This window comes from Tenrec ecaudatus, chromosome 13 (assembly GCF_050624435.1).
Source record: "Tenrec ecaudatus isolate mTenEca1 chromosome 13, mTenEca1.hap1, whole genome shotgun sequence".
In the NCBI taxonomy this organism is placed as follows: Eukaryota; Metazoa; Chordata; class Mammalia; order Afrosoricida; family Tenrecidae; genus Tenrec; species Tenrec ecaudatus.
Window position 1 is genome coordinate 28,906,077 of NC_134542.1, and position 64,941 is coordinate 28,971,017.

Below are 64,941 nucleotides of genomic sequence, written 5' to 3' on the forward strand. Positions count from 1 at the left end.
ACTGACAGTTCCGGTGGGGTGGGGGGGTAGGTAGTGGTGTTAACAAACTCAGGGATGAGGGAATAACAAGTGATCCGAATTGGTGGTGAGGAGGGGGTGGGAGACCTGGTAGGGCATGATCAACGGTAATGTAACAAACAGGAATTGCTGAAACCCTGGTCGGGACTGAGCATGATAGTGGGACAGGAGGAAAGTCAAGGGAAATAGAGGAAAGAGCTGGGAGACAAAGGGCATTTATAGAGGTCTAGATAAAGACATGGGTTTTTGTTTTTGTTTTTTTTTGGCAAATATATATATATAAGGATGGGGAAACGGATCTATGTGCATACATTTATAGGTTTAGTATTAAGGTAGCAGAAGGACATTGGGCCTCCACTCAAGTACTCTCACAATGCAAGAATATGTTCTATTAAATTGGAATTCTATGATGCTCACTTTCCCGACACAACCACTGAAGACAAAGTGGGTGAATAATCAAATGTAGTGAAGAAAACTGATGGTGGCCGGCTATCAAAAGATAAAGCATCTGGCGTCTTAAAGGCTTGAAGGTAAACAATCAGCCATCTAGCCCAGAAGCAACAAAGCCTACATGGATGAAGCACATCAGCCTGTGTGATCATGAGGTGCCGAAGGGATCAGTTATCAGGCATCAAAGAACAAAAAATCATAACATTGTGTGCTAACCTCCATGATACAATAACTAAAGATAAATGGGTGCATAAGCAAATGTGGTGAAGAAAGCTGATGGTGGCCGGCTATCAAAGATATAGCGTCTGGATCTTAAAGGGTTGAAGGTAAACAAGCGGCCATCTAGCTCAGAAGCAACAAAGCCTACATGGAAGAAGCACACCAGCTTATGTGATCACGAGGTGTTGAAGGGATCAGGTATCAGGCATCATCAGAACAAAAAAATCTTACCATAGTGAATGGGGGAGGGGATGCGGAGTGGAGACCCAAAACCCATTTGTAGGCCACTGGACATCCCCTTGAAGAGGGGTCTCAGGGAGGAGATAAGCCAGATAGGGTGCGATGTGGCAACAATGAAAAATACAACTTTCCTCTAGTTCCTAAATGCTTCCTCCCTCCCCGCACCCCCCACTAGCATGATCCCAATTCTACCTTGCGAGTTTGGCTAGACCAGAGGATGTACACTGGTATGATAGGAACCAGAAACACAGGGAATCCAAGACGGATGATCCCTTCAGGACCAGTGGTGTGAGTGGCGATACTGGGAGTGTAGAGGGAGGGTGGGTTGGAAAGGGGGAACTGATTATAAGAATCTACGGGTGACCTCCTTCCTGGGATATGGACAACAGAAAAGTGGGTGAAGGGAGAAGTCAGACAGGGCAAGATATGACAAAATAATAATTCATAAATTATCAAGGGCTCATGAGGGAGGTGGGAGTGGGGAGGGAGGGGCAAAATAAGGACCTGATGCCAGGGGCTTAGGTGGAGAGCAAATGTTTTGAAAATGATGAGGGCAATGAATGTACAAATGTGCTTTACACAATTGATGTATATATGGATTGTGATGAGTTGTATGAACCCTTAATAAAACTATTTTAAAGAACCCCAAAACCAAAAAATTAGATTTTACAAAAAAAAAAAACGAACTAGATTTTACATAAAATCTAAGAAGATTTGGTGGTTCGCTGGTAGAATTCTTGCCTTCTATAAAGGAGACCTAAATTTGCTTCTCAACCAATGAACTTCATGCTTCCTCACCACACCGCAGTCAGTGCAGTCTTGGGCTCAAGCTGAATAGATTTCAGAGAAGATTCCAGACTAAAACAAACTACGAAGGTCTGACAATCTACTGGTAACAATCAGCCAATTAAAATCCTAATGATCACAAAAGTCTGATTCCCAAGTGATAATGGCAGGCGGCACAACCAGGCACTATTTCCTTCTGTTGAGCATAAGGTCCCCTTAAGTCAGCGGGGGAGGGGGGCACTGGCAACGCAGCAGCAACTCAGCAATATTTGCTCTGCTCTGCTTTGCTTTGCACAAAGACAAGGGAGTTGATGCCAACTGGTGGCGATCCTGTGTGTCAGAGTTGAACTGGGCTCCAGAGAGCTTTGAAAAGCACCTGGATTTTCAAAGTGCCTCTCAGGAGACTTGAATATCCAATCTTTATGTTAGCACCCAAAAATGTAGCCATTTACACCACCGGGCACTCTGCAAACCTTACCAAAGGCTCTAAAGGAAATGGATATGAACAACAGTCCAATCTAACGCTAGGCATTTTATAGTCGCTTTTACGTGTGAGCTATGACGTGCTGCTTAGAAATGGGTATGGATGAGGGACATCAGCAAAAGTGGCAGAGTAGAAACATCTGGGGCCTGTTCTTCCACTGAAGAGGGGGTGTGGGCGATCTGCCAAAAACTAGTCAGAAGTAGCTTTTCATACTCTGGAGAGTAGATGGGGTTTACAGCAGCCAAGCCAATACTCAACCAGGGGAAGGGCCACTAAAACGCACCAGGAGCACTGTGGAGGTTCCACTTCCCCTCGCTTCTCTCTTGTTCTCAGGTGACGGAGCCTTAAAAGATTCCAGAAGAGTAAGGTAGACTTTGTTCCCAAGGCTCGTGTTTGTTTGTGTTACCTGACACAAGGAGTTTGCCTGGTTTGCCCAACTCAAAATTTTGTCAGGGTTGAAGAAATATTAAAAGGCAAATACTGGTCTCAGTGTTTTACATTGATGGTCAAAGCCTTCTTCAAATTAAATATGGACGCATGGTGTGGCAGTTACATAATCTCCTGTCAACTTGAGTGAAGGGGTGGGGTCTAGCTTGTCAATCAGGTCATAAGCAATGAGGCCTCTTTGTGGGCATGTCCTTCTCCTGGGGATTCTGGAAACTCCTGTCTTCCTCCCTGGAGGCCGGACACACACTCTGCTTCCTCTTCCTGCTGACAAGCCACATGGAGCTATGCTGATGGAGCCAGAGTCCTGGAGCTGGACGAGCCACGTGGAGACCCACACCAGTGCTGAGATGCTTCCACTGCCCTGGATCCACAAAATTTTCCACCCACTTTCCTGTGATCTTCCATTTCATGTGTTGCATGAGTCTGAAGAGGAATTTAGGGGCTGATATAAGACATATGGGCTAATATCAGACTTATTACTTGATCTAGACTGGGCTGGGATGTTTTCTTATTATACAATTGCTCTTTGATATAAAGCTCTCTCTTACACATATATGAGTGTCTATGAATTTGTTTCACTAGTCTACTCAGACTAACACACATGGAATAATAGTTCCGTCAAACCGAATATCAAGGCATGGAATAACAGTCTGAAATAACCCAGCTTTCGGACATGTATAGACTAGTTTTGTGGATTAGAAAAACTTGCCTGTGCATCCGGGGTGGGAAGTACCGCACCGACTCTGGCCTTCCCTATGCCCATTGGAGTAGATACCAAAACCAAAGCCATCCTAGTCCTCAACAGGAAGGGATCCCTAGGTAGTGAAAATAGTTAATAAACTCAGCTGCTTCCCAACATGTTAGAGACTGAAATATACCCAGAGACCCTCTTTTGAGGAGCCTGGCAATGGACTTCGTAAAACATCAGTTATTAAAAACCCTGGGAGTACAGCTATACTCTGACACATGAGAGGTTGTCATGCGCCCAAACCAACTCAACACCAGCCGGTGCGGATGCGGGCGCCTCAATTACCTTTCAGTGGGAGGGACGTGAAACACACACAACGCAGTATTTGTCGAATGCCAGATACCAAAAGAAGCCTCCCTTCTCTCCAGTCCAGTCTCACTCCTAGTGACGTTATAGGACAGAGTGGGTTTGTGAGATCAATATGCTCATGTACTACTAGGGAAGGTTTTCAAAGTGTTACGAATTATTTTATATAAATTGGAGAGCTACAGATCATTGTTTCTTCTTTGATCGGAGAGTAAAAAAAATCAATTAAAAGTAGTAGATTTGGGGAGTTGCTTTGCATATGATCCGCCTGCTCGCATATGGACAGCTCCAAAGCTGCAAGTAAATCCACATTCATTGTGCTGCCGGACTTGTACTAACTACTCCATTGTCCGAGAAATGGGGACGTTCAGAGAATTTATACTACCATGCCTACCAGCCTCCAGTTAGCTTGTCGGTTATCATCCTGTGAACATAGGGGCCTCAGGAGATTTCAGGTAGTTCTGAGCACAGACTTCTGGTACAGAGAAGCTTGCCCTTGTAATATTTTCCTTGACTGCTGTTTGGATTAAAGGTGATCTCTTAACTTTGGTCCACTACTTAATGTCATGTTCCTGAATTTTCCAGTTGTCTGAAAAGTGTATGTACTTTCAAGTTCACATGTGACCCTGTGTATTGTTGGAATAAATGGCAGAGAATGGCTGGTCTCACCTGTCTTTCCTATTGCCACAAGGTAGGGATCAGACATGACTTCTCCCTCCAGCCCTCTTTACTCTATTCTGACACCAACCATTTCTTCCTCTGCACTTTACTTCTACACGGGTTTGCATCATTTGCGGCAATGCCTGCACAGAACCCACAGATAATATTCACGATTAAAGGGGTTTATTAGGGAAGTTAATAAGAAGCCACAGTCATTGGTCCACAGCAACCCCTCCTCAACCAGCAGCCACATCTCTCTCTGGTCCTTAGCCTCTCAGTCACATGGTCCTTTGGTGTTGGCCTCCATAGGTCAAAAAACCAACCCTCGTGTCACTCTGTCCCACAGTTCCATAGTCTTGGGCCAGATGAGGTCAAGTCTCACAACTGGAGCAATAGGAAGCATCACCACAAAAGGAGAAGAGATTGTGGTTGTCAAGGATTGCATCTTTCTTGGATCCACAACCAATGCTCACAGAAGCAGCACTCAAGAGACCAGATGGTGAATTGCATTGGGCAAATCTGCTGCCCAAGGCCTCTTTAAAATCTGGAAAAGCTGAGACGCTCCTCTGAGGACCAAGGTGCCCAATACCCAAGCCATGGTCTTTTTAATGGCCTCCTATTCATGTGAATGTTTGACATGACATAGGGACCACCAAAGAAGAATTGATGCAGATGAATCGGGGTGCTGGAGAAGAAAGTGTTACAGTCTGTCAAAAGAATAAACAAATATGTCTTAAAATAGATACGGCCAGAATGCTCCTTCGAGGCAAGGATAAAGACACGTTGTCTGGTGTGTTTTAGACATGCTCTCCGGTGATACCAGCCCCTGGGGAAGGGCATCATGATTGGGCAAGTAGAAGGGCCGCCAAAAAGAGGAAGGTCTTCCATACGATGGATTGGCACGGGGTGTCTGCAACACTGAGCTCAAATATAAGGGCAATTGTCAAATAAATAAATAAATGCAGATGATGGCGAGGGCAGCACAGGACCGGGCAGCTTCCTGTGACAGTCCAGAAGATCATGAGGAGCCAGAACCAGCTTGATGGCATCTAACACAACAAGTGTTCACTTGCTTCCCAGTCTGTTGAATTGGTGGCTTGAATGTGTGGGGATGCTAAAGATATGCCAACAGTATTTCAAATAGCAGGAAGGTCACCCAAGGGGATCAGGTTTCGAGGGGAACTTCTAGACTAAAAGTAGACTACAAAGAAGGACTAGGTGATCCCCTTCGGAGGTATTAGCCATGGAACATGGTCAGATGTGGTGCTGGAAGCTAAATACCTAGGTTGGAAGGCACTCAGATATGACTGGAGACTAGCTCCCTCCTCAGAGTAGAGTAGATAGAGCAACCTAAAGCACGACAGAGCAAAACACTGCCCTGTCCCTGCGCCATCTTCACCATTGCTCCTATGCTTGAGCCCATTACTGCAGCCACTGCATCAATCCATCTCCTTGACAGTCTTCCTCTCCTTCGCTGCCCCTCTACTTTACCTAGCATGATATCCTTCTCCAGGGGCTGGTCTCTCCTGACAATGTGTCCAAAGTATGTGTATGTTTACTATCCCTCCCTCTAAGGAGCACTCTGGCCATTTTTCTGCCCAGACAGACCCATTTGTCCTTTTAGCAATCCACAATATTTTTAATATTCTTCTCCAATTTAAATACACCAATTCTTCTTCAGTCTTCTTTATTCAATGTACATCTTTCACATGCATATTAGGCCATTGGAAATACCAGGACTGGACCAGGCTCCCCTTAGTCTTCAAAGTAACATTTTTGCTTTTCAATATGCTAAAGAAGTCGTGAGCAGCAGATTTGTCTAATACAATACATCATTTCATACCCTGACTGCTGCTTCCATGAACACTGATTGTGGAACCAAGCAAGACAAAATCCTTGACAACTTCAACATTTTGCCATTTGCCATGTTACCTAATGGTCCAGTGGTGAGGATTTTGGTCTCTTTTACATTGAGTTGTCATCCACACTAAAGACTGCACTCCTTAATCTTCAACAAGTGCCTTAAGTTCTCACTTTCAGCAAACAAGTTTGTGTCATCTGCATATTACAGGTTAATAAGCTTTCCTGTAAACTTGATGCACATTTTTTTCCTCGCATAGCTCAGCTTCTCTGATGATTTGCTCAGCACACAGATAGAACAAGTAATGTGAGAAGATACAACCCTGTCCCACACCTTTCCGGATTTTAATCTATGTAGGCTGTCCTTGTTCCAGTCACATAAGTTCCTCTTGATCCATGTTCAAGTTCCACATGAGCACAATCAAGTGTGCTGGAATTCCCATTTTTCTCAAGTCTTATCCATAATGAGCTATGGTTCACACAGTCGAGTGCCTTGACATAGTCAACAAAACACAAGTAAACATCCTCCTGATATTCTTTACTTTGAACCAAGACTCATTTGACATCAGCAATGCTATCCCTTGTTCTGTGGCTTCTGAATCTCCGGAAGTGCTGCAACTATTGGCGGATGATCTCCAGCAACATTGTAGTTATTGCAGTGATGTTGTTCTATAGTATGAACATTCTGTTGGGCCACTAACAGATAACATACCCCACTTAAATTTATATTTAGTATATCCCACCTAAATTTAGAGCACATATCAAAATCAGATTTGATGCATTGTACATGACAGAAAATGTAATGAGCTGTGGGATGACATCAAGAACATCAAACATAAATAAATTAGCCACTCACAAAAGGAGTGAGGGGTAACCCCACCACCACCACCCAAAAATGGAAAAAGCTTTGCTGGGAGCTTTCATAGTGTGCATCTGAGTTCAGTGCACCCATTGCCATGGTCTGGAAAGGTTCTCTCTGGTCACAGTGAATTTTTTCGTAAATGCAGTTTCATTTGAACCTCATATTTTGTGATGGCTGATTTAAGAGAACAGCATGGGGCTGTGAAATGTTGTTTCCTGCTCAGGAAAAATGCCACCGAAACAGTTGAGATGTTGAACACAGCTTACAAGGACAGTGTTATGGGGAAACCTCAAGTGTATGAGTGGTTTTCTCATTTCAAAACAGGTGAAATATCTATTACAAACCTCATTCTGAATATCCATCAACTTCCTGAATGGAGGGAAAATGTGGGCTTGTAGTGTATTTGGAGTGCATTCCACCAGGGCAGACTGTGAATCAAGCTTTCTATTTAGAGGTTCTGAAAAGATTACTTAACGGTGTGCAACCAAAAAGGCCGGATCTTTGACAGACGTCGGGGACTGACTTTGCCACCACGACAATGCATCTGCTCATGCAGCCATCTCAGTGCTCCAATTTTTAGCAAAAAACAACATGCCTAGGTCCAGCCTGCCTTAGCCAAAAGCTCATGCCGGAAGATGGTGTCAGTGTCAGCGGCGAAGTTGACGCTGCTTGTAAAGTCCCTGGGCTGAATAAAAGGAAAAATACAGTGCCCAGGGTGAGGGCCAAATTCCACTTTATAGTTGACCTGACAGTCAAGAGAAGGAGAAATATCTTCATGTGCCTCGCTGGTTTGGCCACATTCAGCATCACTCAGGGATCAAGCAGCATCTGACTAGTGTTGTCTTCATCAAGAACAGACTGTATACCAGTTCCCATTAGAAGCTTCCCAGGCCATCGGGTATCAGGCATCACTAGAACAAAAGCACATATCATTGTGAACGAGGGCGAGCGCAGACTGGGGACCCAACTCCCATTTGTAGGAAACTGGATATCCCCTTACAGAAGGGTGGCAGGGAGGAGACAAGCAAGTCAGGGTGCAGTGTAACAACCATGAAACATACAACTTTCCTCTAGTTCCTAAATACTTCCTTCTCCCCTCCCCACCCCTCCACTATCATGATCCCAATTCTACCTTACAAATCTGGCTAGACTAGAGGATGTACACTGGTACAGATAGGAACTGGAAACATGGAATCCAGGGCAGATGATCCCTTCAGGACCAGTGGTGAAAGTGGCAACCCCGGGAGGGTGAGTTGGAAAAGGGGAACCGATTACAAGGATCTACATATAATCTCCTCCCTGGAATATGGATAAATTATCAAGGGTTCATGAGGGAGGGGGGAACTAGGAGGGAGGGGGTAAAAATGAGGATGCCAGGGGCTTAAGTGGAGAGCAAATGTTTTGAGAATGATGAGGGCAATGAATGTACAAATGTGCTTTACACAATTGATGTATATATGGATTGTGATAAGGGTTGTAGGAGCCCCTAATAAAATGAGTGGGGGGGGAGAAAAAGGGGAAAGAAGAAGAAGAAGAAGAAGAAGAAGAAGAAGAAGAAGAAGAAGAAGAAGAAGAAGAAGAAGAAGAAGAAGAAGAAGAAGAAGAAGTTGTTGTTGTTTCCCAGGCCATACAGAAGAGTTATTAAAACATTTTGAGTGAAAAATCCATTCTGGACCACAGGACTAACATAAATTGATATTCATTACTTGTTGACAAGAGCAAATTTTAAAGTGTACACTTATGTTAGAGTGTTTTATTTGTTCTTTGGTTGAAATTTTGCAATTTTTATGTAAAAACTGTTGTTAAAATCAAGTCATAAATTATCTTGTCTTATAGGTGTAATTTTAATAAAAGTTGCAAATCAGTGGCTTAATCCATAAGGAAAAATAGCGTTTTCCATGGATAACATATTAGGCTATTTGTTGACCTCTGTTTTGTATTTTGAAATTCATTTTCCCCCAATGGACATTTAGCTAGTTTGTTTATTATCATCTACAGTAAATTATGCCAAGGAAAAGGAAGAAAGATGGACTTGTCTTAAAATATTTATGGAAGCTAGTACAAGTGGTTTGAAAAAAAACATTCCTCTCTTGCCCCACACACCCTACTCACCTGACCTTGCTCCATGTGACTCTTTGTTTCCATGTAGAGCGCCATGAAAGGACAGCAATTTGATGACATAGAAGAGGAAAAGAAAAAGGAAAAAAAACAAGGGAGGTGCTGTCACCCATCCAAGCAGATGAGTTTGAAAAATGTTTCTAAGAATGGAATCGCAGATATGACAAATGTATTAAGTGTAATGGGGAGTACTTTGAAGGTGATAAGGTTGTTTTGTTAAAAAAAAATTTTTAATACACAGCTTTGGGGAAAAAAAGCAGGGTTTTTTGGGTACCCCCTCATATATACGGTCTTTCTCCTGTTCTGTTGTTAATGGGAGAGATGGGGCTTTCTACTCCTGTAAAGAATAACCGTCTCAGAAACCCGCGGGCCAGCCGCACTCTGCCCTAGTGTCGCTGTGTGTTCTAGGAATCAACGAGGTGCCACTGAATTTGGGTTTGGAGCGTTGTTAGGTCTGTCCAACCGGTTCTGGCTTGATGGCACCTAAAATCAACGTCGGTTGGGAGAGCGATTCAAGATCTTAAACAGGATGAGAACGTAGGCAAACATCGACGAACGCTTAGCGGAGAAGATCGCCGTCGGTTTTGGGGTTCTTTGGCGGGGCACATTCGGGGGAGGGCTTCTGGCCGCCCCTCCGGCCGGCCGCCGAGCGCAGGCGCCTGCGCAGGCCACCGCCAGGGGACGTGGGTGGGGCTGGCCGGCCGCCGGAGGACGCTCGTTGGCTGACCGCGCAGGGGGCTGTCCAGAGTGTCGCGCCTACCTTCCCTGTCACCCCCTAGCCGCCGCGGCCAGAGTCAAAGCCATGGCCGTGCGCCTGCTCCGCGGGTCCCTGCGCCTTTGGGGCGGCCGTGGTGCGTTGTGCCCGCCCCGGGCCGCGAGGTGAGTGCGGAGGGGCGGGGGAGCGGACAGGCCTCGGTTCCGGGAACCGGCCCCCAACTGGGAGAAAGCAGGAAGCGACTTTGCGCCCAAAGTTCACCGGGGCCCGGGCTCTGCAGTGGAAGGTTTCCCGGGCGCGGGGAAGGCGGGTTAGCTTGGGCATGCGGCCCATCGAGCCGGGCTTCGGCTGTGCCCTTCAGCCAACTTCGAGGAGCGTCTGCGCCCTGGTCAGTGGTGCCTGCTGATTAGGCCCTGTGGAGCCAGGTCCTAGGCGCCGCGGGGGAGATCTGGACCACGGCACGGGAGAAGCAGTGCACGACACGTTTCTGAATAGGAAACGAAGTGGCTGTGTAAACGTGCACTTAAAACACGGCGCGATGTTTGGAAAGAAGTGTCCAAGATAAATAACTGGCATTCGAAATCTACCGGTGATGGCACTGCCGGACAAAAGAATTACCCCTGGACTTATTAACAATTCTTTGAATTACTGAAATGCAGAAGGTACTAGTGGTTCAGTGGTTTCCCTGTCTTGTCACCGTCGGTAGGGACAAGACCGGGGAACTGGCTAGTCTCAACATTGTGGTGAAATAAGATATTATGTGACCAGACAAACAAAACGCCTTCTCTTCTTGGGGAGGTTTGGGAGGGCTTCGTGGAAGAGGTGGCTTTCCTTCTGGACACGCATAACTTTCTAGGATCTTCCCTGAGGCTTCAGAAGACAGTAGTCCTCAAAATCTTTGGGTGGCAGGACCCCCGCTCACTCTTAAAATGAAAACAAAAACAGAACAAGAAACACATGCACACAAAATATAATCCATTGTGCACTGTTCTCAGAATTTTCAAGGGCTGATATTTTAGAAGTAAGTTGCCTGGCTTCTCTTCTGGGTGATTTCAAACCGCCAGTCTTTCGGTCAGCTGCTTAGCATTTGCCCATGTGTACAGAAGAGGGGCGTCCTTAAAACTAGAGGACGCCAAAGATCCTTTAATTATACGGGTCCTACATATGACTGAAACGAAACAAAAACCCCACCCAGTTGGTGCTGACTTAAGGCGACCTCTCCTGTTAAAGAGCACAACTGCCCCAGAGGGGGGCATTTTTCCTTTTTCTTGTTCTGGGAAGGAGCCCGGGAGGCACCACAGTTCAACACAAGGAATCGTCACCTGCTTCCATCATGATTACAGCCTAGAAAGCCCACTGAGGCAGGGCTAGTGGAGCCGTTCCAGTTGTCCAGCGGGGTCACCGTGAGTCAAAATCAACTCCATGGCACACCGCCACTGTCGTTAAGGAGGGAGCTAGTTGGGTGGGCAAATATTTGAGCTCCCCTGATCGCAGAAAGCTTAGTGATTCCAACCCACCTTGAGGTGCCTTGAAAGATTGCCTGGCAATCTGCTTCTGAAAGTCCGTCTGGAATGGCCAAGGAAGCGCAGTTCTACTCTGCCCGCTGTGGTTGCGCAGCGAGAAGAGCCCAACCGGCTCCATCACCAGTCAGTACTGGCGACTCCGTGTGTCTGAGGAGGACTGTGCTCAGTAGGCTTTTTGACGTCTGATCGATCTTGTCAGATGTAGCTATCCAGGCCTTTCTTCGAAGGCGCTCCTGGGAGAACACAGAACTCCCACCTTTTCTGCTCACAGGGGAGTGTGTAAATCTCCCTGCGCTAACCACTAACGTCTCTGCCCTTAATTAATGCCAGGATTTCTTAATAAAGCTAAAGTCCATTCCTTTGTGTGGCTTGGGGATTTCTGATCTGGGGTATTTATCTTAGACCCTGCTTCCTTCTCCTTTTGAAACACTTTCCAAAACTCACCGTCATTGAGTTGATTCCAACTCAACGTGACAGTTCCAAGTGGAAGTTCACACATAGCAAATGTGTTCAATCAGCTGGCCAGTTTATTCTGGTCAGGTAGCTTGGAACTTCAGGGAGAAATGGAAGCTTAAAAAAGAGAGAGAGAGAGAAAGGCTCCCAGGCAGTTTGGTTTTCTTTCCTCGCTACGTTCTCTCTCCAATCCCTTTAACTGACCTGAAAGTTTATTCTGCCTGGCACTTCTTTGGCTTTCTGTGTCTTTGGTGTACTATCCCAATCATTTCCACTTTCTAGTGTCTACACATGGAAGAGACTAAAGAAAAATTCAAAATTTGAAAAACTCTGTGCACAAATATGTGCACTATAGCTTTATTTGTACTACTCATAAATTAGACTCAATCATTTAAATATATAGGGATAAATTGAATTTTAGTCTATATGATGTAACATTACATAACTCCTGCATGTTCTGATCCCTTGTTCCTCTGACTTCCTCTATCTGCTCACGCAATCTTCTCCCTCAATTTGCTCCAGCCACACTTGGTCTCTTTATTATTTCTAGAAGATACCAGGCACTTCTTGCCTTGCAGTTTTTGCTCTAGTGATTCTCTTATCTTTTACGACAGGGATCTGCTTGTGAGAATCTGCTGGCTTTCTCTGTGTCCTTCAAGCATTTGTTCAAATTGCTCCTTTCTGTTTAGCCTGCCTAATTCAACCTACCTACCCTAATTCACTACTTCATATGCAACCTCTCTCCATGTCAGATACTTACACCTGATCCCAACTCTATTCTTCTTTCTCCACGGTATTTATCAAATTTTAACAGGTACCATTTGCTTGTTTACTGTTATTGTTGTATGATTCAGTCTCACTGTCATGTAAGCAGAATGACAGGGATTTCTATTTTGCTCACTAATGTTTCCCAAGTTACTAGAACACTGCCAGACACATAGTAGGCACTCAGAAAATACTTGTTGACTAAATGAATGAATAATCCATTAAAAATTTCATTTAGATGACAAGGTGGTAACCATAAAAATACTTATGAAGACAAAAAAGAAGACCAAGTATAAAAATTATGTTAAACATTCACAGCTAAATTTTTTTAAGTAATTTTATTAGGGGCTCGTACAACCCTTATCACAATTCATACATAATCAATTGTGTAAAGCACATTTGTACATTCATGGCCCTCATCATTCTCAAAACATCGCTCTCCACTTAAGCCCCTGGCATCAGCTCCTCATTTTTACCCCCTCCCTCCTAGCTCATCCCTCCCTCATGAGCTCTTGATAATTTATAAATTATTATTTTGTCATATTTTACACTTTCTGATGTCTCCATTCACCCACTTTTCTGTGGTCCATCCCCGAGGGAGGAGGTTATATGTAGATCCTTGTAATTGGTTCCCCCATTGACCCCACCTTCCCTCCATTCCCAATATAGCCACTCACACCACTGATCTTGAAGGGATCATCTGTCCTGGATTCCCTATGTTTCCAGTTCCTATCTGTACCAGTGTACATCCTCTGATCTAGCCAGATTTGTAAGGTAGAATTGGGATCATGATAATGGGGCGAGGAGCGGGGGAGGAAGCATTTAGGAACTAGAGGAAAGTTGTATGTTTCATCATCGTTACACTGCACCCTGACTGGCTCATCTCCTCCCCCAGACCCTTCCGTAAGGGGATGTCCAATTGCCTACAGATGGGCTTTGGGTCTCTACTCCGCACTACCCGCCTTATTCACAATGATATGATTATTTTTTTGTTCTGATGATGTCTGATACCCGATCCCTTAGATACTTCGTAATCGCACAGGCTGGTGTGCTTCTTCCATGTGGGCTTTGTTGCTTCTGAGCTAGATGCCCACTTGTTTATCTTCAAGCCTTTAAGACCCCAGATGCTATATCTTTTGATAGCCGGGCACCATCAGCTTTCTTCACCACATTTGCTTATGCACCCACTTTGTCTTCAGTGATTGTGTTGGGAAGGTGAGCATCATGAAATGCCAGTTTAATAGAACAAAGTATTCCTGCATTGAGGGAGTACTTGAGTGGAGGCCCAATGTCCATCTGCACAGCTAAAATTTAATCCTTTAAAAACAAAGCATCTCAGATTAAATTAAAAAATAAAACACAACTGTAAATTGCATGTAAAAGATAAATGTAGGATGGGGAAGGAAAGGGGAGAAAGAGGAGCTGATACCAAGGGCTCCAGTAGAAAGAAATGTTTTGGAAATGATGACAACATATGTACAAATGTACTTGATACAATATTGATACATGGATTGTTATAAGAGTTGTAAGAGCCCTCAGTAAAATGATTCGTTACAATAAAAAAGATAAATGTAGTAGTTCTATGTGCTGTGAGTATATCCATGAATTTAGTAAAGCATACAGGGGGTGATGTTATGAAAACATCTTAGTCATAATCACACACCGTGAGGGAATGGGTCACTGGACCTGGGGAATCTGTCATAGTCTTGGGAGACACCACAGTCAGGTGGCCTAACATAGTTCACAAAGACGGTGGTGGTAATTGGGGCTCTAAGAGCTAGTGAGTGGCTATCTAAGGTACAACTGTGGATGTCTCTCCATCTGGAGCAAAGGAGAGTGAAGAAAATCAAAGATGTAAGGAAACAATTAGTCCGAAGGGTTAAGGATAATGGGAAACTCAGCCTCCCCAACACTGAGAGCAGAACTCGATGGTACCTAGCTACCACTACTGATAGCTTGCTCTGAAAAGATCACAATTGGAGGTCCTGGATAGAATGGTAGGAAAATGTAGAATACACTCAAACTCATACAAAAGACCAGGCTTATTAGCTTAGGGAACAGTGGAACCCTCAAGGTTAAGGTCTTTAGACACCCTTCAAGCTGGAAGTGAACTCAATCCAGTTGCTCAATTTTCAGCCAAATAATAGCCCTATGAGTTCACGACAATGCCAAGGATGTCCATATTCTTTAGAATAACCAACTGGGTGTTTGGGTTCCTACCTTCTAAGTTTTATTCCTGGACTAATTGGGAATTTTGCCAATATGGCAGGTTGTAATATCACCATACAAAAATCAATAGGATTTCTGTATATCAAGGAAGAAAACACTGAAAAGGAAATTTAAAAATAAACAAATATAATTTATAATAACCATCCAAAAAATTAAATACTTGAGAATTAAGCATGACCAGAAAAACAAAAGACTTGTAGAAAGAAAGTTACAATGCACTACTAGTAGAAAACTGAAAGAGACCTACACAAATGGTAGAATATTCCATGTTCATAGGTAGGAAGACTTAATATTATGAAGATACAAATATTGTCTAAAGTAATTTACAAATCTAACCTAATTCTGATCCAAATCCCAGCACTATTCTTCAAAGAAAAACAAATCACCCACTTCATATGGGAAGGAAAGAAACCCAGGATAAGCAAAATAATACTTAAAAGTATATAGAGCATTTCTGACTCTCTGATTTTAAAACCTATTACACAGTCACATTAGTCAAAGTAGGTTGGTGCTAGTGCAACAGTCAATGTGTTATAGACTAAAATATCAGATTAGACAACCCAGAAATAAATTCAAGCACCTACAGAAACCCAGTTTTTTATAAAGGAGTAAAACACATAATATGGGAAAGAGGTACTCTTTTCAACAAATGGTGCTAGAAAAATGGAATCTCCAGCTACAAAAGAATACAACAGGACTCATAGCTCACACCATATACAAAAATAAACACAAGATGATTTAAGCATGTAAATATAAACCCTAGAATGGTAAAGATTATCAATGAAAAACTAGGAACAAATGTAAAGGCCCTAAGCCAAGGCATAATAAACACACTACCAAGCATAATGAAAATCATCTACACTGTGGAAGACAAAATAGAGGACAGAGACACCCTAGAAATACAACATGTATGTTCATCGAAAGAGTTCAAGGGGAAACCACAGATTGATGGAACACAATGGCAGTGATATTGGGGCTAGTCTCAAAAATGTATTGAAAACTGTACCATCTCAAGAAAAATATAAGTGATCCTATTTTAAAATGGACAGAAAGCATGAGAAGACAGTTCACCAAAATTGACTCTAGACCGTCAACACGCATACGAAAAAATGCTTGTGAGCATTACTTACAAGAGAAATGCAAATTAAAACAACAATTAAATATCCTCCCTGGGTTTGCACTGATAGCAATATATATATATATATATATATATATATATATATATATATATATATATATATATATATATATATATATATATATATATATAAAAAGAGCATGCTGGAGAAGTGGAGAGATTTGAATCCTTATAGACCATTGGTGGGATTGTAAAATTGCATAACCACGATGTAAAAGAGTTTGTCACTTCCTTAAACAAATAGAAATAGAATATGACCCACAATCTCTCTGCTCCGTTTATGCCCCCAAAGAAATAAAGAATAAAACATGAGGAGATCTATGCACACCCAATGTTTATCATAGTAGTACCCACAATAGCAAAAAGATAAAATCACCCAAAATGCCTGTCTGTCGAGGAATGGATAAAGAAACTCTGGTGCATATCCACACACAATGGAATATTATACATTTCTAAGACACAATGAAGAAACTATCAAATACCTCACGACACAGATGAATTTGGAAGGCATTATGCTGAGCAAAGTTAATGGCTATTTTGATTTAATAAAGATAAATACTATATAAAAAAGATAAATACTATATCAGACCAGTCTAATAAAAATAAAGAAAGAGTATTCACACCCAAAGAAGCAGACTTTGAAGCTTATAGTGAAGCTGAGGAGAGAGGGAGGAAGATGGGAATAAAAATGAAAGAAACATAATAAATAGATAAGAGATATTCAGAGACATATAGATACACATGCACAGACACAAACAAAAAAACATTACATGAATATATGCTTTCTGGAATACTGTAGTGTGTAACAGGACCCAGTCGGAAGAGAGAAACTTAAAGCAGAATTTATTGCAGAATAGAAAAACATCCTTTGGCAATGTTTGAATCTATTTTAAAAGTGGAGTGAACTTGAAAATCTCGAAGTGGTACAGTTTTTGAGAATTATTTTCAGGGGTTTATTCAGTTTGAGGATTCCATTGAATGATTGCAACCACAGCAGTTTCATTTGAAGCTTGGTGTGTTATGTTTGGTCAACTCCTAAAGCTCTTGAACAATTCGACACTGACCCTTAAAGATTCATGGGTATTTTATTTGTACTAAAAGTGGCTTTCAGTAACATGGCAATAGCATCAACACAACTTAGTTTTATACACTCACCATTTGAAATTGTGTGATTCTGGGTAGAATAATTTTACGAGGTCTGAATTATTTTAACAGAACGCGTGCATGGCATGACAATTTACCAGTTCATACGATATTGTACATCTGGATTTTGTTTAATTTCATTCCTATTGCACGTGTCAACCCTGTGTTTTACCTCAGCATGGACATTTGGTTAGTTCTGGGCACTGTCTGGATGGACTTAGAAACGGAGACTGAGTTCAAGGAGAGTAAACTGCTGCTTCATCTCTTCTAGATCCAACAAGTGTGAATGTGGACCAAGGCTCCTCAAACCTCCACCCTCCCTATCTCAATATGCTTCTAATGACTCTGGTGGAAAGCCAGGGGGAGGGGGAGATGAGTAAGGTTTTTTTTGTTTTTGTTTTACACGTTCAATAAAATTAACCTGCCATTGTACAATGACACTACTTTGGGTATGAAAAGTAACAATTCACTTAAATTTTTTTAAAATTTTTTTAAAGATGTTCTCATTCTGGAGTGGAAGAGCGTCTGGAAACTTCTTCTGCTAAAAAATTAACAGATATCGGAACTAGACGGATCTTTTCTACCGAACATGATATTTTCCGGGAAAGTGTAAGAAAATTTTTTCAGGAAGAAGTGATTCCTCATCACACAGAGTGAGTGGCACAGTTTCCTTTATTGTCGTCTGTACCAGGAATGTGCAATAAGTATTGTTTTCTAACATGCTGCGTGTAGCTGTGTAAGAAAAAAGATGTCTGCGCGTGATTGACACTTTTACTTCTCTTGGCCAAAATTCTCTAGAACCCAAGGGTCATTAAGTTATTTCAGGGCTCTGTGAATGGATTTTAAAATATACAATTCAAAAGAGAGATCATTCAGAAACTTTCCAGCTTAATCTAAGAATAGTATATGAGATTTCAAAAAGTATGTAGAAGTGGAAGTTACTAGAAATTTCAAGAAGGTGAGGCCCCTGGCCTCTGGATGCTTACCGTCGTGTGGCATGTAAAGAGAGAGGGGATTCACAACGGGTGATACTGAGAAGGAAGTGTAGATTTTTTTCATAAGTGTGCCCATTGCCACACTGTAGAAAAAGGTGGACAAAAATTTCTATCAAAAATTTAAAAGTTTGATCAGAGTCATTTAACCATTGCCAATCTTTAACTTAAGGCTGTCCAACCAAAATATTCCATCAGTCATTCATGATCTGATTTCTAGTGTATCAATTTAAATATGGTACATATAAAAAGACAGTCACAAAAAATTCCTATTTTATAATAAATAAGACAGTGACCAACTATTCCTGATTAGTAGCTTTCTTGAGGTGAGCTATCAAGTCTGCCCTTTCTCCCTTCTTAATGCCAGCAAAAATCGTGCTTGTGCTGGGGATGTACTTCTTGGGAGTCTCCAAATACTCCATCAACATGTACTCTCCCCAGGTGATACCTTTGCTCTTGTTGGCATCCATGTAAGTGAATCCAGGGCTTCCACCCAAACATCTAGGCTGCTTTGGCCCAGTCTTGTTTGTCTGCCTTTGCTGTATGCGGATGATTAGACCAGCTACCCCGCATCAAGCTGCATCTGAACTGAGGCGTGCAGATGAAAAGAAAAGAAAGAGACATGTACAAAGTATGGGATTGGGAGGACAACAGTCTGATGGACTGAAGTCCCGAGTATATTCAAAGCTTGGTTTTTATACTATTCATACAAGGGCATGGTTACAAAGCAAGCATTAAAGCGCTTATTTTTAAAAACATTCTGAACCTCTTATCTATGTAAGCATTACTTAACTAGGCACACTGTCTAAACCCTTGAATAATAAGAATACTATATTCTAAGATAAGCACAATGACATGCAGGGTTCAAAAGAATCTCAAAGAGGTGATAAATAACTGAGTTATCTCGCAATGCTTTTGGCTACAGGGTAAACAGAGGCACCGGTGACTAATTAGTCACCCACCACTAAACACCTTGACCAGCCGACCACCTCCTACAGCTATAGCACTCATATCTTCAGTGATCTCTTCATGAGGGTGAACATCAAGCAGACCATTAGGCTATAAATCTTTACAGGAGTAGAAAGCCTCCTATTTCTCCAGTGGAACAGCTTGTGGGTTTGAACTGCTGATGAACTATGCCGTGTTTTTTAATTATTTTTAAATAGCTTGAAGTTAAATTTCTATTAATACTTTCTAAGGAAAGCCACAGACCAGGACTTTTCAAGGCAGGTTGAGCAAATTCCCTTGACTGTATGACAAAGCTAAGCTTGCACCCCCAAAACTCCGGCTGAGTGAAATGACAACGATGAATATCAGTGGGTGTAATTTACAAGTGCAAAAAGTAATCCAAAGAGAGGGGAAAGGTGAAGTGGAAAATATCAAGAAATAAGGAAGATAGAAGCTGGAGGAGACACCCCCCCTGCCCCAACAATGGCCCTTAGTCACACTTCAGGTTTGGAACTGAGCTCACCCCCTTATTAAAATAACTAACCATTTGCTTTAAAAAAAAAGGGGGGGGGGCAGCTTTACCCAAGGACAAAGTTCAGAGGGTTAGGAAAGAAGAGGAATGGAAACCAGAAACTCAGGGAGGGCGTGGGATACGTGAGCATCCATTGAAGGAGTTGCTACGAATCATGCACACATGAATGTAAGGCTGATGATCTGCTTGCAAACCTTTACCCAGTTCACAAGGAAGATTCAAACACAAGGGTGAAGCGCATCATTACAATGATTGCCTTAAATTAAAGAAGCCTTTTCCTATAGATCATTAAGAAATTCAAAGTTACGAATTTTTAAGTAATAGATGGAAATGTATCCGACATTTAAATATGTTTTCTCGCAGGTGGGAGAAAGCTGGAGAAGTGAGCAGGGAAGTTTGGGAAAAGGCCGGAAAGCAAGGACTGCTCGGGGTCAATACTGCAGAGCACCACGGCGGCATCGGCGGGGACCTGTTTTCGGCAGCTGTTGTCTGGGAAGAGCAGTGAGTATCGAGCCTTCGTAGCTGTGTCTTCTGTAAGCACATTGCTCACCTGTCTGAGGAGATAAAAATCCTTTCTGCTCTTGGAAGATTGAAAATAGTTTAGATTGTGAAAGATTATGCGACTCCTCTACTTTCACACTTTTTACAGTGGGAAAGCAAGAGAATCTACATTTAAGTTGTTAAACAGGTATTGTTGAAAATTAAAAGGATAGCTATATTTAGATTAGCATAAGCAATTGTTTCCCCCCTTTAAAAAGGTGATTGAAAGAAAACAGCTGAATGGAAATGTCCTCATCAAACAGGATAAAAGTTAAAAATTAGCAAAATCAAGCTTTAATTGATAAGTTAGTTCAAGCTATCAGAATAGAAAAATTTTTTAATCATAAAGGTTGTCTATGCTATCATTCTAATGAAAATTAATGACTAAATACCAGTTTGAGTACAAAATTAGTGAAGATTCTAAAGTTGCAGTGAAAGTGACTGACTCATACACTCTGGGTTTCATTAAAATTAAATGATAAATGCTTTGGAGATTAAAAATGAGACTATATAGAAAATTAAAATGTTTACGCTCTTTGATTGATGACCTTACTTTGGGAAATTCTTAAGAAACTAATATAATTTCATAAGAAAAAATAGAGCTAAATAAATAAATAAATTTTAAAATATTAAAAGAAAAATAGAGCTTATGCGTAGAAATCATCATCATATTAGATTATAATTCCCCAACTTTGGAATCAATATACATGTTAGCTGTAGGAGAATGAATAAGTAAATCATAGTATATAAAGAATTTGGAATAAAAAAAAAGAATTTGGAATGTATTCCAGCTATTTAAGATTACATCAATATATCCATAGAATAAATTGTGTATGTGATAGAATTGAATGTAAAATGAAAAGAGGAATATACAAAATGTTGTATCCTATGATTGCAAGTATATTAGAATTTATCTTTATGACAAAGATAATTTGCCAAATGAAAATAGTAGTGGTGCTGGAGTAATACAATTATAGGTAATTTTTAATATATAAAGTACTGTGTCTTTTAATTCATCAAATATGTGGTACAATTCTTTTATTGTGCTATAACAATAAATTAAAGCAGCTCAAGGGAAAAAAAGAGTGAACTTTTAAGAAGTTCATAGTTTCACAGGGAGATAGACTATCACACACGAAAGAGTGTTCTTTAATTATGACTGTTTTAAAATAGCAAATCAGAGAAACTAAAATTAGATGAAACTAACTATTTCATGTCCTTTTCTTCTTCTTCAAGAGCATATTCGAATTGTACGGGCCCAGGCTTTAGTCTTCACTCAGATATAGTCATGCCCTACATTGTGAACTACGGCTCAGAAGAACAGATTAAGCGCTTCATCCCCCAGATGACTGCAGGCAAATGTATTGGAGCAATAGCAATGACTGAACCTGGGGCTGGAAGGTAAGCAGCTAGTGCTGCAAGGGTAACACATCAGACGGACTTTGAGGGGGACAAGGGACCATCTAGATGAGAGGCTGCACGAGGGGAGCAAAGCAGCAGCTGATAAAGAAGAGTCATAGAGTACCAAGGGAGCATGGGGAGAGATAAAGAAAAGGCACGTGGGAGACCAAGCAAGGGGAGAAGGGAATGGTTAATTCTGTCTCACTCTCCATATTCCTGCTGTGAATTAAATGGGAATCAGACATCTTATTTTGTACCATTCCAAATTTGTATAATTGATATGATGCTGTAAAATTTTCCATTAGCAGTTCAATGCTTAAGCCATCTTGCTAACGGGCTTCTCTTAGTAACATTTTATCAATACTTTCATGCCATTTTGGCAGTCACAATAGTGTTGTCACAGTTAACTGCCATCGAATGAAACATTTTGAATCCTGCACCATCCTCACAATTGCAAATCACAATAATACCATTCAGAATATAGAAATCTTACCATATTCCCACCTAATGTCCACAATATGTTCTGTGAAATGGGGAGTTATGAGAGCACTGTATTATATATAGACAGTCCCCATAAAATCCACAGTGAAACCCTCATAAAGTGGATTAAAACTTTATGGGAGCCTGTGTGCGACAAAACCCAAAAGGATACAGGAGGCTGGCTTTGCTAGTGAGCCAGGCAGGCGTGACTCAGCAGCTTAATTGGGACTTTGACCTCATCTCCAGAACTTGGGTGGTGGACAGGAGCCAGAGAGGAGGCCATGAGGGCAGGCGTGCCAGCCCCAGGAGGGCAGCTGGTGGTGGTGAGCTAGCCACTGCAGCCCTCTTGGTGCAGATACAGAGATGTCACTTTGAAGTCTGTGCTGCAGCTGACGGAAGCCATGATATGTTCAATCATTCATGAGCCTGTGGAAGCTTGACAATGAATAAGGATGACCAAAGAAGACTTCATGCCTTTGGATTTTATTATCAGCAAAGGTTAGTGAATCTACTATGGACTGCTGGCAAAACACACAAATCTGTGTTGAAGACGTACATCCAGAATGCTCTTCTGCAGCTTTTTCTCCCACACTTTGAACATGTTATCAGGAGGGGCCAGTCCCTGAAAGAGGAAATCTTGCTGGGGAAAGGATAAGAGGAAAAATAGGCAGACTCTCACAGAATGGATCGACACAGGGGCTACAGCACTGGGCTCAAACTTTGCAACAATGGAGAGGGAGGTGCAGGGTGGGATAGTGCTTTGTTCTGTTGTACCTGGGTCTCTATGAGTCAGAATGGACTTCGTAGCACCTCATAAGAGCAGGGCCCATGAGGAGGATGTGTTTTCTGCTCCCGTTACATGGAGTCTTCGGTATGGGTCGGTTAGATCTAGTTGGGTCATGATGTTATTCCAGTCTTCTACGTCATTGTTCATCTTCTTTCCAGCCATTCACGTGATTAAAAGTGGAGTGATTGAAGTTTTCAAGTACTAATGCTGAACTCTAGCTCTCTCTTCAAAGCTGTAAATATTTGCTCTGTATACAAGGTGGTACCCCAAACTCCCCGGGATTCCTCCCCACCCCACCCCCCACCAAAGCTATGTACTTAATTTTTTTACAAAACAAACTTGTCACCTTCAAAGTACTCTCCATTGAACTTTTTTTTTTAAATCACTTTATGGGGGGCTCGTACAACTCGTCACAATCCATACATCCATCCATTGTATAAAGCACTTTGTACATTTGTTTCCCTCATCATTCTCAAAACATTTGCTTTCTACTTGAGCCCTTGGTATCAGTTCCTCATTTTTCCCCTCTCTTCCAGCTCCCCCCACCCCCATGAACCCTTGAAAATTTATAAATTATTATGATTTTGTCAAATCTTACAACATCCTATGTCTCCCTTCACCCACTTCCCTGGCCGACCCCAGGGAGGAGGTTATATGTAGATCCTTGTAATCGGTTCTCCCTTTCTCCCCCACCTTCTCTTCCCCTTCCCCCTCCCAGTATCGCCGCTCTCACGACTGGTCCTGAGGGGTTCATCTGCCCTGGATTTCCTGTGTTTCCACTTTCTATATGTACCAGTGTACATCCTCCGATCCAGCCGGATTTTTTCCTGTGATAGTCCATTTATTATAATACTAAATATTTAAAACTATGGGCCCCAAATTAATCACATGGAAAATTTTCTTACTATTTTTAGAGCTTTTGAAATCAGAAGACTGATATTTCACTACTTTTTATTCTTTATCAGTCCTTAAGATCCTTAGTTTGCTTGGGTTTTGGGTCACTAGAAAAATATATCAAAGCAATCTCAAACTTTCCTAAAGTAAAATTAGTCGTATATTTTTAGAACATGAACTCTTATTTCACTCTTATTTTAAAAGGTTTGTTGACATAGCCATAGATACATGGTTTAGAAGAAATATAATTTAACTTATGGACAGAGGTTATTATTTGGTGATGAGTTTAAATCTTTTTCTTATTCCTTAAAATTTCCAATTTTGTCATTATCATGTTATTTTTAAAAATCATTTTATTGGGGCTCTTACAACTTTTATCACAAGCCATACATACATACATCGTGTCAAGAACATTTGTACATTTGTTGCCATCATCAGTCTCAAAATATTTGCTCTTCACTTAAGCTCCTGGCATCAGCTCCTCATTTTCCCTTCCCTCCCCACTTCCCCCTCCCTCATGAACCCTTGATAATTTATAAATTATTATTTTGTCATCTCTTGCACTTTCCGATGTCTCCCTTCACCCACTCTTCTGTTGTCTATCCCCAAGGAAGGAGGTTATATGTAGATCCTTGTAATCAGTTCCCCTTTCCACTCCACACTCCCTCCACCCCCCTGTATTGCCACTCTCACCAGTGGTCCTGAAGGGATCATCCACCCTGGATTCCCTGTGTTTCCAGTTCCTTTCTGTACCAGTGTACATCCTCTGGTCTAGCCAGATTTGTGAGGTAGAATTGGGATCATGATACGGTGGGGTGCGGGGGGAAGACAGGGGAAGAAGCATTTAGGAACTAGAGGAAAGTTGTATGTTTCATCACTGCTACACTGCACCCTGACTGGCTTGTCTCCTCCCTCGTGGCCCTTCTGCAAGGGAATGTTCAATTGCCCACAGATGGGCGCTGGGTCCCCACTCTGCACTCCCCTTCATTCATAATGCTATGAATTTTTTTTTTATCATTGATGCCTGATACCTGATCCATTCAACTCCTCGTGATCTTACAGGCTGGTGTGCTTCTTCCATGTGGGCTTTGTTTTTTTCTTGGCTAGATGGCTGCTTGTTTATCTTCAAGCCTATAGGACCCCAGACTCTATATCTTTTGATAACTGGGCACCATGAGCTTTCTTCACCACATTTGCTTCTGCACCCACTTTGTCTTCAGCAACCATGCCAGGAAGGTGAGCATCTCAGACTACCAAATTGTTAGAACAAAGTGTTCATGTGTTGAGGGAGTCCTTGAATAGGGGCCCACTGTCCATCTGTTTCATTAATACTAAATCTATAAATATATATACATAGATCTATTTCCCACTGGTCGTATATAAATATGTTTACATCTGTAAATGCCTGTACTTAGATATCCATAAATTCCCTTTGCCTCATAGTTCTTTCCTCTATTTCTTTGTACTTTCCTCTTATCCCACTATCATGTTGCATTGCACTTTTATACATTTGTTAACTCTGCGATTCCATTCTTGAAAACATTTTTCAAACTCATCTCTTTAATGGCTGACAGCACCTCTCTCATTTTTTTCTTCACTTCTTCTATGTCGTCAAATCACTTTCCTTTCATGTCCCACTGCATTTGTGGAAACAAAAAGGAAGTTGCATGGAGTAAGGTCAGGTGAGCAAGATGCATGGGGCAAGAGAAGCCTGCTGGGGTGTTTTGCCAAAAACTGGCACATTGAAATGGCTACATGAGCAGCTGCATTGTCATGGTGGCAAGACCAGCACCCCTTCTGCCACAAATCAGGCCCTTTTTGTCACATACACTTATGCAATCTTTTTAGAACTTCTAAATAGAAAGCTTGATTAACAGTCTGACCTGGTGAAGCGATTTTCAAATGCACTACAAGTTGACACTTTCGTCCATTTGGGAAGCTGACAGACATCCAGAATGAGGATTGTCATCGATCGACATTTTACATTTTTTAGAAATAAGAAGACCTCTCGTACTCTTGAGTTTTTCCCATGTCACTGTCCTTGTAAGCTGTATTCAACACCACAACAGTTTCTGCAGCATTTTTTCTGAGAAGGAAACAAAATTTCATAGCCACATGCACTTCTCTTAAATTGGCCTTCACAAAACACAATGTTCAAATGAAACTTTTTACAAAAAAAATTCACTGTAACCAGAGGGAACTTTCCCAGGTGACACCACAAAAACTGGGTGCACTGAGTGTAGTTGCTCAATGGGTGCACTGGGCACCCTGGGTGCAACTGAGCATGAGCTGCTCAATGTTCGCCTAGTGGGGAAAATGTGTTCTACAAAAGCTCTGCTCTACCCAGCGCAATTCCAGTTTTTTGGGTACCCTTTGTGTATTTGAATTCTACTGTTAGGTGGGTATCTGTTTATATAATTGTTAGAGAGTTGACCCTTATATAAATATGTAATGACTTCATTTAAAATCTATTTAGCCTGATATTAACATAATAACCCCCACTCTCATTTGTTTATGATTTCAATGGAGTATTTTTCCCCCTCACTTTTCATTTCGGTCTATTTTTTCCTTTGGATCTAAAATTAGTATCTTGTAGAAAGCGTATAGTGAGGTCAATTTTTTAAATGTAAAATTCTTTTTGATTGGAATAATTAATTCATTTATATTTAAAATACATACTGATAAGGAGGGACTACTTCTACCATTTAGCTATGTGTTTTCTGTGTTTCTTAAGACTTTTTGCCCCTCATTACTTCCATTGTGGCCTTCTTGTAATACTGATTTTATTTTGGTTGATCTAATTACTTATATTGGAGAGCTTGACTTCCTTCTATGGCTTTTCATTATCTTCTATTTCATCTCAAAGTTCAATATACAAGAGCCCCTTTAACATTTTGTGGGGACAGTTACACAGTTATCCTCTATTCATTTTGGTTTATCTGAGAATGTCTTAATTTCTACCTCCTTTCTGAAGGACTGGATACAGAAAGAATTCTTGGTTGACATGGTGTTGGTTGTGTTAGGCTGAGTACATTAGAGAAACAAATCCACAGAAATATGTATGTATAAGAGAGAGTTTTATATAAAGGGTAAGAGCACATCAATAAAACATCCCAACCCAGTGCTACCCAAACCCACAAGTCCATTAGTCCATATGTCTGACACCAATCCACAAAGTCTTCCTCCATCTCACAAAACACACACAATGATGCCAACTGCAGTAGGAAAGCTGAGTCAGTGAATGTGTAAAGTCAGTGAATGTGTAACATCTCAGCACTGGCAGGGGTCTCCACACAGCTGCTCCAGCACCCAGGGCTGTGTCGGGGTAGGTCCATGTGGCTTCTCCTCAGGGATATCTTGCAGGAAGTGAGCCTTGCCAGCTGAAGCAGGAAACTGGCTAAGGCATTTGAACCTGGTCTGACCATCAGAGAACAAGAGACCTGAGAACTAGAAAGGCGAGGCTTACCGAGCCATTTATCTCTCTGCCCTTCAATTAACCCCACATGTGTTTATCGGCCAGGTTGGCACAATAAACTTTAACTGTATCATTGGGCTCCTCAGCCCCCCAACATTTTAAACAGGTCATCCCACTCCCTGGTTTCTTGTGGAATATACTAAACAGGGCCTTTCAGTCAAGTTTGCAACTATTTTTATATCCAAGATCAGTATTAATGATGTAAGTAGTGTGAACCTTCACGTTACATTAAGGTGACCAGACGTCCCGCTTTTGGCGGGACAGTCCCGATTTTTAACCATTTGTCCCGCGTCTCATGGTGTTTTTAAAAAGTCCCGATTTTTGAAAAGAATGCACGACAAGCTAGGGAATGGCGAGAGAACGGGAAGGGAACATACGGTTTTCAGCTGCCATGTGGCTATTTCGCCAGGATATGAGTTTTATATTATTTTTGTTAATTTTATAATGTTAAACTTTAATAATAACAAATAATTGTTGAGAACTGATTATCAAGAACTGCTTATCAAAGTTCGCATTGTTGATCAGTTGTTAGAATTCGACCACCATTGTTTGGACTTAATGAACAATGACATTTTTTCACATTGGCAACGATGAAAACATTTTATAACTGTCTCTCAGACGATACACATTGTACTGCGTGCTAGTGCTAGTTAAACAAGTGATGTCAACAAATCAGCTATTCAGATAATTTAGGTAAGTAATTTATTTATTTCATAAATACATAAATATCCTTGAATTTAGCAGATAGTACTTGTATTGTTTAATTGAATTTATAAACTAACAATAAAATATGTTCATGTAATTATATACTTACTTGCTGTGTTTTTAAGCAATATGTATATAGTAATTTATAATATAATTTTAAATTATTCTTTTTTAGACTTTTAACATAATAAGTAAGAAAAGAGGATGTAAATTCAATGATGACCTAAGAAGTGAATTTCCTTTTATTAGAAAAACCAAAAGTGATTACATGGTATAATGTGAGAAATGTAATGGTGAATTTTCTATTTCGCATGGCGGGAAGGATGATATTTCAAAGCACTTAGAGACACAGAAACATAAAAGATATTTAAATATTGCTGCATCTTCATCCAAAATACAGGAATTTTTTCTGAAAACAACTTATGGAGCTGAAGAAAAGAAATTAGCATAAGCAGAAGGACTTATGTCTTTTCATGCTATTAATCACAATCATTCCTTCAGATCTATGGACTTTACATCACAAGTTGTCAAAAAGTTAATCAACCAGAAATTTGTCTGTGCTAGAACAAAATCCGAGGCAATTATGTGTAATGTGCTTTCCCCAGATGCATTTTCAGAATTAAACAAAAATCTAGAAAAAAAATTTTATATCCATATATTCTGATGCATCTCATCATAAGGATATAAAGTTATTTCCAACCATTATTAGATTTTTTGATTCAGAAACCAGAATCAAAATTAGAATTTTATATTTCATTTTTGTGCCCGGCGAAACTTCTGAAATAATTCTGAGTTTCATTATTAATATTTTGGGAAAAAACAATTTAAAACATAAAATCATTGCATATTGTGCAGACACACGAATGCAAATTTTGGAGGAAAAGTGAGAAGTACAAATAATATTTTTTATAAATTAAACAAAAACCTTAATCAAAACATTATTGGTGTTGGTTGTGCAGCGCACATAATACATAACACCATTCAAACAGCTGCTGATTTGTTGCCCGTAGATGTGGAAATATTGTTATTAAAATATATTCTTATTTCTGTATATACACTGTGCTCATTGAAATGCTTAAAGAATTTTGTGAAACTGCGGAAATCGAATATCAAAAAATACTTGGACACAGAAAAATGCGCTGGTTAGCTCTTTTGCCAGCTGTCGAAAGAATTTTGAAAATATATGATCCCTTGAAATCCTACTTTCTATCACAGGATAAATGTCCTAGAATTTTAGAAGTGTTTTTTGAAAAAGAATCTTCAAAAATTTGACTAGAGTTTGTACACAATCAAGCAGCTCTTTTTCAAATGCTATAAAACTTATTGAAGGTGACAAAATTTTGGTAATCAAAGTAGCAAATGAAGTTAATAATTTAAAATTTCAGTGTCAAGAGTAGTTAGAAAATAATTTTCTCTGTTAACTATCCATAATAGTATAAGCAGATAGTAGAACAAGGTGCAATAAATCGTGCAGAGATCATGAATCACATTAAAAAGTCCTATAGTAAATGCATAGATTATTTAGAAGAGTGGACAGTACATTACAGTGCTATTGAACATTTTCATTGTGTTACATTAAAACAAGAACTTAATTGGTATGATGTGCAAAAATCATTTGATCATATTACTCAAAATTTCCCATATAGTAATATTCCCAAAAATCATCTGTTTAATGAGGTATCATTACTAAAAATATATTTTGATAAGGAAAAGGTTAAATCTTGGGCATCAGCAAAAATCACAATAGAGAACAAATGGGTAGAAATATTTCATCATTTTGAAACAAACCATGTTCCTTACAATAATCACTAAAAATTGTGGAATACACGCTGTCCTTACCAGGAACTAATGCTGTGACTGAACGTGTTTTTTTCTACGGTAAATAAAGTGTGGACATCATAAAAATCACAATTGAGTGTTGAGACTTTGAAAGCCATTTTATGTGTGAAATATAATTTAACAAATTCTTGTGAAAAATTTCATGACCTTTTAAACAGCGACAGGAAGCTACTAAAAAAATGCACTCAAATGATAAATATGCAAAAGAATAAAATAATACTATACATAATTGTTAATGTATTATATTTGTAAATTGTAATTATGTTGAAATTTAAAAATATATTACAATACTATTTTTGCATTCTATGAAAATTTTTGTTGCTCCATATAGACCAAATTTTTAATCAAGAACACTTCTCCCCACCCCCCGTCAATGGTGTCCCGCCTTACCAATGTTAAAGTCTGGTCACCTTACATTACATACAGCCTCCTAACAATATCTGCATTATTCAATTTTGCCAGTAGATGATTTGTTCATCTTTTCTATTACAGTGATTTACAAGGAGTAAGAACCAATGCCAAGAAGTCTGGGAGTGACTGGATTCTCAATGGAAGCAAGGTGTGTACAGAGGGGTTTTCACGGCCCTGCTCTCAAGTCAGGGCAGTGTCTCACAGACTACTCAGGATGGAGTCTGCCAAAGCCGGGGACTCACGCAAGAAGTGGGTTTGCCTTCACTCTTTCTGAGACAGTCAGAAAGTTACATTTCTTTTTTTTTAAATCATTTTATTAGGGGCTCATAAAACTCCTATCACAATCTATATACATCAATTGTGTAAAGCACATTTGTGCATTCCTTACCCTCCTCATTTTCAAAACATTTGCTCTCTACCCAAGCCCCTGGTATCAGGTCCTCACTTTTTCCCCTCCCTCCCCACTCTCCCCTCCCTCGTGAACCCTTGATAAGTTATAAAATATTATTTTGTCATATCTTGCTCTGTCCCACGTCTCCCTTCACCCACATTTCTGTTGTCTGTCCTCCAGGGAGGAGGTCATATGTAGATGCTTGAAATCGGTTCCCCCTTTCCAACCCACCCTCCCTATGCCCTCCCAGTATCGCCACTCACACCACTGGTCTTGAAGGGACCATCCACCCTGGATTCCCTGTGTTTCCAGTTCCCATCTGTACCAGTGTACATCCTCTGTTCTATCCAGACTTGCAAGGTAGGATTCGGATCATGACAGTGGGGGGCGGGGAGGACGGAAGCATTTAGGAACTAGAGGAAAGTTGTATTTTTCATTGTTGCTACATCGCACCCTGACTGGCTCGTCTCCTCCCCAAGCTCCTTCTGTAAGGGTATGTCCAGTGGCCTACAAATGGACTTTGGGTCTCCACTCCACACTCCCTGCTCATTCACTATAGTAAGATTTTTGTTCTGATGATGCCTGATACCTGATCCCTTGACACCTCGTGATCGCACAGGCTGGTGTGCTTCTTCCATGTGGGCTTTGTTGCTTCTGAGCTAGATGGACGCTTATTTACCTTCAAGCCTTTAAGACCCCAGACACTATATCTTTTGATAGCCAGGCACCATCATCTTTCTTCACCACATTTGCTTATGCACCCGTTTTTCTTCAGCAATCATATCAGGGAGGTGAGCACAAATGATACATTTATTTTGTTCTTTGATGCCTGATAAATGATCCCTTCTTCCATGTGGACTTTATTGCTTCTGAGCCAGATGGCTGCTTGTTTACCTTCAAGCCTTTAAGACCCCAGATACTATATCTTTTTATAGCAGGGCACCATCAGCTTTCTTCACCACATTTGGTTGTTCACCCTCTTTGTCTTCAGTGGTTGTGTCGGGAAGGTGAGCATCATAGAATGCCAATTTAATAGAAGAAAGTATTCCTACATTGAGGGAGTACTTGAGTGGAGGCCCAATGTCCTTCTGCTACCTTAATACTAAGCCTATAAATATATGCACATAGATCTATTTCCCCATCCTCATGTATAAATATATTTGCATATGTAAATGTCATTATCTAGACCTCTATAAATGCTCTTTGAGAAAGTTACATTTCTAGGACATCGATGCCGTGGTAACTTCTATGTTCTAGTGTGCATGTCCCTCACTGATGTGACAGAGGTTGTTTTAGCTGTCAAGCAGCCTTCTCGACCTAGAAGGGATGAAGGTAAGGCTCCCATGACCAATTATGGAGCCAACGGCAAATAAACCTTGTGTTGAAGATTGACTGGGGAAACAATTTTTCTAGTAAATATAAAGAAGGGTTTTAGAAGATCCTAAGAGAGAAAGGCCTCATGGAAGGGTTTGAGGCCTTCTGACAGCCATGATGACCCAGTGGTGAAACACTCAATTTGCTAACTGAAAGGTCAATGATTCAAGTCCACCATTCGCTCTGCTCAAAGGCAACAGGGTTAGTCTTTCTTAGAACCCTACCACCCCAGCAAGGGAACTGAAGAGGCCTTCCAATTATGGTTGCAAATAAGCTCAGAAGTAAATAGAGCCCTAATATAGACATGGATCGATAATGTACCCCTAGAACTAGAAGTAAATATAGCCCTAGAACTCCATGAAAGCAGAGATTTTGGTTTACCTTAAACTGTGTCCTGTATTTACTTAGTACATATTTCTGGTTGACCAAATGCTAAGTAAAGAAAAAATGTTAAGAGAGTCTTTCCAAACATGTGTTCTGAAACTAGGTGAAGGGCTACTTTTTGTTTGTTTGTTTTTAATCTTTTATTTCTAGTTAATTATAGGCACTATGCGTTGGGCTATGTGCTGCAAGATCTGCAATTAGATCCACCAGAGGCTCATGGCCATTTACTCCTAGCGACTCTACCGAACACATTAAAATGGTCGTGTATGGTCTCAAGGGCTATAGATTGCTATAGAAACGAACTGATGCATCCCATAGACCATCTGGTAGCTTCCAACTGGTGATTGTTAGGGTAGCACCTGAGCTCTTTAACCACAAAACCACCAGGGGTCCTTGCAAATTGCTAGACAAAAATAAGAACAAAAACCCTCACTGCCATCAAGTTCATGTTGACTCCTGGCGACCCTATGGGACAATGTAGAACTGCTCCTGTGAGTTTTTGAGACGGTGACACTTTATGGGAGTAGAAAGCCCCATCTTTCTCCTCTGGAACAGCTGGCCTTGCAGCTAGCAGCCCACCTCGTAACCACTACACCACTAAGGCTCCTATGGAGGTTTCTAAATGCGCTCAGTTTCCCTGGTTAGAGTCCCAAGGGCCAGGAAGAATTTGGGGGCTCTCATCATTCATAGATTACATTTTGAGCCACCCTCTTTGAGTGACTATTTCACACCCCACTTTCTAATTATCTTACAAAAATATAAGACCTGTAGTTAAATATATTTGGAAAATGTACACATCTTCGCAGTCTGGGAGCTGCTGAGGTGCCTTCTGATTCTCAGAAAGCAGTGTAGGTTTTGTCTTTTTCCCTAGGAAATTCTGTTTCATAAGCTATCTTGAGGGACTGGTATTCTTAAAACATACTTTAAGAGCTAGTAATCAATAGAAAAAAAGAACTAGTGATCTAAATTACTCATCTTAAAGATTATAATACCCAGGTGTGAACTCTACTATGTAATTGGTTACTACCCTGCACACAGAGGGCTTCTTTTCACAGAGGAGTGGGATATTTGACTAAAAGTGAAATGGGAACCATATTTTCCTATGAGTTTGACTTTCTTAGGAAGCCAGCTCCCGTCAGTTGTGGCTTTCTGCGAGAACCACCCAAGAAAGGGGCTATTTACTCTGCTTCAAAAACTGCTAGACGTCACAAAACTTGAAAGCAATAAGCAAAGCAGGGAATAAGTAAATGTAAGTGTCAGTAATAAGATAAACGAATTTGTAGCATCAGAATAGCAACACAAAATTGGTTAAGTTATAAAATAATGGACAGTAACTAAATAGAAAATTAATTAAAATACGAATATAGAATAATCTGAGCTCTATTGAAAGAAAATGGCACAACGATGTTTGCATGATGGGCTCATGAAAGATTATCTTTTTCTTTAACACTTCACATACTTCCTATACTTGGGTAGGAGACAAAGAGACTTGTCTGTTTTCGTCTTCTTGAGTTTCCTTTGTCCCAATCATAATTTGCACGTGGACCTGAGTGCCTTATAGTTTATTTGGGGTTTTGCAGGTATTCATCACGAATGGGTGGCTGAGTGATCTTGTGATTGTAGTCGCAGTCACAAATCGTGAAGCTCGCTCCCCTGCCCATGGCATTAGCCTTTTCCTGGTGGAAAATGGGATGAAAGGATTTATCAAGGGACAAAAGCTACATAAAATTGGATTAAAAGCGCAGGTAAGTCACAATCAATCCTACTCAGGTAATGAGTTTATTGTAAATCTGATTAGTACCTTACATAGAGAATCTACAATCAGCCTTTCTACACTAAGTTCCTACAATATGCTCTTCAGAGATTTTTAGCATGGTGACTCTGGTGGTCAGCTAGGAAGTGACCCGGGGCATTGAATTGGTGGAGTCGTCTGCGTGGTAATCAGTCGTCTCTTGAGTAAAATTGTGTGAACAGAAAATATTTTTCCTTCTATGCATTATATAGTTACTTCAAAGTAACTATATACCTATCTATATTTAGTAAGCATTAGAAATTCTTAGCTCTCGGTACATAAAAAACTGAACACGAGTAGAGCTATTGGGTATTGACTAGGGAGCATTTTTGAATTATAAATATGTATTGAATTATCAATGCATTTGAAGTATGGTGCTGGCAAAGAATATTGAAAGTACCGTGGACTGCCAAAAGAACAAGCAGATCTGTCTTGAAAGAAATATAACCAGACGCTCATTGGAAACAGGGATGCTAAGACTGCTTCTCACACACTTTGGATATGCTGTCAGGAAGAGCAGTCTCTGGAAAATGATGCCATGTTTGCTAAAGTAGAGGGGAAGCCAAAAAGAAGAAGACTTTCGAAGGGATCATTTGACACTGTGGCTGCAGGAGTATGCTCAACCACAAGGACAATTGTCAGGATGGTGCAGGATTGGATAGGGTTCTGTTCTCTTGTACATAGAATTTACCACTTTGAGTCAGAAGTGACTTTCCAACATCTACCATTTAACAGAAGAGCCAGAAATAGAGTCCAGCTGTGGTGAAGGCATAAGCTTTGAAGTTGGAATGACTTGGGTTTTAATCCCTGGTTTACCAATCACCATTTATTAGAACCCAAGAACCAAACCTACTGCCAGAAGTTTGTTCTAACTCACAGCACTCCTGCACAGGCTTTCAGAGACCATAACTCTTTATAGGAGCAGATAGCCTCATCTTTCCCCCAAGGGGCAGCTGGTGGGTTTGAACCACCAAGCTTGCATTTTTCAGCCCAATGCCTAGCACAACCCCTCAGCTATGTTATTTAACCACCGCAACTTTGCTTCAGTTTTGTTTACTTTTTGTTTATTGTTCCTTAAAGGGGAGTAATAATATTCACCTCATCGGGTTATTGGGAGATTTGAAAGCTCCTTCTCTACTTAATTCTTTGGCTTTTCAGGATACTGCTGAACTCTTCTTTGAAGATGTGAGGTTGCCAGCAAATGCTCTCCTTGGAGAAGAAAACAAGGGCTTCTATTACCTCATGAAAGAGCTTCCACAGGTGAGACGTGTTTAAAAATCCCATCTTTTTGCATAAAAAACAAGTTGGGGCAGAACTTTAACATTTCATGTGTGTGAAACTTAAGATCATTCTAACCAGTAATTTGATTATTACTTACAATTGTAAAAAACATAAGCGATTTGTAGGCCAGATACATAACTAACTTCAGGGCTACCCAATCAAAACTTATAAAGTGGGCAGAGCAAATTAAGTGTTTTGGTTCTGAAACTTCTTCTTGGAAAGATTTTAGGTTCTTAACTAGAAGTGAAGAACATGTGGTCCTTGTAAGAAAATGCCAACTAAGGCATTTGGCATTTGCTTATAATAACGGAATCAAAAGAGAAATTAAATTGAGACTCAAAAACTTTAGCCTTCAGGGTCGCTTCCTTCACCTGTCCCTTGACAATTTATATTTATAGGGATCATAAATGCCAATGAAAGGGAGTTAGCCTCCTTGGTGACTGTCACCAAGAACAAAGAAATGCACTGCCATCGAGTTGACTCTGACTCACAGCTACCCAATAGAACAGGCAAGCACGGCCTCTGTGAGCTGCAGAGACTGAAATCTTTCACAGGAGTAGAAAGCCCCATCTTTCTCCCATGGAACCGCTGGTGGTTTTGAACTGCTGAGCTTGCATTAGCAGCCCAACCAGTAACCACTATGCCACCAGGGCTCTGGTGACTGCAACGTGAGCTAACATGAAACTGAGACAAAGATTCAAAGCAACAGCATGGAAAGAAGATAGCCTAGATAAATTAAAGTGACTCTGGGTACACTTACAATTGCAGATAGAATTTAAACTATGCAATTTTAAGATGTCGATTTCTGCAGAGGGATTAGGATATATGATACACAGAGATCAATAAATAAAAATCAAGGACTATGAGATTTCTTTATTCATTTATGAATTAGAGAGCGACTAGGGCATTAAATAAGCTAAAGGATATATATTGATAAACAATAAGGAAAGGCATTCATAAAGATAATTGGCTTTAGAAATTTATTCTTATAGATATATCAAACTGTCATAAAACTCTGTAGATTTAAAGAGTTAAGGAATAAATCAATATTCAAAGCATTACATTGTATGGTACATGAAGTAGATGTCAATAAAACTTTTTTAAAAGAAAGAAATCAATTTTCAGGAGTTTTGTAGATATTTTGTTTGGGGCATATAATGGAAATCATGTGATAGTCATTTCTGTAATTAGAATAATGTTCAGGAGCAATTTTGGGGTTACAGGAAAGGCTATTGATATCTGAATTTGCCGTATCTGCCTGTGAATTCATGTTTGAAGAAACCAGAAACTACGTCAAACAAAGAAAAGCTTTTGGAAAAACAGTTGCGCATATACAGGTAAGCTTGTGTTCGTGGTTTAGTAGTAGATAGCAATTTGCATGTATGAAATGCGTCTAGGCTAAACATGAATTAGGGGTAACTTTCACTTGTATGGTATTAGAAGCCATAGAAGTGGATGAGATCCCCTTGAGAAAAGATAAAGATAAAAAGCCCTAGGGATGGGAACTGATTACAAGGATCCACATGTGACCTCCTCCCTGGGGGACGGACAACAGAGAAGTGGGTGAAGGGAGACGCCGGATAGGGCAAGATATGACAAAATAATAATCTATAAATTATCAAGGGCTCATGAGGGAGGGGGGAGAGGGGAGGGAGGGGGAAAAAAGAGAACCTGATGCAAAGGGCTTAAGTGGAGAGCAAATGCTTTGAAAATGATTAGGGCAAAGAATGTACAGATGTGCTTTATACAATTGATGTATGTATATGTACGGATTGTGATAAGAGTTGTATGAGCCCCTAATAAAATGTTTTTTTTTTTTAAAAAGCCCTAGGGGTGAGTCCTGAGAAAAACTACGGGGTTTTGAGCGGGTTTAGGAGAGGCAGAGCCTGCAAGGGAGACCGCCGCTGAGCAGCTAGGAAGGAGGAGGGGAGTGAGGTGAGCATGGTCACAAGCCGAGAGAAGATTTCCAGAAAAAAATTGACTGGTGTCAAACGGTAGAAGCTGCAGCCAAAGTGTACCAACTGGATATAATGATCGCGAGATGATATGGGTGACTTTCAATCAAAGCAGCAAGTGGAAGAACAGATAGAAATGAGAACGTTTGGCCATCAAGGGTATTTGAAAGTAAGGATGGTCGCTGAGGGAAGGGAAGGATTTGAGGGTTAAGCTGGTTCCAACTCATAGCACCCCTAACTAGGTCCAGTAGAGCGAAACGCTGCCTGTGCCTGTGCCATCCTCAGCATATTGGGTTGGAGACCAAATAATTATGTTGTTGCAACCACTGGTGAATCCATCATGTGGAAGGTCTGCCTCTTTTTCACTGGCCCTCCACTGAACCAAGCACGACGGTTTTTCACCAAGGACTGGTCTTCCCTGATTACATGTCCAAAGTATGTGAGACAAGTCTCACTGTCTTTACATCTAAGGAGCATTCTGGCTGTACTTTTTCCAAGACAGATTTGTTTGTTCTTGTGGCAGGTCATGATATTTTCAATATCCTTCACCAAAACCATAATTTAAATACATCGATTCTTCTTCGGTTTTCCTTATTCATTGTCCAACTTTCCCATGCCTATGAGGCAATTGAAAATACTATGACTCAGGAGATAGTGGGGAATTGTTCATTTTGTTTGTTGCTGGGAGGAGAAATTGTGGCACGTATTGTATAGCTAGAGAAAGGCGTTGGTAGAGGCAAGCACTCTATCCACATGGAAAGAATCATCAGTAATGAAGTGTATGTCAGCTCTGAGAATTCAGGAGAGTGTGGATTCTAAAGTATGTGCATCTATAGGCCTTTCCATCTCAATAGAAGAGATTCTCCCTCTACTGTAACAGAAGGAAATGATGAAAGGTGAGTGTGGATTCAGTCTGATATGTAGCTCTGTTGGTTGATGACGACAAGAGTTTGTGTCTGAGGCTTCTGCTTCATTCAGTCACAGTAGGGAAGGTCAGTTCCTGCGAGAGAGAGAGGTGAATTCAGAAGGCTGGAAGTGTCCAAAGAGAGAGGAAGCAATGAAACCCGCTTCCTGAATGAGAGACTGAACTAACTGGAAAAACACAGTAAGTAGGGAGTGCGTACATCGGTGACCTGTGGCCATCAACTTGGTTCCGACTCACAGCAACCCTATAGGACAGAGAGTTTCCAAGGCTGGAATCTTTATAGAAGCAAACTGTGTCACATGTTTCTCCCATGAAGCAGCTAGTGAGTTCGAATCTCTGACCTTTTAGTTAGCAGTAGCATTTAACCACTGGGCCACCAAGTTCGCGATCATGAATATTCAGTGGTAAGTATTACTTACGTCTTCTTGACCAGAAGGATTCAGTAGCCCAGGTGTAAGAATATTGTCATTGCTGTTTGGTACCATGGAGTCAGCGCCAACCCATAGCGACCTTTTGCACAACAGAAGGAAACTCTGTGGGGTCCTGTTCAGCACTGTAACACTGGTTCTTTTGTTGGAGCCCATTGCTGCAGCCACTGTGTCAGTCTACCTCTTGGAGGGCCTTCCTCTTTTTCACTGCCCCTCTACTGTCCCAAACTTGATGTCTTTCTCCTGGAACCGGTGTCTCTAACCACAAGTCCAAAGTATATAAGAAGTCTCGCCATGCTTGGCTCTATGGAACACTCTGGTAGTAGTTCTTCCGAGACAGATCAGTTTATCCTTTAGCAGTTCATGATATTTTCAAATTGCTTCTCCAGCATCTCAATTCAAACGCGTCAATTCTTCTTCAGTCTCCCTTATTCGGTGTCCAACTTTCATATGCATCGGAGGCGATGGGAAATACCATGGCCTGGGACAGGTGCACTTTAGTCCTCAAAGTAACATCCTTGTTTTTCAATACCCTAGCACGGTCTTGGGCAGTGAGTTTACCTAATGCAACCTCTCTTGATCTCTTGACTGCTGCTTCCATAAGCATTGATTGTGGATCAGAGCAAGACAAAATCCTTGACAACGTCAATGTTTTCTCCATTTATCATGATGCTATCTATTGATACAGTTGTGATGATTTTGGTTTTCTTCACGTTGAGTTGTAATCCACACTAATGGCTGCAGTCCTGGATCTCCATCAGTAAGTGCTTCAAGTTCACTTTCAGCAAGCAAAGTTGGTGTCTGCATATCGCAGGTTAAGACGCCTTCCTCTAATCCTGATACCACATTCTTCTTCATATAAGCCAGCTTCTGTGATTATTTGCTCAGAGTACAGATAAATAAGTATGAGAGGCTACAATCCTGTCACACACCTTCCCTGATTTTAAACCATGCAGTGTTCCCTTGTTCCAACCCACAACTGCCTCCTGATCCTGTTCCATGTATAAGTTTCTCATGAGCACAATGAAATGTTCTAGAATTCCCATTCTTCTCAAGGTTATCCAGAGTTTGTTATGATCCACAAAATCGAATGCCTGTGGTGTTCTCTGCTTTCAGCTGAGATTCATCTGACATCAGTCATGATGTCCCTTGTTTCAGGTGTCTATCATGAACTCCTGGCAGCTCCTTGTCAATGTACTTATGCAAGTGTTGGATGATCTTCACCAACATTTTACTTGCCTGTGATATCAATAATATTTGAACATTCTGTTGGGTCATCCTTCTTTGGAATGTGTACAAATATGGATCACTTCCAGTCAATTGGCCAAATGACCATCTTCTAACATTCCTGGCATGGACAAGCGAGTGCTTCCAGTGCTGCTTATTGAAACATTTCAATTGGTATTCCATTAATTCCTGGAGCCTTGTTTTTGACTAATGCTTTCAGGGTAGTACCATTGGTTCTTGCTCACAAGTATAAAAATAGAGAAGATAAAAGTGTTTATTTAAGGTTTTAAGTTTTTCCAGAAAGCTTAAGGTCTTTTGCAAAAAGGTCAGTATGTGTCTGGTGGGGTTGTCACCGATTAACAACCGCTAAACCTGAGACTCTCTAGTTCTTGTTATAAAATCCTGGTTAATGCAAATGGTTTGTCCTTGGCTACTCACCAAAAGATTGGTATTTAAACCCACTGAGCAAAACCTGATCATCCGTTTCCATCAAGATTGAAGCCAAGGAAAGGGGTCACCAGGAGAGTGAAAAATCAACTCATTGGTAATAAATCTATTTGTTGTTTTAGTTTGGGGGATGGAGTTGTTTGGTTGTTAGAGGAACTGTTTACAAGCAGTGCAGTTGTCAAACTGGTGAACTATCTTAGAAACAAAACCTCCGGATTTGGAAATTTATATAAAAAGTTGTAAGTGTGATGACTTTGACTGTAAGGTTTTGCAAAAGGTAAGACAGGTGAAATAGGTTGGCAGTTTTTCAAGACCAGCACCATCTCAATCAAAACTTTCAAGATCAGCTTATCAAGATGTATAGAAATCAAGTTCAGGCATGGTTCAAACCTTAGCATAACTATTTGAATCTTTGTGATCTAAGGAACCATATTCTCCTTCTTGAAATTCTTTTTTATTTGGAAGATGTGAGTAACATGAATTGCCATGACAATTGTATGAGATAATGTATGTAAAGTGCTTAGTATTGCCTGTTAGAGAGAAGAAGCATTTGCTCGGGTTCTGCTAATTGCCTTAGAGTCAACGTGGACTCATGGTGACTCATAGAGTTTCTGAGGCTATAAATCTTTATAGAAGTAGACAGCCTCGTGTTTCTCCTGAGGAGAGGCTGGTTGGTTCAATCTGCTGACCTTGCCATTAATAGTCCAAAGCTTACCAGACTACATTGCCAGGGTTATTGTTTTTCTCCTTTACATAATCTACTGCTTCAGTTTGTTCAGCAGAAGCAGGCTCTTAGCGATGGCTTCCTTATATTCTCTACCTTCATTGTGACACTTGGAGAAGAATCTCCTGCCTGTATGTTCATCAAGCTAACTTCATCCCTCTCACAAAACCTTCTGAGATCCTACCTCCAAAACAAGGCATAACATCGCAAACAAGTTATCTTGGATTTATGAAAATAAGGCACACATTTCACCAAGGGACAGGGGTGAGGGAGAATAATATGACTTGATTTGACTGAATTGTGATTTCCCCAACAGCAAGATTGTTACATGTTCTATTCCCTTCATGTTGTTGTTGTTGTTGAGTTAGCTCTTACTCATCACCACCCTATGTACAACAGAAGGAAGCATTACTTGTTCCTGTGCCATCCTCCCAATTCTTACGTTGGAGCCCCTTGTCGCAGCCACTGGGTCGGTCTGATTGATTTAGAGAGTTTACGCACCAGTGGTTCTCAAGGACGGTCCTACTTGCACCTCTAAGAACGTTTACAGATGTCGGGGAGGGGAGTGCGCAGTGTCTGCGTGTGAAACTAGCATTAGTGGCCTAAGGACTAGTGTTATTAAGTGTCTAATAATTAAGAGATAGTTTTGTGTAACAACTAATTGCCCCACTCACAGCACTGTTGGTATCCATTTGAGAAATACTGGCAGACGTGACCTGTTCCTTTTTTTCTTTTATTAAGCAAATATTACTTGAGTGCCTTCTACAGGTAGTATACTCATAAAATACAAATTATAGGCATGAGCCTGGAAATACATACTCTAGACTTCTAGCAACATGTTGGAGGTTCTTGGAATTGCTCTGTGACTTTTTCAATTCTTCCCCAACGGGTCAGATCAGTGTCACTGGCTGCTGAAATCCAACCACCATCTTTTTCATATCAAAAATATTTAAAACACTCATGTCTTTAATTTTATTTATTTGGCTACAGAAAAGGTGAGCCAAATAGACATATTATGCATCTCCCCAAAGTTTACATTTCCTGTGCCTACAGACTTCATGTTAGAGTATAACAAAGATGACCGAAATATGCCTCAAAATGCCTGTATTAATAACTCAGAATGTGACTCAGAAAGTATGTGATTTGATATCCAACCACAAGAAAAACACAAAATCACTCTACACTTTCTTCAACAGGAAAAAAATTCGTGTTTTAAAAAGTCTTTATTAATTATTTATAATTTGATAGGAAAAGGACAAGAACTGGTGTTTAATCCTTTTTCAAATGAGGGTTTTCTGTCAAAGGTAGTTTTCTAAACTTTCACTAGGTGGCAATAGCACGCTGTTTCCATGGGTCCAGGAATGTCGTTGATCCCCAGTGTTTTTCCAAACAATGTTTAAGCTCCAAGGTGCCTGAGATGTTTCTTTTAATCCTCCTTTCTCATCTAATTAACTATGTTTGAATAATGTGTTTAGACCTCAAACTGGGAATGTCTTCAGAGAAGATGAATGGACAATATAAGCCTAAACCTCCTGCTCTAGAGTTGAAAACACAATGTTTGTAGTCATAAAGTTGAAGCAGACCTTTAAATATCATATGACACCTAATCAAATGTCATTCAGACCAGATAACGATTCAGGTTTCTTTTCAAATCTTTGAATTTCGAGCACTACAGGCTTTCCTAACAAGATTTCTTTTCCCTTTAGAATTTATTATTTTAAGTCATTTTAGTTGATTGCATTTAGATAACAAAATGAAAAGAGCTCATTTTTAACCCCTTAAAAAATTTTTAAATTCTTTAAAATTTCTTTTGATCCATACTCTCCATAAAATAATTGCAACTGAGTCCATTCTGACATATAGCCATTTATAGGATTTTTAAGGGTGAAATCTTTATGGAAGCAGACTGCTATATCTTTCTCCCATGGAGCAGTTGGTGGATCGGAACTTCTGACTTTTGCTTAGCATCCAAGAGCTTAACCACCGTGCACCAAAACCCACCAAAGTCACTGACATAGAAAGCAACCCTGTGAGACAGGCGAGAACTGCCCCTATTGGTTTCTGTTCTGAGGCTTCTGTGTTTGTAACATTTTACAGGAGTATAAAACCTCGTCTTAATCACCTGTAGAGCCCGGTGGTTTCAAACTGCTAACCTTGTGGTTATCATTCCAAGGTGAAATCACTATGCCACTAGGGATCCCACACCTCCGAGGGCACCCAGGGCTCCTTCTTCTCTCCATACCACTGCCATCGAGTTGATTCCAATTCATAGCGAAGCGACAGAGTAGCACTGTTGTTGTCTAAGGTTATAGTTTTTTGCAAGAGTACAAAGCCTCATCTTTTTCCCGTGGAGCAGTTGATGTCTTCGAACTCCTGACTTTATGGTTAGCAGCTCAACATGTAACCCACTATGCTGCCAGGGTTTATTGTCCATTCCCAGGAAAATGATGAAGATAAAAGAAGTATTCTCCATAATTATTTAATTCTCATAAGTAGATAATAAACAGTAAAACTGAGGCCTTACAAAGCAATAATAATACCTTCCATTAACTTATCCTTGTATTCTAGCCACTTCATTAAATGGATTCTCTCTCTCTTTTCACAAGAACCCTGTAATATAGTGCTATATGCATTGCATTTAACAGATGAGGGATTGAGACGTGCAGAAGTTAAATTCTAACTTTAGAAGCAACACTCTGCTCATTCCCTCTCTTTTTTTTTAAACAATTTATTAGAGGCTCATACAACTCTTATCACAGTCCATACATATACATACATCAATTGTATCAAGCACATCTGTACATTCTTTGCCCTAATCATTTTTTTCTCCTCTTTTCTTTTATTTACATTTTATTAGGGACTCATACAACTCTTATCACAATCCATACATATACATACATCAATTGTATAAAGCACATCCATACATTCCCTGCATTCCCTCTCCTTTTGTCCAGCAGTTTGAAGTAGAGATAGTAGACCTTTCTACTTTTGTTTCACCCCTAGGCAATGACGTGAAAAATCTGTTTAAATTTTTGTTTTGATGACACTGAGCCATTTCCTGTGTGATATACACTCTTGATCCGGAAGCCACAAAGTACTAGAGAAAGGATCACAACCAGTTGCCAGTGAGCGTGTGTCCCTGTAGAGCTGTGCTCCGTCTGGATTTCAGTGGCTGGTTTCATGTCGGTAGATTTTGAGGTCCTCAGGGTCATTTCTGCATCATCTCAAACTCCTGGCCTGTACTGCTGTGATTGGAACGGACCACCGTGCTACAGAACCTCGGCAAAGTGACTTGCCACGATGCTGGCAATCGTACCGTCCCAGACTCTGAAAAAGAGCCTCCTATGCACTCCGCTGTTTAACTTCAGAGTAATTAATTTTTTTAAAGTTGGGTGCAGTAACATGTAGTAGAGGATGTTAGCAGTTGTTAAAAATACTGCTAAGAGCATGTTGATTGTTCACAAGAAGCAGCCTGTTGATAATTTGGTATAACTATTAGTTCTCCTTCACTTGAGAGTGATTTCAGAAGACATGATGCAGTCAGTGTCTTCAGGGCAGACGAAAAGCCAAGTCTGTTAAATAATCTCCAACTGAACGTGAAGAATGTATAAATACTTAATCTCTCTAGCCCCCAAAGAGTAAATTATGTCCTCTTGGAGGAATTGACTGTCAGACCACTGGACTTCGCTGAATGCACTGAAGCCAACATTTTAAATGATTTCCTCGTGGTCTGAGATTTAACCTCAGCTTCTAGAAGCTCCTGGTCTTCACATTGGCTTACAAATCTTGACTCGCTTATGTTGTGAACGGTGCACGGGTTTCCAAGCGTGCCATCATGTGGGGGCAGTGTCTCCAGATGCTCGGAGGCCTCCTTGTTTCCAAGGGCAGTGCCATCGATTGTGTCACTAAAAGAAGTCAGAGCAGACTTATGCCACAGGGACCCTCCTGGACTGTAGAAAGCATGGGTTTCAGTGGACAGAGGAGCATTTCCTCCCTTTTCATTGCTTCTTCCAGCTCTAGCTTTTCTGTGAAGAAATGGGGATGGGGGGCAGCGGGGAGCCCTGCTGATTGAAGGTAAAGGGAAAAGAGTGAGCGGGAAGAAAGTGTTCACATCATCTAGTATGTTCTGGGTCACAGCCCAGAACGCAGAGGCAGAAAGAGGCGCTCCGGCCCTTCCTACTGGGTCAGCTTGAAATCATTAGATACCGATCCACCTGTATTTCAAAAACAAGACTGCGGTCAGGGAAAGGCAGTCAGGTGTGTGTCTGTGTGTTTTTCAGCAGCAAAATAGGTAGATTGAGAGACTTAAAGAGGAATCTGCCCTTCCGTGCTCCTCACCTACCTGCCACGCTACTTCCCGAATCCTGATTCATTAGCCACCCCCTTCTCCGGTCCAGAAATGGCAAGTACTTAACTGCTCCCCACCCCCTGCCCCAGAGGCTTGCGATGGTTTGATTTGCACTTTAGGAATTGCTGCAGTCAGCTGGCCAAGGCAGCAGTAAGAGCGTCCTCTGAGACTCTGACCTCAAAACTCTCCTTTGCGAATTCAAGCATAACTCTGAGCCTGCTGGTATGTAGGTGGGGTGCATTTAATTTCCCGTGTGACTTTCCCTGGGCACCTTTGCACTTACTTCCATGTCTCTGACTTCTATTGGCCACGACGAAGGTCTAACCCTTAAACTCAGCAACAGGACGTTTATAAGGAAGATCCCACTGCCATCTAGTCCATGCTGACTCCTAGCGGCCCCATCGGACAGAGTGGAGCTGCCCCTGTGGGTTTCTAAGCCTGTAAATCTTTACAGAAGTAGAAATCCTCTTCTTTCTCCCGGGGGGGGGGGGGGCGCTAGCTTTGAACTGCTAACCTTAGAGTTAGCAGCCCAATACATAACCAGGACTCCTCTACAAGAAAGCAAAACGCAGCTCATCAGAGGTGGGCCTTGGACTGAAGCAGCCCCCTAGAGTAGGGTGCCCTAGGGCAGCCACCTAAGTGGAAAGTCAGCCTTTCAAGTCGAAGCCTGTCTCCCCGATGAAGTCCAAGAGTCGGTGCCAACGGATTCCCCAGACCAGGGGAGGCAGAGAAGTCTCTGAGATCGTCTCTCTCAGAGACACTGTAAACCCCGAACCCTGAGATCATCTTGGAGAGAAATAGCAGAGTGGCACACCAACTAAAGAAGGCTCCCCATCACACAGACGCTCTCCTGAAGAATCATCAGTATGAGACTGAAAGGTCAACGTTTGCTCTACAGCCAAGCTGATCAGGCGGTAAGGGGCCAGGGAAACGGCAGTCCTGGAAATGGACCTTCCAGAACACCGGCCGATTGTTGATGAGCTGTAGAAATTGTAACTCGTGGGGAAAATGTCAAGTGAGGGCCCAACTTGCAATGTAAACTTTCATTTAAATACAAAATATTTTTTAAAAAGAAACACAAAATATATTTTTAAGTCAAAAAATTAAATGAAGAGGTCAGGGCCAAAGAAGGAGATAAAATTTGCATTTCAAAGTAGGAGAACTAAGTGTCAGGAACGAAGTGAAACTTGATTGAAGTGAGAACAAGTCAGGAACAACTCAGTGTTTCCCAAAGAGGGCGCTACCACCCCCTGAAGGGGGCAGGGGACACGAGAACCATCCAGGTGGGCACTAAAAGCGGACGTGTACTGCTGACTCTGAGGTGCCCTGGTGACATAGTGGATACTCATGGGGCTGCTAAACACAGGTGAGCAATTTGAAACTCCCAGCTGCTCGACAGGAGAAGGAAGGGCTTTCTACTCCCAGAGAGAGGTACCGTGTGGGAAACTCACAGGGGCAACTCTACCCTGCCCTGCAAGGTCACCAAGGGTCGGAATCGACTGTATGGCAGTGAGTTTGGTTCTTTTGAGTCACACTTTATTTGAACTACGGTGCTGGTGAAGAACACGGAACGTCCCTTGGACTGCCAAAAGAACCAACAACTCTGTCTTCAAAGAAGTACAGCCAGAATGCTCTTTAGACTAGAGCCTTCATCTCATGGACTTTGGACATGTTGTCAGGAGAGACCAGTTCCTGGAGAAGGACATCATGCTTGGTAAGTGGAGGGGCAGCAAAAAAGAGGGAGGCATCAATACGGTCAAGTCTAATACCAATTGTGAGGACGGCACAGGACCAGGCTGAATTTCATCCTGTTGTTCTTGGGTCACTGTGAGTCAGAACCGACCCAAGAGCATCAGACAACGGACAGTAGCACTATCCTGGATTAGGAGCTATAGTACAAAAGTTCTTAATTGCCAAGAGGTGCTGAGCAGTTTTTTTTTCTGACAAAGGGGTAATAGGCCAAATAAGTTTGGGGACCTATGATCTATAGCATAATTTCCAACAAGACCATTGTCAAGGTACAGACTGTGTTGAGGATCTGGGGTAAGCTGTAGGGCTTACAGAATGTTATTTCTTAAACATTCTGATTCTTTTCCTATGTGGTTCCATTCTCCAGATTAAAAGCTTGATAACATAGTGTCATGTAAATATTTCTGATGTTGTGGTCATGAGCACATAGAAACCAGCTTGTGTCCCCAGCTTGTTCTTTAATTACTCCAAGTAATTAAGCTAATTTAATTTGGCTCCAAGTCAACGAAGCAGAATCAGGAGATTAATACCTTTAATTTCTCTAAAAAAAAAAACAATTCCCCGTTTTTTTTTAAAGAACAATTTTTGAAGGATTGAGTCTGCAGAAGAAAATAGGCGTTCTCAAGAACAATGCTGGAAAGATTTGACCACGAGATGGCGCTCACTCATTAAAGTCGCACTGGTGTTCAAGCAGTTGCCGTTCCTGTTCTAAATCTCAGAAATACAGAATGCGAGAGGTTATTTCTGTCGGTGTCTTTTCTTTTAGTCCAAGTTTTCTCAGTGCTGACATACAGTGAGTGGATTCATCAACATGTATGACTTTGGGTGTGAAAATCAACAACGACCCACTAATGCCTCTCTCGTTTCGCTCTAAAGATCTTCCATGATATAATTTATCATCTGCTAGGTGACGCAAACTAAGTATTTACTTCAACCATGTCCTCTCTCTCTTTTCTCCTCTTTTCCTTTAAACTCTAGACAGTGCAGCATAAGCTCGCAGAACTGAAAACACGCATTTGTGTAACCAGGGCGTTTGTGGACAGCTGCCTGCAGGTGCACAAAGGGCACCGTCTGGACGCTGCCACTGCTTCCATGGCGAAATACTGGTATGTGCGCCGCAGGGATTCGAGCGCGCTGTTTGCTCAGACGGGGATGCTGCAGCCTTAAAGCCAGCCTCGAGGGTCTTAACTGAGGAAGGCTGTGTAAATAAAAAATAGCACTGAGAACATTTTACAAGAGATGCTGGAAGTTTCCACTCAGCCTATTGAAAAATCACTGAAGCTGGCATTTAACTCTTGAAAGGGAAGTAAGTTAAGAGACTGAAGTACACTGACAGATTAGTTCATTTAAGTCAGAGCTTGTTCCAAATTATCTGAAATAGAGTGCTTGTGTGGTGAGCCTGAGGGACAAAAACAGTAAGATGCGTGAGTCCTGCGATGATCCCAATTCTTTTATTCCACTACGACCTAGCACAATTCCTTTAATTCTTTCTAGACCAACTTTTCCTTATCTATGAGATGAGTGGGTTGGGCAGGATTTTTTATTTAGGGTGTTTTCCAGACCCAAGAAAAGCCCTATGAACACTTGAATGTTGAATCCAAAGTCCAGCATGCTCTGTTAATTCAGAAGGAAAAATATCCTCTAAATTTAGAAAGACTTTCAGTTGGATTAAAGACTGGTCAACAATGGTGTTAACTATGAGTTAATTGGGAAGATAGCATGCAGTTAAGTCAAATTTTTAAACAATGGTTTAGTTTCCTCTTTAAAAATAATAATAACAATAACATTCTCCTAGCTCATTAACTCCAAAGTAAGCTATGAAAAAATTCCTTTCAATAATCATTAACTTGTGCTCATTCCAATCAGAAATTTAATGAATAAACAGAACAGTGCTTTATATCATGGTGCTAAAATAATAACATTCCAGGTTGAAAACTGATGTGAAAATACTACGGACATATACAAGTTCTTTGTTGCAGGAGAATATTTACATTTATTTTTGCAGAAAATTCTTTGGCTACTAGGAAAAAGTGTTCAAGAAGTGTTTTCAAAATAGGATATTTTTGGAAAAGAGATGTTTGGCTAAGATTAGGTCTTAATCATTTGGGAAACACCTGCTTTACACACATACTGACATTTCACTTTAGAACAGAGGGAGCAACTAGGGGCAACGCAGCAATTTTTGTACTAAAATATTAGCCCAAATCAAAAATGTATAGAATTCCAAATATTACCACTAGTCTTGTCGATTAATCATTATATATACTTTTATGAACCTCTGTATTTCTTAGAACATCCTCACCTGTCCTATGTCTTCAATTAAAATGAGGTTCTTAAATGGGAAATTGCATCTGTGTTCATCTTCCTTTTTTTTCCTTTATTGAAAAATAAGTAGAAAAAAATTTTTTTCTTATGTCAAGGTGGGTCAAATACCTCCCAGATATCTTAGGACTTTTAATGATAGTTATAGCAGTTTTGGTAAAATCAGAAGAGTTTTTTTGAAATAACTCAGATTGATAGAAATGTACTTTGGGTTTGATAATCCCCAAATAATGTTTTTAATAAGATTCTTATTGGATAACATGTACTTTAGTAGTCAGCTCCCTTTGGTTTCACTTACAGTTTATTTCTGAAAAGTTAGATCCCTAAAAAAGTTTTTATTTTGTTTTGTTTTTTTCCACAATGACTGAAATTCAGAATCACAGCTTCAAGATAAAAAGTGGCATCTTTGAGGGAAAAGATACACTATAAAGGCTGAAGGAAATAGAAGGCTGAATAATTATATTTATTTGGATCATATAGATGATCCAAATTAATTATGCCAAATGCAAGTATTTATTATATCTCTTTTTCATTGGGTCAATTCGAACTCATAGGGCCCTATAAAACAGAGTAGAAATGCTGCCCCATAGCTTTCCAGGATTGGATATCTTTGTAAGAGAATTCTCATCCTTTCTCTCATAGAGAGGCTAGTGGTTTCAAACTGCTAACCTTTTAGTTAACAGCCCAATGCTTAACCAATGATGCCACCTTTCCAAGCTTTCTTTTCAAGCCTAGGCTAGCCAAAAATAATGGACTAAGATAACTGTGTTTTGTTTGTACTTTTAACAAAAGCCAAGCCAACGATTTAATTTATGAAGAATATATTTCTTGTGTGATAATTCTCTAGAAATTTATTTTTAATGTTTATTGTGTATTGTATAGTAATATATATATTTTAGTTTAATTTGTTTCACTGTTTTATTTATATTAGTTTATTTGGGGTTGTTGTGGTTTTTTTTTTCAAAACCACTTCACTGGGTGCTCTTAGAGCTATCATACAGCTTCATAATTCAGACCCATCAAGCAGTAGGGGACACTTGCTACCACACTCAGTTTCAAAATAGTTTCTTCCTTCTTGGAGTCCTTGCAATCAGCCCCCTTTCTCCTCTCTCCCTCACTGAACCCCTCACTAGACCCCCTCACTGAACCCCCTCACTGGACTCCTCACTGGACCTCTCACTGGACCCCCTCTCTGGACTCCCTCACTGGACCCCTCCACTAGACCCCTCACTGAAACCCCTCACTGGACCCCCTCTCTGGACTCCCTCACTGGACCCCCTCACTGGACTCCCTCACAGAACCCCCTCACTGGACCCCTTACTGGACCCCCTCACTGGACCCCTCACTGGACCCCTCACTGGACCCCCTCACTGGACTCCCTCACTGGACACCTCACTGGACCCCTCACTGAAACCCCTCACTGGACCCCTCACTGGACCCCCTCACTGGACACCTCACTTGACACCCCCCACTGGACACCTCACTGGACCCCCTCACTGGACCCCTCACTGAACCCCCTCACTAGACCCCTCACTGACCCCTCACTGAAACCCCTCACTGGACCCCTCACTGGACCCCCTCCCAGGAACCCTTATTCTACTTGCTGTCTCTGTAGGTCTTCAAGCCTGGGTTTCATATACTAGAAAACAGGAAAACATATAACAACAATGCAAGAGGGCTACCCGCAAGGACAAATATATCAAAGAAAGACCCCCCTATGGAAAAAAAAAAAGTATTGAAAACCAGATCTGGCCCAACGTGTATCAGAGGGGGGATCAAATGACAAGGTTCTAACTGTTCAAGTCAGGTTTTAAAGGTAATTCAAATTACTTTATGTTAGCTAATACGCTGTTTTAATTGCTTGACACTGGTGTGCATTTAAGCAATCATAAATAATGCACTGTCCTGATTCTGAAGCATCTGGTGAAAATCCATTTCAAATGCTCTTTCGGTGTGTTGTGTTGTGTTTTGTCATCTAGGGCATCTGAGCTACAAAACAGCGTAGCCTATGACTGTGTGCAGCTCCACGGCGGCTGGGGATACATGTGGGAGTACCCGATTGCCAAGTGAGTCTGGCTGTTCTGCTGCACGCTGCATGGCGTGCAGGAAAAAGAAGAGCCCTTTACTGTTCTTTGTAAATTAAGTGTGTAGGGATAGGAGGTGCGAAATCTTTGCATCTTTCCATTGTGACTACAGCTTGTGTTTCAGCAAATGGAAGCAGGTTTTAAAAATCATTTTATTGGGGTCTTCTACAAGCACTAAGATTTTGTTTGCCTGTTTAAAGATACCTTTTTAATATTCAAAAATGCTTCAAAATGGTAGACTGTACATTGCGAACAGAATTAAATGCATTTGCCTCCTGTCTTTGCAATATACTCAAGATTCATCTGCCCATATTTCATCATTTCTAAAAACACAGAGAATTTAAACACAAAATAAAACTCAGGTTCATTTTTCCTCTGTGTGTGCTTATGTTGCCGTTAAGCATTTAACAGTCTGTTTGATGATAAACTGTATTTTTACCAATCTACTGTCTCAGCTCTAGCACTAAGATTTTAGGAAATAATTTTTAGAGAAAGTGAAAGGACCAATATGCATAAGCTGGATCCTTGACTTTATTTGAATGCTAATGAATATCCTGCCCCCTCCCCCATCTTTTTTTAAGGCCAGAAAACAGCACTAAAGAAAAATTCGTGTGCATATGAAAAAAGACCTGAATTGGCTTCCTTTAAATATGTGAAGGACCTCTGGTGGCCTAGCAGGCTACCCTTTGGGCTGCTAATTAAAGGGTGAGCCGGTCAAAGCTGGCAGCCACTCGGTGAGAAAGCTAGAGCTCGCTGCTCCCAGAACATTTCCAGATGAGATTTCCAGCCTGGGACACAGGAAGGGGCAGAGACTCTGTCGTACAGGGTAGCTACGAGGCCGAATCCAACTTGACGGCAGTGGGTTTGGAGTTTTAAAATCTTTATTTATTTTGCTCTAAAAATTAGAAGAAATTTGATTTTTTTCCAAATTGAATTTTATTTCCATCAAATTTTTAAAAATACATAAATGCCCTTTTTGATGTTAGGTATAAATATTCTTTGTGAGTCCTCAGAGCAGTACTGATTTTAAATGAGTTACGTTCTCATATGCATTTCTCCCTTCATCACTCCCCCCGCCTCCCACCCCTCACCCCCAATCTGTCCGCAGTCTTGGGCTGCGGTAACCCCTCTGGCATTTCTTTCTCAGCACTATAAGAGCATATACACATTTTGCCTTCGAGTTATCGGTGTTTCCAGCCTATGACATTTTCCCAAAGAGTGTGGGGTAGCAGACTTTTGCTATATCGATGGGAAAGTCTGATGTGTTTATGAATCTGAGAATGGGAATGGCATGCACTTTAACACCTTTGTCTAAAGTTTCCCTAAAAGTAAAGAATCTGGAGGGGGAATTATCACACTCATTCGAATTGGCAGTGTATGGCTGGAAAGTTATTGTTTGGGCGTGCAGAATTGAGCACAACAAGCGCAGCACACGTTTGGTGTGCACGTGTGTGTGTTTGGCAGCGAGGACGCTGCCCTCTGGGCCGCAGCAAGCAGACACGGGGGCTTCTTTGAAATCCTTGCTTGCAGTGGAGATGCTTAGCCTCCTGTTTCCTCCTCTAAGGCTTAGTCATCACCCTTCTTGGATTGCATGTTATTTCAAAAATGGCACGAACGTTTAAATTAGATTGTCATCTCTCTCCTGCAAGAGACAGGAAAGAGACCTATTTTTTAAAGATGAAAAGAGAGCCGTGCCTGATATCCACAAGGTAACTAGCCACGTAGGCAATTACGTGAATGTATCGTCAGATTTTTATTTGAGACGGGTGGGGAAAAAAGGGATTGTGTTCCTACTCTCCCAGGATTAAGATCTGTTAGCTAATGCCTATGTTGCCCCCTCCGTCTTAGTTTCACGGAGAAGAGGGGCTGCCCGTGCTTTGTGGCCTGGGAAACATGAAACTTAAGACTGCCCGTTCGGGGCTTCACCTCCACGCTAGGACCTGCAGCCTGAGATATAGAGCTTCTTCTTCGCTGTGTGTGATTAAACATTCTGCCTGCTGCCTTTCTCTATTAATTTTAGTTGATGACCGAATTTAATTAGTAACTTATAAAAGGTCTACAGATGTCTGTCATCACGTTCTCGGTGAGAACTTCTTGGGGGAAAGAAAAAAACCCCAAGCCAGTCCAAAAATGTGTAAACACATGGATCCTTGCAGAAGGCTGCACTGGCGTGCAGGTCCCTCAATAGGCTACCATGGGCTTTTGTGGAGAATCACAGCATCTATGTTAAAGACGGGGTGGGGGAAGAGTTTGAAAACACAAATATCCCTCTCTAGGTTTTAAGTTTCCTCAGATGGTAGGTCCTGGGATTTAAAAAATCTTCTGTAATGCAGTAAGTCAAGACAGTAAATATTTACTGAGTGCCTGCTGTTTGTAAGGTAAGAACAGGAAGGATAAATCTAAAATTGGTCCTGTGCGTAAAGAATTGGGGCATTTCATTTATCTTCAAAATTGCATTAAAACTTCAACAAACCGGTTTTATGCTTGGGGTGAGCGGAGCAGGGAATGCCTAGAAATTTATCTACTAGGAAAGTTCAAAGCTCAATCACCAGCCCTTAATGCTTGAGCCAAAAGACACTTGCCAAAGAGCAGGATGTCTGCATTCTTGTTCTGGTCTGCCAAATACCTGTTATGCGGCCATTAAAGGGCAACCATTAGTTAGTAAATGCGTTCACTCCTCCGCACCTATGTTCTTCTACCTGCAAAAGGATATGTATTCTCCCAGGTCTCAGAGATAAGACAAATGAAATGAGGACAAGTGAAAACCGTTGTACAGAGACATGGTTCTGCTCATCTCACACACACACACACACACACACACACACACACACACACACACACCCGCCCCCGTGCATTTGTCTGGCAGAGCGTTTGTTGGTCACTCAGCGATTCGGCCCCATACATTACGGGGGCCACTATTGACCATCTAACGTCCCTTGCCTTCCTAGGTGGTGGGGTCTTTGAAAAGATGTTCAAAAACATGTCATTTCTATTAAGACAGAGGCATTCAAGAACAACATAGCTATCAAGAGATTAAGAGACTCCACGCATTTCTAAATCTGCAACAAACCGTTGTTACAATGTGTGGGATGGGTGTTGATGAGAGGTTCAAGCCAACCAGCCACTCAGAGGGAGAAAGATGAGGCTGTCTGCTCCCATGAAAGTTTGCTGTCTCAGGAATCCTATACAGGGTCGCTTTGAGTCAGAATTGTCTGAATGGCAGTGGGGTTGGTTTGGGGATTGAACGTGCTCAATTGGACAAAACTAAATCACATTAAAAATATTTCTAAATCTTGATGTCATTGAACTATTGAATTGTATGGCATGTGAATTATATGCCAATGAAACTTGGGGGTGGGGGGGGTGGGGCCAACAATGGCAACCCCCCAACCCCTGGTGTAGGGGGGAGAGAAATTATCATGCTTTTTACTATTTGCTATACTGTCAAGCAAACTAAAAGCTATACAGATTACTAGAATCCCAAAAGGGTTTTTTGTTTTCTTTTCTTTTGTTTAAATTATACCAATCTGGGCTTAATGCCATACTGAGAAAATAAATTTGTGCTAGAACTTTATTGTTTGTCATTTCTCTACCCAAATAGATAGGAAAGAGACTATTTTTAAAGATGAAAAGAGAATTATGCTTAACATCTAAAAGATAACTAGACACACAGGCAATTATGTAGATGTATTATGCAGACTGTTATTTGAGAGGGGGAGAAATGTATTCTGTTCCTTCTGTGCCCAGATTAAGCTATATCAGTTAGTGTAAATATTGCTGACTCTGGGTTTCCCAGAGAAGAAATGTTTTGGGGGGTTTTGTTTTGTGGTCTGGGAGAGAGACAAGCTCTAAGAATGTAATAGTTACCTACTCAGACAGACTCAACAATTTCTAATATTTATTCATTCAATCGCCTTCTGATTTATCCAGAGCTTATGTGGATGCCCGAGTGCAGCCCATCTATGGGGGGACCAATGAAATAATGAAGGAGCTGATTGCAAGAGAGATCGTCCGTGACACGTAGACATCTGCTGCCCACAGCCTGGAATCCCATTACTGCTAATCTGGTTTTAAATCTGCTCAAGATAAAATGCAACCTGGAAAGGGGGAAGTAAAATGTAAATACAAGGTTAGCAGAGTACAAGAAGAAATCTTCGAACAAAAAGATTCTAAAATTCGCCTGTTTAAAATTTCCTTTTTTGTTGTTGTTAGAAGTCAAAGGTTTTTTGTTTGTTTTACAAACATGTCTTCCTAAAATTATCCCTAAAGCTCTAAAAGGCGTTATTGTTTAAATCTTTGCAATTGTGGCAGAAATCATTTTGTGTTGTCATACTACAAAAAAATACTCACAGTACTTAGAGCACACTAACTTTTAGAGGGAAAAAGAAATGTAATTGAGAATGTTAAGTAATTTCAACTATGCCTTGTTCCAAACGTCCCAGAACAATGGTAGAGCCCTGGTGAAAGTGGGTTTTGCTGCTAACAAGATCGTCGGTTCAAATCCACCAGTCAATCTACAGCCTCAAAAATTCAACACTCAGTTCTATCCTGCCCGAATAGTGTTACTGTGTCAGAATTGACTCAGTCACCATGGGTTTGATTGGGTATACCATAAGGGAGTATTAACCAATAAACAAGTAAGCATACATTTGCTTGTGCTTAATTACTAATCTGTAGTGAACAGTTTCGCATGTTTGTCACCAAATCAAGCCAAGGTTTACTTGCTGTGCTCATAATTGTATGCATGATCAAAAAAAGAGCTTTGATTTTTTTTGTAGGAAGGTGCTGTGGGGTTGAGAGAGAGACAAGACAAGCAGCTGAATCTTTGATGTGTTGGAAACTGTTGAATGGTTCACTACAGATGAGTCCGTAAACACACCATTATCCAAACGAACCATTATCGGATAACCCTCACTGTGACTTCCCCCAGCCTCCTATTTTTAAGCAAAGGAACCCTTTTTTCAAGCAAAGCATATGGAGAAAGCCACAGTCTGATGGGAGGAATGCAGAATGAAGCAGGAAGTCTTCCTGCTTTACAACCTTGGTACTGCTAAAACTCTTTTTAACATTTGCCTAATCCCAAAAAAAAAACCAAAAACATTTGCCTAATCCCATCAGAAAATGCCTTGGGTTCCTTCAACTACTGACATCTAGCCAGACCTTCCAACACATTTTAATTCTAGTTTCATTCACAGGAAGACAGGGAATCACCTAGCATCTTTAAATGTCAAGGTTTATTTTATTGATATCAAAGCAGTGACTCTTATTTTAGAATAATTTTAATGTATCCATTCATTGAAAAAACACCTTGTGTATTCTTTAAACCCAAACTAGCAAAACTCCTATTAATAAGTGAGCAAACAAGAAAAAAATAAGTAACGAGGTAATGTCAAGTTGTGAATGATACAATAAAGGAAATAAATGAAGTAAGCATTTAAAATGGGAAAGTGAAGAAATGGTATTTGACTTGAGATTCAATAATTATTATTTTTAAAAACACATTAATGTTTAAGATATCTTGCAAGCACTTGACTGCTAAACAAGATGGGCCATTCTAAGCTCCCAGAGGTGCCTGAGCAGAGACATACAAAGGTGCTCTCCTCCAAAACTCAGCCATCAAAGCTTAATTCTGACACTCAGAAAGCTCGGTGAGCCGGAGTTTACAGTGTTGCACTGGAAATGGATCCAAGAAAGCATCCCTTAAGTACTTGTTATTTTCATGTAACGAAATCAATTTTAAATGAAAAATAAAGGTATTCCTGTTCACCTGAGAAAATCTAAGCTTTTTTTTTTTTTTTTTTGCTATTGTTGGCACTAAACCTTGTGGATTTTTTTCTTTCTTTTTTGAACTTGGTTATCATTGTTGGTGTAAAGTAGTATCTCATCAGTGCTTTGATTTGAAGCTCCTGGGTGGCTAGCAAGCAAAAGAGCTGTGATAGGTTTATTGTGCCAACCTGGCCACCTGGCCAGTAGGAACATGTGGGATTAATAAATCACAGTTTGTTTGGAGGGCAAAGAGATAAATGGCTCGGCAAGGCCCACCCCCCTCTCTCTTGCTCTCTGGTCAGCATCGGTCCAGCGTGTGGCTGCTTTAGCTAGTTCTCTGCCTCAACTTAAGAGCTACACGACCTGTGGGACACCCGACCCGTGGAGCATGTCGCTAGAGCTTGAGGTTCCTTCAAGACATGTTTTGCCATGCTGCAGGTGTGTACCTCCCTTGAGCTTTAGGCTGGTGGATTCTGTTGTCTTGCATTGTTTGAGTTTGATATCCCATCAGGGCTTGCTACATAAATCAACCAATCCATCTATGTTTGCACCTCCCTTGTGGTTTAGTACAACCACTGCAACCTGGATAGAGATAAGGGAAGGGAAAGAAAATAATATTGCTCTTTTCTGGAACCACGCTCCTTGGATTTGCATTTAGGTAGAAGTTAGTATGATTGCCAGCTTGTTATTGTGCCGGTGTATTAAATGCCATGCAAAACGGGTTGAGAGTCTTCGTAGATGGTACTGTTTGTCGCTTCTACCCCACTTCTGCTACCAGGAAATGACATAGAATTCTTCAGCCTTGGTGGTGGTGTGTAAGAGCCCCGGTGACATAGTGAGCCTAAGTGTTGAGCTGCTAATCACAAGGATAACGGTTCAAAACCACCAGCCAGTCTGCCAGAGGAAGATAAGGCTTTCTCCTCCCATATGGATTGACAGTCTCCGAAACCCACAGAAGCAATTCTTCTCTGGCCTATTGGGTGGCGGTGAGTCAGAATTGACTCCGTGTCATTGAGGTGGCTTGGCTTGGCTTTGCTTGAATGGTGCTGTGGATTAGGCAGTCAACTTCTAACCACACGGCCAGTGGTGTTCAAATCCACCAGCTGCTCTTCAGGAGAAAGATGATTTTGTGCTTTATAAATTGTATATTGTGACTTGGGTGGCGGTTTACAATTCAAACCCTTTTCATAAGAAATTTAAGCAACTTATAAAATCTCCCAATAGCTTACTGTGCCTCTCCACGCCAATCCCACTCCCCCCCACCCCATTTCCTCCTCCTTTTGGAGAATATTATCCTCACCTTAGCTAACACCTGTAGCCTATTGCTGCCTCTCCCTACCTCTTGCTCCCACCGCTGGTGACCATCAAATGTGTTTCTTTTGGTAGGAAGACGACCTTTATCTTGTTTGTTTTTTGTTTTATAAAATATATGGGTAAGATAAGATAAAATAATTAATAAGTTATTAAGGGTTCATGAGGGAAGGGGGAGGGAAAAAAGGAAAATGAGTTGATTCCAGGAACCCAAGTGGAAGGCGAATTTTGAGAACGACGAGGGCAACGAATGTATAAGGGTGCTTTGCTCAATTGATGTATGTATGGATTGTGATAAAAGTTGTATGAGCCCCAGTAAAATGATTTATAAAAAAATACGGTCATGCAATATTTGTTTGACTAACTTCAGTCAGCATAATGTCCTTGTAAGTCCATCCATGTCATGAGGTGTCTCACAATTTCATCATTATTCTTTATTTTTATTTAATCCTTTTATTAGAGGCTCATAAACTCCTATCACAATCCATACATACATCCATTGTGTAAAGCACATTCGTTGCCCTCATTCTTAAAACACTTGCTCTCCACCTAAGGCCCTGGCATCAGCTCCTCATTTTTTCCTCTCCCTCCCCGCTCCCTCTCCCTCATGAACCCTTGATAATTTATAAATTATTATTATTTTGTCATATCTTGCCCTGTCCGCCATCTCCCTTCACCCACTTTTCTGTTGTCGGTCCTCCAGGGAAGAGGTTATATGTAGATCCTTGTTATCGGTTCCCCCTTTCTACCCCACCCTCCCACATTATTAGTCTTTAACAGCTGTGTAGGATTCCGTTGTATGTGTGTATCAAAGTTTATGTATCCAACCTCCCACTGATGGCCATGTGGCTTGTTTCTGCCTTCTTGCTTTATGAAGGCTACTATGAAGAACATGGGTGTGCATGTCTGTCGGTGCTATGGCATTACTTTGGGGGGCATAGACCAACTAAAGGGATTACTGGGTCAAATGACTCTTCTATTCCTGGTTGTGTGGAGAAGCACCACACAACCAGGTCACTGTGAGTCAGAATTGACTTGAAGGCCATGGCCTTCGTTTGTTGTTTTTAGGCCTTCATAGAATAAGGTGAAGCGGAACACCAGCGGACACCATTGAGAAAACTCATATCCTGACGAAATAGCCACATGGCAGCCGAAAACCGTATACCCTAGCGTATTGTGCATTCTTTCCAAAAATTGGGACTTTTTAAAAATGCTGTGGGACAAATTGGGGACGTTCGGTCACCTTATCATAGAAGGTTCTCGCGGCACAATTGTTAAGCATCAGGCTGCTACCTGAAAAGGGGCCTGAGGTTAGAAACCACTGGTCACTCAGCAGAAGAAAAGGTCTAGAGACCACTCCCATAAGGATTAATCCATTGCCATTGAATGGATTCCTTCTGGAGAATTTTGGGGCAGAATAGAATAGAACTGCCCATAATGTTTCCAAGGCTTAATCTTCCCTGAAGTAGACTGCTCCTCCTGTGGAGCACGTCGTGGGTGCTCACTGCTGACTTTGGTGAGCGGTTGGGCACTTAACCACTGCCTACCAGGGCTTCATCCATAAATATTACAGTCTAAGAAACCCAGTGGGGCAGATCTGCTCTGCTCCTATGAATGAGAATAGACTTGATGGTACATAACAAAACCTTCCTTCCGTGCCTTTCCCCCCATTCCCAGTATTAAGGGAAACTAGATTTTTGGACTAACACATCTGGTGAAGAAAAGGAACATTAGCATAGTAGGAAAACTTATTATGGAGAGATGGACACATCTGGGTTTGAATGATGGATCTAAAATTGGATGGGAAACATTGGATCATGAGCAAGGGATTTAACTTCCTAGAATCCTTTCAGGCACAGATGATGAAAGAAATCTAATTCAAGACAACCAACATAAAAACTAGGGTTGTAAAGGCCTGATTCTGGCACTCAGAACTGAAAGCAGCATGGTATTATCAAAAGAAAGGAAACAAAAAAGTTAGATATGAATCACAATCTCTCTGTCACACACACACACAGCTACCACTGACCTTTGAATCTAAGATGGTAGTATTGTTACCTGGGTTAGACTCAGTTCCAGTTCATCGCAATCCAATGTACAACAAAAACCATAACAAATCTATGCACAGAATGAAACACACCATAATCCTACACCATCCTCATAATTATGTTGAAGTGCCTTGTTGCAGTCCCTGCGCCACTATTTTATTGAGTCTTCTGATTTTTTTTGCTGCCCCTCTCCCTTTTTCAGGGACTAAGCCCTTCTGACAACGTGTCCAAAGTTCACGAGACAAATGTCAGTTCTAAGGAGCATTCTAGCTGTACTCCCAGTACAAATGTTATCCAGAAGTCATGTCTACTCAACATTCTCCACCAACACCGTAACTCTAATGCAGCAATAATTCTATGGTCTTCCTTATTCACTGTCGAGCGATTGCATGAAAATGAGGTGCTTGAAAGTACACTAGCCTGGGTCAGGCACACCTTAGCCGTCAAAGCGACAGTCTTGCTTTTTATCACCTTAAAGAAATCTTTTTAGCAGATTTGTCCAATGCAATATATTATTTGACTTCCTGATTGCTGCTTTCATGGACATTGATTAAGCATCAAAGTAAGAAGAAATCCTTGGCAACTTCACTGTTTTGTCTATTCATCATGATATTATTCATGGTCTAGTTGTAAGGATTTGGCTTTGTTGAGATGTAATCCATACTGAAGTCTTTGTTCTTCATCCCTAAATGTAAATGCTTTAAGCTCTCCACCATCAGCAAGCAAGGTTGTATCATTTGCTTGTCAAAAATCAATGAGCCTTCCTTCAGAGATAATGCTATGTTCTTCTAACAGCCCAGTTTCTTGAATGATTTGCTCAGCAAACAGTTTGGATAAGAATAATAAATACAACCCTGCCACGGACCTTTCCTGGCGTTTCACCACACAGTGTGCCTTTGTTGTGCTTGAATGACTGCTTCTTAGTCCCTATACAGGTCCAGAATCTCATTCTGCACATGGACACCTCTATTCTTTTATGATCTGCACAGCCAAATGCCTTTGTAGTATTTTCATTACAACACAAGTAAACGCCTTTATAATACTCTTTTTTTCAACCAACGTCCATTTGACATCAGCAATGTATCTTCTGTTTTATATCTCTTCTGGATCTGGCTTGAGGAGCCATGGTGACATAGTAACCACAAGGTCAGCAGTTTGAAACCTTCAGCAGGCAAAAAGATGAGGGTTTCTACTCCCAAAAAGTTGCAGTTTTGAAAACCCACAGAGGCAGTTAGTTGTACCCTGTGCTACAGAATCACGATGAGTCAGAATCAACTGGATGGCAGCGAGTGTTTTGGAAGAATAGGTGTTAGTAATTTTTATCTATCAGAAAATGGAAGATATTTTCCTCAGACTAATCCCTGGAATGTTTTCTGTCTCTTCTAAATTAAATCTTTCCTTAATCTTACTATCTTCAATTGAACAAAAAATCAGAGAAGTTGTATCATATGAAGAATGTGGCATCAGGATTGGGGGAAGGGTTATTAACAACCTGAGATATGCAGATGACACTCCCTTGCTTTCTGAAAGTGAGGAGGACTTGAAAGCTTGCTGATTAAGGTCAAGGATCCCAGCCATCAGTATGGATTACAACTCAATGTAAAGGAAACCAAAATCCTCACAACTGGACCAATAGGTAACAGCATGATAAATGGAGAAACGATTGAAGATGTTAAAGAGTTGATCTTGCTTGCATCCACAATCAATGCTCATGATAGCTGGAGTCAAGAGATCAAATGACCTTGTGTTAGGTTTCTTGGGTGGGCAATACCTCAGTTCTTGACTTTGCAGGAGAAAGAACTCATGCCAAAGCTTGGTTTGTGATTCAAGTGGGTTTTTATAAAGGACAGAAGAAGTTTCAGGCTCTACAGTAACTGAACACAGGCAACCTCATGGGACTGCACACCCACCCGTAGCGGCCTGAGGCCAGAGAGACTGTGACAAGGGAAAGGAGCCAAAGGGAAAGAAGTCCGGGGGCCTCCAGGTTCAGCCCTTTAGGGCCCTCAGCTGCGACGCACGGTCCGCGGTACTGGTTGAACCTAGTGGCTGAATTAAGCCCACCTGGCCTAGTTTGGGCCCACCCAGGTGTACCTCCTCCCTGGCTCAAGGGCCTGAATTTGGAGCATGCCCAGTAGATATCCCTGGTACCTGCTCTAGCGACTGAAGCATAGAGCATGGAGTAATCTGCTGTACAAAATCTTTTAAAAAGCAGGGAGATTACTTTGAGGACTAAGGTGTGTCTGCCCCAAGCCATGATATTTCCCATTGCCTTGTATGCATGTGAAAGTTGGCCATTGACTAAGACTAAAGAACAATCAATGCATTCCAACTATGGTGCTGTGGAAGAATATCAAAAGCACCAAGGATTGCCAAAAAGCAAACAACTCTGTCTTCAAAGAAGTACAGCCAGACACAGATAGGAATTGGAACTACAGGGAATGCAGGACAGATGAACCCCGCAGGACCAGTGGTGAGAGTGGCGATATCGGGAGGGTGGAGGGAAGGTGAGGGAGAAAGGGGGAACAGATGACAGGGTCTATATATAACCTCCTCCCTGGGGGATGGACAACAGAGAAGTGGGTGAGACATCGGATGGTGTAAGATATGATAAAATAATTTATAAATTATCAAGCGTTCAGGGGGAGATGGGAACGGGAGGGAGGGGGAAAATGAGGAGCCGATACCAAGGACTCAAGTAGAAAGAAGGTGTTTTGAGAATGATGATGACAACATATGTACGAATGTGCTGGACACAAATGATGTATGTACGGATTGTGAAAAGAGTTGTATGAGCCCATAATAAAATAATTTAAAAAGAAAAGTGGGAGGAAAAAAAAACAACAACAAGTACAGCCAGAATGCTTGTTGGAGACCAGCATGGTGATACTTTGTCTCACATACTTGGTACATGTCATCAGGTGAGACCAGTCCCTGGAGAAGGACTGTCATGCATCATGCTTGGTAACATAGATGGACAGTGAAAAGGCGGAAAGCCCTGGATTAGATGGATTGACACAATAGCTGCAATTATGGGCTCAAACATGAAAACAAATGTGAGCACAGTGCAGGACCAGGCATGGTTTCAGTCTGTTTGAATGGAGTCACTATGAGTCAGGAACCAATTGGATAGCACCTACCAACAAGCCATCTTCATTCTTGCTTTATGCCTTCCAAAGAAGCCTATGTTCATTGTGGCCTTAAAGCTGAAAGAAACAAAAGGGAGGGGCTGGGGACTGGAGGGTGCCTTTTAACCTTTGGTTTTCACTTCTTCAATAGCTCCTCTTTGTGTTCTGCCTCGGTGGCTTTGTGTGTTGGTCCCTAGGGAGGTAACTCACCTGATTCTCATGACGTGTTGAGTGCTCCAGAAATGACAAATACTAAGAATGCTCAAAAGAGCAAGTGGACCAACAAAGCAAGACACCAACACTGTATAAATAATGAATGAGAGAAAAAAAATCATGAATGAGAGTTGAAATGCGTCAGTATTTTTTTAGTGTTGGTTTTTTGTTTTTGGTGTTGTTTTTTTTTACTGTCTGTTTTTTCACTGAGATTTTTAGGATCAGAATTACCACTTGAAAGAATTTAAAATAATAGTTTGCTCCTTATTTCTTTGACACTGTAAGTGAAAATGAAGTATGAGACAAAACTGTCTTGGTTTGTGATTGAAAAATCTAGCTCTGCAAATCTTTACTAAATCCAGTAATTTTAGGAGTCTATGACTCAGAGTATAAGATTTCAAGATTGCTTTTTCATGTGTCAGTATTATTTTTGGCACACACAGCATTTATTTGTTTGGCACATTACAAAGATTTGACATGAAGATTGAAAGCAACCTCGGGCTTATCATGTCTACTGCTTTAAAGTAAATGTTGAAGTTCTCTATTTTTTAAAATCTCATCTTCCATTTTTAAGAAAAGATTATGGAAAATGTCAAGCACATTTAAAAATACACTGTATACTACAATGAGCCTTCAGCGTCAACATTTATCAACATTTTGCCAGTCTTTCTTTCCCACTTTTTTTCTCTCTCACTTTTATTCATGAAGCTTTTTAAAGCAAATCCAAGACATTATGCTATTTCACACACACACACACACACACACACACACACACACACACACACACACACTTCAGAGTACATGTCCAACTGATGAAGGCTATTTTCACATAACGACAAAGTCATTCCAAAACCACAACTATTTCCGCTCAGTTGATTT

At 41.0% G+C, this 64,941-nt stretch overlaps 1 protein-coding gene across 1 annotated transcript; it reads left to right on the plus strand.

Annotated features, from left to right (window-relative positions):
- The first annotated feature begins 9,913 nt into the window (after positions 1 to 9,913).
- ACADL (acyl-CoA dehydrogenase long chain) lies at positions 9,914 to 57,365 on the plus strand. The gene is made up of 11 exons (XM_075529013.1): positions 9,914 to 10,077; positions 17,662 to 17,817; positions 20,000 to 20,137; positions 21,413 to 21,577; positions 30,250 to 30,316; positions 33,898 to 34,062; positions 35,268 to 35,369; positions 36,614 to 36,727; positions 48,172 to 48,299; positions 51,495 to 51,581; positions 55,530 to 57,365. The coding sequence occupies exons 1-11, from the start codon at positions 10,001 to 10,003 to the stop codon at positions 55,621 to 55,623; spliced, it is 1,293 nt and encodes a 430-aa protein (XP_075385128.1). The 5' UTR covers positions 9,914 to 10,000; the 3' UTR covers positions 55,624 to 57,365.
- Positions 57,366 to 64,941: the final 7,576 nt, after the last annotated feature.

What these genes read in the sequence shown, in the direction of transcription:
- ACADL (XM_075529013.1), top strand. Translation starts at nt 10,001, where the DNA reads ATGGCCGTGCGCCTGCTCCGCGGGTCCCTGCGCCTTTGGGGCGGCCGT. An exon ending in AAATTGGATTAAAAGCGCAG is followed by an intron (nt 34,063 to 35,267) that starts GTAAGTCACAAT and finishes TTGGCTTTTCAG; the next exon opens with GATACTGCTGAACTCTTCTT. An exon ending in GCTTCCATGGCGAAATACTG is followed by an intron (nt 48,300 to 51,494) that starts GTATGTGCGCCG and finishes TTTGTCATCTAG; the next exon opens with GGCATCTGAGCTACAAAACA.